This window comes from Artibeus jamaicensis, unplaced genomic scaffold (assembly GCF_021234435.1).
Source record: "Artibeus jamaicensis isolate MK-2021 breed Jamaican fruit bat unplaced genomic scaffold, CSHL_Jam_final scaffold_1964, whole genome shotgun sequence".
Taxonomy (NCBI): Eukaryota; Metazoa; Chordata; class Mammalia; order Chiroptera; family Phyllostomidae; genus Artibeus; species Artibeus jamaicensis.
In genome coordinates, this window is record NW_026522030.1 from 59,106,530 (window position 1) to 59,178,618 (window position 72,089).

The following is a 72,089-nucleotide window of genomic DNA, read 5'->3' on the forward strand; positions in this document are numbered from 1 at the left end:
TGGGATTTCATTCCAAGAATATTAAATATTTTTTCCTTTTCCTTTTACTACTTTCATGGTTCCACTATTTCATATTTAAATTTCTACAACACTTGGGATATGTTCTGGCATAGAGTGAAGTAAAGATGCATTTATGTTTTCTCAAATGATTAACCAGTTGTCCCAAGGACATGTACATATGTATATACTTACAAATGTATTTTTTCCTTTTAGCAAAACCATTTTTGATACTAATTGAAAAGTCAACTTTTAATATGTTAAACTCCTTTCAAAAAATTGCACTGGATTCAGTGCAATTAATGTAAGTCTATTAATGTAAGACCGAGGTTTTGAACTACTGCAATGTTTTATTATTTGTTAATATATGACTGAGCTGGTCAACTCTCATTATTCTTCTTTTAAGGGAGACTTCATTCAACTCCTTCCTTTTTTCTGAACTTTTTAAATTGTATTTTAAGTACACTCTACCTATTTTCATATATTATTTTCTTAAATAAGCTTTAAAATCACCATGCCTAGTTTTAAAATGGTTGATATTTTTAGTGGGTTAGCCACTTAACTATATGCTTACTTTAAAAACAGATAATTTGTTTCAATTGTAACATATTCAAATCTGTGAATTGCATTTTCTTCTCTTAAATAATTCATTCTTTTTTGCTTTTCTTAGTTTCACATTGTCATCTTTTGTCTACCTCTTGGAATGTAATAGTAGTAGCTATTTTTGTTTGATAATTAAAACATGAGGACTATGAAATAAACTTGAAGATTTAGGAAGGGTAGGTCCCCTGAGTATGCTTTTCTCAGTCTCATCTATCAGGAAAATCCTGGCTCCTGCGTTCAGCAAATGCACTGTTCTGCCTAGGTTCTGACTTTCTAAAGAATTCCTCCCCAGTAATGCCTTCTGATATTCATACATTTCAATGTATATGTGATTTTTAAATTGTTTAGGAATGGTGAAAAACATTTACTTTCTTGCACAATTTTATTCAATGCAGACCACTACTGCCAAAGGTTTTTAAGTGTCGCTAAGAACACAGCCTTAACTCATTTAATCACCATCATTACCAATTTATGTCAGATATATGGTGGTTGTTCAACCAATTCCAAAAGTTTAGTTTTACTTTACACAAAAAGTACAAACTAAGAAATTTCTCAGAACTTTAATGAACAGAATCCATGATATAATCAGTATTATATTTTGACTTTTGATATCCATAAATGGGAGTTTTTTAAAGTTTTATTCTGAAAAATTATAGATTTACTGCAAGTAGCATAAATGGTATCTTTCATTCTGTTTACAGGTTACACTTTATACAAAAATATATTATTTTCCTGTGCTGCATAACAACATTTTGGTCAATGATAGATCACATGTACTACAGTGGGCCCATAAGATTATGAAGGAGCTAAAAAACTTCTATCACCTGGTGACATCATTGTCATCAGTAATGTTGTGATGCTGTTGTAAACAAACCTGCTGGGCTCTCAGCTGTGTACAAGCACAGCACATACAGTTATGTACAGTGCATAATACTTGATAATGATACTAAAAGTCTGTTACTAGTTTATGTGTCTTTATCATACTTTTTATATTTAGATATGTTTTGATACACAATTATTTACAATTATGTTAAAGCTACCTATAGTATTCACTACAGTAAAATGCTGTATAGGTTTGTGATCTAGGAACAATAGACTATATCATATGGACTAGGCTATACTATGCAGTAAGTGCATACTGGGATGTTCACACAATGAAATCACCTAGCAGCATATTTCTGACAATGTCTCCTTGTTGTTAATTGATGCATGTCAGTATTTAATTTAGGAAATTTAATAATTATATCAATAACACAGGCATACCTCAGAGATATTTTGAGTTTGGTTCCAGAACACTACAATAAAGTGAATATCACAATAAAGTGAGGTACATTTTCCAATGCATATGTTATGTTTATACTAAACTTTAGTCTACTAAATGAGCAATAGCATTATGTCTAAACAAACCAATGTACATACTTTAATTAAAAATACTTTCTTGCTAAAAAATGCTATCATCTGAGCCTTCAGCAAGTAGCATTCCTTTTGCTGATGGAGGTGTACCAGTGGTGAATTGTAACCCACCCCACCATTTGTTTAACATTGTTTCTGTAAGTGCTGACTTGGACAAATAATGTAGCTTGTAGGTAAACGGCATGTTTGTATAAGAATCCTGGGAACTAATGTCAGAAGATACAGACTCTGACCTTCAGTCATCCCAGCTCTGGGAGATTTGTTGACCTTCAACCGTAAAACCAGGATGAAATAAAACTGGGCTGAATTACACCAGATCATCACTTGACCAGTTTCAAGGTCCTTATTGGAATGGACTATGACATTCTTCATGTAGAGAAATTTTCAATTCCCTCTCTCTTCTCTTTGCTCTGCTTTCCCTTCCCTTCCTTATAAAAACCTCTGTCTGCACTGAGATGTTAGATGGGCTTTAGGACAGGGATGCCCATTTTTTCAGATTGCTGGCATCTGAAATAAACCCTTTCCTTTCCTAAAGAACTTGTCAAACAAGTTAGGTTTTTACTGTGGCAAGCTGCTGGACCTGTGTTCGGTTACAGAAAGTCTTGCCTCAGTGTGGATGGTGCTGACTTACAAGGATGGTGGTTGCTGAAGTGTGGAGTGGCTGTGGAAAATTTCTTTAAATAAGGCAGCAATGAAGTTTACAGCATCAGTCAACTTTTCTGTTTACAGATAACATCTCTGTAGCAATGTATGCTACTTGATAGCCTTTTGCTCATAGGGGACTTTCAAAATTGAAGTCAATTTTGTCAAAGTCTTATATTGCGTTACCAACTGAGTTTATGAATATTTTAGTTTTTTTGTTGTCATTTCAACAACCTTCATGGCATCTTCACCAGGAGTAGAAACCATTTTCATCTCAAGAAACCGTCTTTTTGTTCATCCATAAGAAGTAACTCCTCATTATAAAAGGTTTATCATGAGACTTCAGTGATTCAGTCACCTCTTAGGATCCACTTCTAATTTGACTTCTCTTGTTATTTCAACCACATTTGCAATTACTTCCTCCACTGAAATCTTGAATCCCCCAAAGTCTCTCATGAAAGTTGGAATCAACTTCTACCAAACTCCTGATGAATTTAATATTTTGACCCTTTTCAATAAATCACAAATGTTGATAATGGAATCTAGAATTATAAATCTTTTTCATAAAGTTTTCAACATATTTTGCCTGATTCATCAGAAGAATTGCCATCTGCAGCAACTATGGCCTTATGGAATGTATTTATTAAATAATAAGACTTGAAATTACTCCTTGGAACATGGGCTGCAGTGAGGATGTTTGTGTTAATAAAAACAAAACAAATCTCATTGTACATCTCCATCTCTACCCTGGATGTTGGGTGACTAGGTGTCTTGTCGATGAGCAGCAGTCTTCCTAAAACAATCTTTTTTCTAGCTATCAGTCTCAACAAGGGTCTTAAAATATTCAGTAAGCCCATAAAATCTCTGAGGCCACAGTCTATAATTTTAGTACCTAGGTTTTCTTCTATGTTTCAGGTTTTATATTCAGTTCTTTGATTTGATTAGAGTTTGTTTTTCTATATGGGGACAACCAGTAGTCTAGATTAATTCTTCTACATGTGGCTTTCTAATTTTCTCAGCATCATTTATTGAAGAGGCTATCTTTTCTCCATTGTAAGGTTTAGGCTCCTTTATCAAAACTTATTTGCCCATGTACTTATGGGTTTATTTCTAGACTCTCAATTCTGTTCTATTTGTGTTTCTTCTAATACCATGCTGTTTTGATTATTATCACTTTATAGTATAATTTGAAGTCTGAGAATATGATACCTCCAGCTTCATTATTTTTCTCAAGATTATTTTTGCTATTTGGGGTCTTTTGTGGTTCCATACAAATCTGATAATTTTTTGTTCTATTTCTTTAAAAAATGTCATAAGGATCTCAATGACATCATTGAGCATCTCAATGCATTAAACCTGTATATTGCTTTGGGAAATATGGCCACTTTAACTATGTTGATTCTTTCAGTACATGAACATGGAATATTTTTCCATTTTGTGTCTTTTTCAATCTCTTTTATTAATGCTTTGCAGTTTTCAGTGTATAAGTCATTCACACCCTTTGTTACATTTATTGTTAGGTATTTTATTCTTTTTGTTGCAATTGTAAAAGAAACTTTTTTCCATATTTTTCTGAAATTTTAGTGTTAATTTATGGAAAATCAGTGGGTTTTTTACATTGAGTTTGTATCCTGAAACTGTATTTGTTTATTGTTTCTAACGGTTTTATTTTAGTGAAGTCATTTGGAATTTCTATATAAAAATTATGTCATCTGCAAAAAAGTGAAAATTTTAATCCTCCATGCCCAATTTAGGTGCCTATTATTTCTTTCTCTTGCCTAATTGCTCCGGCTAGGACTTCCAGAACTATATTGCATGAGAATGGTGAGAGTGAACACTGACCCAGCAACCCTTCCTCTGGGTACCTACTTGAAAAATTGAAAAACATTTATTTGCAGAGATATATACACTTCTATGTTCATTACAACATTATTTACAGTGGCCAAGTCATGGAAACAACTGAAGTGTCCTTCAGTAGATGATTGGATAAAGAAGTTGTGACCCATCTGAGGGGATCCAAAAAATGAGTTTATTAAAAACTCGCATAATTGTTCTTAAATGTTAGACTTCAGTCACCTTCAAAATACTCTCCACATGATGCAATATACCTTTCGAGACATTTTTTCCACTGCTCAAGATAGTTTTTGAACTTTTGTCACTTTTGATGCTTTTGAGTGCTTTTGTTATTTCACCTCTTCCACATTGGCAAAACATTTTCATTTGAGGAGTTTTTTCACCTAAAAAAACAAACAAAAAAGTCACTCAGGGCAAGACTGAGTGAATAGGGAGGGTGGGGCATGGTGGTCATGCTATTTTTGGTCAAAAGCTACTGAACACTCAGTGCAGTGTGGGCAGGTGTGCTCATAAATCGCCCATCATGAAATGGGCTAATGTGTTGAAACAATTTTCAAAAAATAATTCATATTATTTCACTCATATGTGAAATACAAAACTAAAGACAACCAATAAACACATAAGAAAAAATTAACAGAAACAAACTCGTAGACACAGAGTCAACAGGATGGTTACCAACGGCAGTGGGGTGGGGGTGTAAAGGGTAAAGAGGGTCGAGTGTTTGGTGGTGGAAGGAGATATGACCTGGGGTGGTGGACCCTCACTATAATATGCAGGTGCTGTACCATATCATTGTACATTTGAAAACCTCTATGACCTTATTAACCAATGTCACCCTAATAAATTTAATTTAAAAATATTCAGTAAACCATGTTGCAAACAGATGTTCTTTCATTAAGACTGTTGTTCCATCTACAGAGCACAATCTGAGTAGACTTAGAATACCATATGCTGAAAGGCTCTATGATTTTCGTTACGGTAGGTGAGCAGTGGCTTCAGTTTAAAGTCACCAGCTGCATTAACCCCTAAAAGGAAATCAGCTTGTTATGAAAGCCTTTAAACTAGTCATAACTTCTCTTCTCTAACTATGAAAAGTCCTACCTGACATCTTCTTTCAATATAATACTGTTTCAGCTACATCAAAATTCTGTAGCCACATTCATTTATTATCTTTACAACTTCCAGATAACTTGATACAGCTTCTATATCAGCACCTGCTGCTTCACCTTGAACTTTTATGTTATAGAGGCAACTTCTTTCCCTAAACTTCATGAACTAACCTCTGCTAGCTTCAAATTTTTCTTCTGCAGCTTCTTCACCTCTCCTACTCTTTACAGCACTGAAGAGAATTAGAGCCTCGCTTTGGATTAGGTTTGGGTTTAAGGGAATGTGGCTGGCACGATCTTATATTCAGACCACTATAACTTTATATCAGCATCAAGCCTGTTTCACTTTGTTATCTTTCATTTGTTCATTGGAATAACACTTTTAATTTATTTCAAAACTTTCTCTGAATTCACAGTTTGGCTAACTAGCACAAGAGGCCTATCTTTCAACATATCATCCTCTGTGAACTTAATCATTTGCAGCTTTTGATTTACAGTGAGAGAAATGTGACTCTTCCTTTCACTTGAACACTTAGAATTCATTGAGTCATTATTAATTGGCCTAATTGTAAATTGCTGTGTCTCGGGAAATAGGGAGGCTGAGAGAGAGGGAGAGAGATGGAGGAATGGTTGTTCGGTGCAGCAGTCAGAACACATACAACGTGATTAATTAAGTTTGACATCTTACATGGGAATGGTTTGTGGTACCCCAAACAACTGCAATGATAACATGGAAAATCACTGATCTCATAGCACCATAACAAATATAATGATAAGGAAAATTTTTGTAATATTGCTAGAAGGAACAAAATGTACCACAGAGGCATGAAGTGAGCAAATGGCACTAGGAGACTTGCTCAACACCAGATTTCCACAAACCTTAAATTATAAAAATTGGCCCTGGCTGGTGTAGCTCAGTGGGTTGAGCTCGGGCCTGCGAACCGCACGATCGTGGTTCGATTCCCAGTCAGGGCACATGCTTGGGTTGCAGGCTGGTTCCCTGCAGCCCAGTTCCCAGCAGGGGATGCATGAAAGGCAACCACACATTGATGTTCCTCTCCCTCTCCCCTTCCCTTCCCCCCTAAAGATAAAGAAATAAAATCGATTAAAAAATTATAAAAATTGTAATATCTGTGAAGCATGATAAAGCTAAGGACAATAAAACAAAGTATACCTGTAGTAACAACACCACCAAATACTGTTATTTTAATATTTTCTTTCCTTATTTCATATGTGTCCCAAATAGTTTTGTACCATCTTATCATTTGGATTAAAATAGAAAAACTAATTACTCTTCAAGGAGTTAGTTTTTCACTGCGAAATCCTTGTTATTATTCTATTTTTACACGCTGCTTCAAATATAAAATACGTCTTTTTCTCTGGAGTGAGGATATTTACATATAAGATTTGATTTAATTTTAATTTATAACCCAGCATTTCAGAGAAAATAAATATGTCCTACTTTTTCTTCTCTCCCCAGTTGTATAACTGGAAGGCTTTTGCAAAAATAGCAAATAATTATCAATCTAGTCTTGAGCTGTGGAGATGGATAATATGGCAATGTGATTTACAAACTGATCTTAGCTCTATTCAGCTGAGCATGAAAGAAAATAGATGACCTGCTTAAGAGACATGGTAAGCCTGCCACATATAGTGCATCACTGCCAGAGCCAGAAAACACTTTCAGAGACCTTTCTACTGAAGATGTAGTTTGCTACCTGCTATATAATTCTAGCCAGACTTTTCCTTGACCTTGAAAATGCTAAAACTATAATCAATGATCATCTAAAAGCAGATGCCCAAGCACTGTGGATGATGGGTACTTCCTGCTGAAGCACAGACCATGTTTACCTGGCCTGAAGAAGCCAAACTCTCAGACAGTCAGTAAACAAAGACTTTTCTCTCTGGAAATGCCACAGACTGTAAATACCACAGTGATCACCTGTGGCTATTTCAGAGTTCATTCACATTAAAAACATCACACTGTAGCTGTAAATTTAATGTATTTATGTTTTTGTAAACATTAGTAGGATTATGGCCTTTGAAAAAAATCTCTTATGATAGGATTTTCCGGTAAAAGCATTCAAGACCATATTCAAAACTGTATATCTACCAAAAAGCTCATTTTGAAGTGGAAATACCAATATCCTGAGTCATTTTATGACTCAGAAAGACAGAACCTTTTGAATCAGAACCTTATGAATCAGAAAGACAGAATATATATATGTCAGAATATATATATATATATATATATATATATATATATATATATGGTTAAGATATGCACAATATCATGGAATCTGATAAGTAGAAAAAAATCAACTACTCTCTTCTAGATAGAGGATTATGAAGCCTATAACATGGAAAGGATACTTACTGGTGATACATTTATTAACCAACTCAAAAAAACTTTTACTGAAATTTTTTACTTGCTAGGCACTGCATTAGATGCCAGGGATACAAAACAGGGTCCGCACCCTGCCTTCAAAGAGTTTATCATCCAGGAAAGAAAGCGTGGAATAGGAATAATCAGGGTAATTATGTATGCACTCTGGGAAAAAAATTTTCAAGTACTGCTCATCTAAGTGGTTGTTATTTTGCCATGAGAAAAAGGGATATGTTGCTGGAAAATGTACAACTATTGCAGAAAGAAGTAAAACATGGTGGAGGTCAGAAAAATATTACTTTTGAATTGCAAGCAAATGGCATAATGTGAAAGAGCTAATGAAGGAAGAGCTTCCCTAAGCATTGTAAAGATCTGTCCAATAGTATAACTGCAACAAAACAGCTAAAATTCTAGAGATGTATTTGCTATAAACTCTGTACATCTAGTACAAACTGCTAAATTAGTCAGAAAGTGAGAAGTCACAAAAATAAGTACAAGTGCTATGATACCCAGAGCTGGTTTTTCTAGCACAGGTGAAGTCATGTTATGGCTCAGATGGGCCATAGAAAGGGAAGCAAACCCAGAAGATCTCAACGGGTTCAGAGTGGGATTTTCTTTTGTTGAGACATCAAGAATGTATTCATTCAGCAATATGGGAAAATTCTTTTACATAAAATTTCTTAACTCATACATAATGTTTACACAAATTTGTATTGAGAGTTCAGCTATAATTACTGAAGCAATTTTGTTAGCATTATGATGTCCTTAGACAAGAAAACTCAGTTCAGGTAGCAAGGGAGAGTTCACACTGCCTCAGTGATCACCCCTTGCACTATGGGGCTTCCATAACCAGGTCTCATTGGACATCACATGTTCATACAAAGATCTGTTTCTTTTTTGGCAGGATACTGTATACAAAGTACAGTGGGGAATAAAAGTGTGAGAGGATGCATTGCTGATATGGTAGGTCCAACTGAAATAAATGGTAAGTTTCTGGTTCACAAGCTAGGCAGGATAAAGGAGAAGATTCTTTACACAATGACTTTCCAGTGGTTTTATTATTTTTTTTAATTTATGTGTGAAGTACACTACAATGCACACACCATCTTTGGATAAACTTTAGTGTTAAATAGCTATTTTTATGTTTTACTTTTTAAAATATATTTTATTCTTTATGCTATTACAATTGTCCCAATTTTTCCACCCAGCCTACCCCCTCTTCCATAGTCAGTCCCATGTCCATGGGTTTTTTTATATATGTTGTTTTACTAATTTCCCCTTCTTCCAATCATTCCCTTCCTCCTCCTTCAAATTTTATAGCCGTCAGTCTCTTCCACAATTCTCTGCCTCTGGTTTTATTTTGCTTATTAGTTTATTTTGTTCATTAGATTCCTCTTATGTGAGATCATATGGTATTTGTCTTTCACTGACTGGCTTATTTCACTTAGCCTAATAGTCTCCAGTTTCATCCATGCTTTTGTAAAAGGTAGGAATTTCTTCTTTCTATTGTGTATTATTCCACTGTGTAGACGTAACACATTTTTTCCCACTCATCTACTGATGGGAACTTAGGCTCTTTCCAAATCTTGGCTATTGTAAATACCACTGCTATGAACATGGCAATGTATAAATTCTTTTGAATGGGTGTTTTGGGATTCTTCAGGTATATTCCCAGCAGTGGAATCACTGGATCAAAAGGTAGTTATATTTTTAGATTTTTTAGGAAATTCCATACTGTATTTACAGAGGCTGTAGTGGTCTGCATTCCCACCAACAGTGCAGTAGGGTTCCCTTTTCTCTGCATCCTTGCCAGTACTTTTTGTTTGTTGATTTATTAATGGTGGCCATTTTGGCAGGTGTGAGCTGATAACTCAGTGTGGTTTTAATTTGTGTCTCTCTGATGGCTAGTGATGTCGAACATTTTTTCATAAGCTTTTAGGCCCTCTGTATGTCCTCCTTGGGGAAATGTCTATTCGGGTCTCTTTCCCATTTTAATTAGATTGCTTGTCTTCCTGGTGTTGAGTCATGTAAGCTCTTCATGTATTTTGGAGATTAAACCCTTATCTGATATAATTTCTATCAATATACCAATGGTATATTTTACAGAACTAGAACAAGTATTCCAAAAATTTATATAGAACCAATAAAGACCACAAATAGCCTCAGCAATCTTGAGAAAGAAGAACAAAGTAAGAGGGATCATAATACCTGGTATCAAACTATACTACAAGGTCAATGTAATCAAAATAGTCTGGTACCAGCATAATAACAGACACATAGATCAATGGAACATAATAGAGAGTCCAGAAATAAACCCATATCTTTATGGTCAATTAATATTTGACTACGGAGGCAAGAACATACAATGGACTAAAGACAGTTTCTTCAATAAATGGCGATGGGAGAACTGTACTGGTAAATGCAAAATAAGACTAGACCATCATCTTACACCATATATCAGAATAAACTCAAAATGATGAAAAGAAAAATATACCATAATACCATATAAATCCTAGTGAAAACAGGCAGTAAAATTTCAGATCTCTCACATAACAATATTTTTGCTGATATAACCCCTCGGTGAAGGGAAATAAAGGAAAAATAAACAAATGGACTACACTGAAATGAGAAAACTTCTGCACAACTAAAGAAACCATCCTCCAAATCAAAAGGGTACTGACTGTATGGGAGAACACATTTGCCAATGATACATCAGACAAGGGTTTAAATAGCTGTTTTTAAAAGCGAAGTGTGCTCTGCCCAGAACATAAGATGGCAGGGCATGAAATGATATGCAGAGCTCAAAAAGGAAAGAACTCTTTAAAGAATCACTTCAAAAGTAGGCTGCAAAATAGGGGATGGCTTGAATTAATTTCCCTGGTTGGGCAAATCTGGTGGCCAGGAGATTGTCAAGGCTTTCCTTTTTCCAAAGAGTGTTCTTCTTTATAGCAACTATGTAAGGAAAACTGTGATAGATGACTACAATGACTGGAGTTTTTTTTTTACAAAAATCAGGGCATATCTGCATACTTTAAATGGTACAATTTTATTTATTTACTTTTTAAGATTTTATTTAGTTATTTTTAGAGAAGAAGGGAAGGAGAGAGGGAGAGAAATATCAGTGTATGGTTGCCTCTCGTGCGTCCCCTGGTGGGAACTGGACTGCAACCCATGCATGTGCCCTGACTGGGAATTGAACCACAGTTGTCTGTTTTGTAGGCCTGTGCTCAATCCACTGAGCTATACCAGCCACAGCTTTATTCATTAAAAAAATATTTTATTTGTTCATTTTTAGAGAGAGGGAAAGAGAAGGAGAATGAGAGGGAGAGAATTATCAATGTGTGGTTGCCTCTCCTGTGCCCCACACTAGGGACCTGGCCCACAACCCGGGCATGTGCCCTGAGTGGGAATCGAACTGGTGACCCTTTGGTTTGCAGCCTGTGCTCAATCCACTCAGCCACACCAGCCAGGGAAAATGATATGATTTTGAAAGATAAGTTTTATTGAAAAGCTCTAAAGTGAAAACAAAAATGAATGAATTCTCTGATAGATAATACACAGTAATGACTAAGGTACGAAAATCATACCAAAATATACAGCTTGGTTTAACTATGTATTAAATCATAAAAGGAATGTTTTATGCTTTACCTAATTGTTTCAATATAGGTAAGTGGATAATACATCTCTTTTCTTTTTACCCTATTGACCATGCCTAGTCAGTTCTTCTTTGTCTTGTATCTATTATTTCTTCATTACTGTTGTAATATCCATAATTCTAAATTAACTCAGTACCATTTTATGGTTTAAATAAAATATCTCTCTACTCTCAGTATCCTTGTACTCTATATAAGTTCTACACATTTTTATGACATTATTATCAAAATCAGTTTTACACGAATCACTGTCCTGCTCAAAATTTTGAACTGTTTTGTCATATTCTACAATATGACAATAACATTAAAAATGATGCAACCAACCTTTCTGACTTCATTATTTAATGATTACCTACATGCTCACTCCACTCCTAAATATTCTACTTGCTATCCCCAAAACATTCCCTTTATTTCCCATGTCCATACATCTATATTTTTTATTTTTTAAGATTTTATTTATTTATATTCAGAGAGAGGAGAAGGGAGGGAAAAGAGTGGGAGAGAAACATCGATGTGGGAAAGAAATATCAATCAGTTGATTGCCTCTCATATACCCCCAACTGGGGATCTGGTTGGCGATCTAGGCATGTGCCCTGACAGGGAATCAAACTGGTAACCTCTAGGTTCATAGGCCCACACTCAGTCCACTGAGCCACACCAACCAGGGCTATGTGTCTATGTTTTAACTTGCCTTTTAGACACAACCTACATTTGCAATAAATATTAACAAAGTCAGTTTAAATCTTTCCATTTATTATTCTCTTACTTAAATTATTCAAGTAGTTTGCAAGATTGGTTACATAAATATGATTTACTGAAACTTTAATTTCTCGAAATTTTCTTAATAGTACACAACCAAAAATAAAAGTTTTTCCAGTGTTTTGTTTTTTCATTCTATGGCTCTTCATGTTGGAAAAAAAAAGGAAACAATGACTTTTAACTGAACATAGTCCTTATAATTTGAGACCTGAATTCTAATCAGATCAATATTTGCTCTATTGCATTAGAAAAGAGACAGCATCTTAGTGTGATATTTAAAAACTAGAACAATTCTTGTTTGTTTATTCATTTAAAATAAATATGTTGATATTTATTATGTACCGAGTTGGTAGTCAAGAGCAGTGAGACCAGGAACATAATTCACTGTATCTACAAAGTTCCTTCAGGTTAATAGGAAGATGGCATGTCAACAGATGAATAAAGCATGGTAGAAGTGTAGTATTACAGACATATAACTAGAATACTGTGAACACAAAGAACAAGATAAATAACAGTGCCTGGTGGAAAGTACAGTGCCTTTGTTTATACTTCTTTATCTTACTCACACTGCTATGAACTTTCAAGATTTTCAAATACTTGCAGATTTGTGAATTACATTCAAATTTTATTTTACACACATGTTTTAAAAGAGGACATACTCCAATTCTTTTTCTCAGTATACTAATTATAACTAAGGAAGTCTAATAGTTTGGGTCACATAGTACTGTAAGACACTGCAGTACGCCTAGGATTTATTATAGTAAAGAAAAAGGAGAAACAAATCAACTTTGTAAAATGCACGGCATTTACATTGATTCCTTTTCAACTGGCTTCCTCCAGGCCGGCAAAGAAAAAAATTTTTAAATAGTAATAAAGATGGGCCTTCTTTGCTGAACTTAAAATTCTGGTTGAAGCACTCAAGAGTATACCACTATATTTCTACCTAACACTCTTCTCTATATAATATTTCACCATCTGATATTATATTATGCATACAATGTCATTAATCTCATAGTTAGGACTTAACTTATGCTTTATATATATATGCTTTATATATATGCTTTATATATATTTATATAAATATATATGTAAATATATATAAAGCGTATATATATTCAATATATAAATTGAATATATTCATTTATATATTCAATAAATGAATATATAATTCATTTATTATATATGAATAAAATATATATAGCTTTTATTCATTTATCTTTAGAGGGGAAGGAAAGGAGAGAGTGAGAGAAATATCAATGTATGGTTGCCTCTCGTGTGTCCCCCACTGGGAACTGGCCTGCAGCCCAGGAATGTGCCCTGACTGTGAATCGAACCGCGATCTTCTGGTTCATAGGCCTGCACTCAATTCACTGAGCTACACCAGCTAGGGATAATCATGATATATATATTTTTAATATCATCAGTTTCAATTAGCTAACATGTATTTAGTGTTTTTGCATGAGAAAATTTTCACTATATTCATGAGAGTTATTCACCTGTAATTTTTCAATATGGTAATTCTCTAGTCAGATTTTTTGTCAAGATTAAACATTGGATTCCACATATGAGTGAAGTCATATGGTTCTTCTCCTTTTCCATCTGACTCATTCTACTTAGCATGGCACTATCAAGATCCATCCATGTTGCAGGGATGTAAAACAGAAAGCAGCAAACCAAACCAACCAATCAACCAAATGTTGGTTATTTGAGGGGAAGGTAGATGAAAAGAAGATGAAGAGAGTAAAAGGTGTCAAATACATGGTAATGGAGGGAGACTAGACTTTCCGTGGTGAACGCACAATGCAATATACAACTGCTGAAATTTACATAATATTATTAATCTTTGTTATCTCAATAGAAAAATGTTACATATTGGAATGGTATTATTTTTGTATCTTTTAAATACAAAATGTATAACTTAAAAATATGTAAAATTTATTGGTGAAGCTATACAGACCTACAGTTTCCTTTAGGAAAAGATTTTTATTTAGGTATTCAATCACTTTAAAAGATATGGGATTTTATAGATTACCTATTTGTTCCTGTGTTAATTTGAATACACTTATTTTTCTAGGAAATAATCCATTTCATCTTAATTGACAAATTTGCTGTCACAAAATTTCTCATATAATTGCATTATTATCTTTTTAATGCCTATAAATTCATATAAATACCCTCTTTTCACATTCATGGCACTGGTATTTATATGTCTTTCTTTTTTTTATCCATCCTTCCAGTCATGCATCAGCTTTATTCATCTCGTAGAGCCACTATTTTTTTCTATAACATACTGTCTTAGTTGTGGATTATCCAGACTTTGATACAAGGTTTCAAGTGTTAGTAGTTTATTTAGATGATGAACTAACCACCAGTACAGGAGTAGAAAAGTGAAAGGAAGGTAGTCAAACAATTATGTTTATTTACCTGTGTGTGAGATTAATACCACTGGAAACACTTTGGGAACCTGTGTAAAACACATTCCTTATATTCGTTCCTGTCACTTTACCAAGGAGTGAGGGAGCTGTAAAATATACACATAAATTTCCATCATTTTATTGGTTATTGGTTGGGAGCTTGTAAAAAATTGTTTAATAATTTCTTCATATGTATATTTCCCTTAAAAAACTTAAAAATGTTAATAGTAGTTATTTTTCCATAGTGGATATAAGAGCTTATTATTTTCTAATTTTTATATAAAACCTAAATTTTCTGTTATACATATTTTAGCAAAGATGATTTATTAACTGAATAACATGTATCTCTTACACTCATTGACATGAGAAATGTAGGTTAGTTGCATTTTTGCTCATTCACATATGTCAATCCATAGAGAAGCAAATCTAATACACATTCCAGCTTGTGTTTATCCATTTGGATTTACCCATCCTGTGGGGACTTCTGGTTCTTTTCTTGTGTCCAGAGACATAAGCCTCCTGAACTGAAATGTATAGATAAATGGTAAAGTAGAGGGTGCTATCATCTTCTGAGTTTCCTACCATGCTGTCAAAGTAACCCAAAGAAACATTAGTGTCTCATAATTATGCAGCAGTGGAAAATGACATGCCAAATCCCAAATCAACTGAGTCATCTAATAACTACTAATGTGCAGGATATTTGTTCTATTTTTCCAATAGTCAGAATTCTATATGAATTATTTGTTTTCTTGGATACACATTTATTTCAATGCATAGTGGCCTAGAATCTTCCCCGAAGTTTCCTTTGTTTGAATCTTTTGCTTGTATTTACCTTGTAGTCTTCCTGTCTTCATTGAGGTCATTATTGAAATATACATTGTTTTGAGGCTAGGGAGATATATTATTCTCAGTGGATTAGAATTATGTCTGTAGATGAAAGTGGTAAGTTTAGTGTGAAATCATTGTCTCCCTATAATTTAATTGCCTAATATATTTTAGATCTATTTTACTTGCTTTGTAGTAGTTTTAAATAATATTATTCAACTCGAGTATCTAACACAAAAGCACCTCTTTGATCAGATAATTATTATTTTTCTTAGAATGGAAACTCTTGCAAAATATTAAGTTCCTAGTATTATATACCCAATATTTTGACCCACAGGAAAACATGGATTAAAAATTGAGAAAAAGAGAGCAATTTTTAGAACATTTTTATTGATTATGTCATTACAGTTGTCCCATTTCCCCCCTTCATTCCCTTCCACTCTGCACACCCCTCCCCCCACATTCCCCCATTTAGTTTATGTCCATATGTCATAAGTTCTTTAGCTTCTACATTTTCCACACTACTCTTGCCCTCCTCCTATTTTCTCCCCACTGTCTATGCTGCTTATTCTCTGTACCTTCTCCCTCACTCTCCTTCTTCCACTCCCTTGTTGCTAACCTTCTGTGTAATCTCCATTTCTGTAGCTCCACTCCTGTTTTAGGTGTCTACTTAGTTTGCTTTTGTTTTAGGTGTGGTTGTTAATAACTGAGTTTGCTGTCCATTCACTGTTCATATTTTTTATCTTCTTTTTCTTACATAAGTCTCTTTAACATTTCATATAATAAGGGCTTGGTGATGATGAACTCCTTGAACTTGACCTTATCTGAGAAGCACTTTATCTGCCCTTCCATTCTAAATGAAAGCTTTGCTGGATAGAACAATCTTGGATGTAGGTCTTTGCATCTCATGACCTGAAATATTTCTTTCCATCCCCTTCTTGCCTGTAAGGTCTCTTTTGAGAAATCAGCTAACAGCCTGATGGGAACTCCTTTGTAGGTGACTGTTCCCTTATCACTTGATGCTTATAGAATCCTCTTCTTCATTTTAATCTTGGCTAATATAATTATGATATGCCTTGGTGTGTTCCTCTTTGGGTCTAACTTCTTTGGGACTCTCTGAGCTTCCTGGACTTCCTGAAAGTTTATTTCCTTTGCCAGATTGGGGAAGTTCTCCTTTATTATTTTTTCAAATAAGTTTTCTACTTGTTGCTCTTCCTCTTCCTCTTCTAGTACCCCTATAATTCAGATGTTAAAAGAAAGCATTTTTAAATTCAGATAGCATTTTTTCCAGAAAATTTGGTGCATAAATACCACCTTTAATGCCTGTGACCATCTTCAATGAAAAGTCAATTCCACTTGATATAGATAAATATAAAAAATCCAAATTTTCTAAATTATGAGAGTCATATGGTAAAATTTTTATGCTCTTTTTGCTAGCAGACAACAATATTTTTAAACATGCTTTCACTTTATTTGTTAGAAAGCAATATAGGTATAGTTTTCCCAGATGCCCCTTTTATACTCACTCTGAAACAACATTTACTTATGCCTCCCAATCAAGAAATATTTCTTGAGATCTAATCACAAGCTCTGGTTACCTTAATATGTTTTTTACTTAGTTTTTGTAGAAGCTGCACTATTACAATTCAAATGAAGTTTACTTTACACTTAGATTATTAGAGGATATGTGAATAAAACCCAAAGAAACTATTAGTCAGTATTTGTTGGCTCCCCCTGTCTTTCTGTACTCCACAAAAGATCTGCAAAAAATATAAGGAAGAAGTAATATAGGCTACATCATCCTTACAGTGGTAATACATAATTTAAAAAATAAGAAAATTGTATTTTGTGGATTTATTCATAAGTTTTTGCACTTATGATTATGTTCAGCAATGATCTCAAGAGAGGTAAACCCATAGGAAAGCACTTATCCTCTGGTCCCTGGTTATTTAGAAACAGATTTCAGCCATTAGGGCCAATGTAGTATAGATAAATTTACCAAGACCACATCAGTGTAATTATTACAAAAGCAATTTTTACTTCTTTCATATAGTTAAGATTCTTTGAAGGAGTTAATAAAATGCATAAGGTGTTTGTAATTAAGACAAAAACTGTAATTAACTTATATTTTGAGTGGCATTTGTTGAGTCTCTCTCCACAGGCTACCAAAGAAACCTGATAACTCTGGAGTAAAATTATCTAATAAATCGTAAAAGTAATAAGGAATGTGAAGTATATATATAAATGACCAAATCTGGGCAGCTTGGAAAGCTAACACCAAGTCTCATAAAGTATCACATATACCAGGATTAGACTTGTCAAATTTATTTATTAAGATTGAGCAGAGAGAAGTGTTCATAAGAAAATGGCAACCATGGTAAATATATTATACATATTTTTAGAAAATAAGAGAAAATTGAAATGCTTCATAAAATATTTATTGAGTGATGATCATGTTTCAGGCACAAAAGAAGATAATGATACAAAGACTAAAGACAAATGGGTTTTGACATCAAAGAATTCAGAGTTTACATGGGTAAATTTCAATAATATGTATTATGATAAAAGGATGCACAGACAGCTGTTGAAGCTCAGAACAACAGAATTTGATTCTGCCTCAAGGGAGGTTATCTGAGAGTGCTTCCTAGACACATGAATTTACTCTTGACATGTGAGTAGAAGGCAGTCAAATGAAGAAGTAGAAGAGAAGGAGAGGTTATTTCAAGCAGATTTTTTAGCGTGAGCACAGACAGAGAGGAGTGAAATTAGGTCTTTAGATGAAGGCCATGAGGTTGGCATAAAATCACTGTCTCCCTGTAATTACCTAATACCTTAAATACCTAATACCTTTTAGCTCTATTTAACCAGCATTTCCATTATTTTACATTATTAATTTTTAATTATATTTTATTGTTTATGTTATTACAGTTGTTCCACATATCCCCCCTTTTCCCTCTCCAACAGGCCCCTCCTCTCTCAGGCAATTTTCACACCATCGTACATGTCTATGGGTCATGCACATATTTTCTTTAGCTACTATATTCTCCATGCTGTACTTTACATCCCCATCACTATTCTGTAACTACTAATTTGTACTCCTTAATCCCTTTAGCTTTTCCTTTATCCTGATTCCCCTACCATCCGATGACAATCAAAACATTCTCTGTATCTATGATTCTCTTTTTCTGCTTGTTTGTTTATTTTATCTTTAAGATCAATTGTTGATACATATGTATTTAGTGCCATTCATATTTTTTATCTTCTTATTCTTTTTTAAAAAAGACCCTTTAACATTTCAAATAATTTGGTTTGGTAGTGATGAGCTCCTGTAGCTTTTTCTTGTCTCGGAATATCTTTATCTGTCCTTTGATTCTAAATGATGGCATTGCTGGGTAGAATAATCTTGGTTATAGATCCTTGCTTTTCCTCACTTTGACCAGTTCTTCACAATCCCTTGTAGCCTACAAAGTATCTCTTGAGAAATCAGCTGACAGTCCAATGGGAACTTCATTGTAGGTATATAACTGTTTTTCTCTCGCTACTTTTAAGATTCTCTCTTTGTCTTTAATCTTTTGCACTTTAACTATGATGTATCTTGGTGTACGTTTCTTTGAGTTCATCTTATTTGGAACTCTCCACACTTCCTGGACTTTTATATCTATTTACTTCACCAAGTTAGGGAAGTTTTCTGTCATTTTTTCAGAGAGGTTTTCGATTTCTTGCTCTCTGTCTTCTCCTTCTGGCTCCCCCATGATGCACATGTTGGTATGCTTGAAGTTGTTCCATAGGTTTCTTACACTATCCTCATTGTTTTTGGATTCTTTTTTTCTTCTTGCTGTTCTGATTAGGTATGATTTTGTTTCCTTATATTCCAAATTGCTGATTTGATTCTCAACTTCATCCACTCCAGTACTGATTCCCTGTAAATTGATCTTCATCTCAATTAGTGTGTCATTTCAGACTGGTCTTCTTTCAATGCTGTTGAGGCCCTCACTAAGTTCATTGAGTATCCTTATAACCAGTGATTTGAACTCTGCATGTAGTAGGTTGCTTGTTGCCATTGTGTTTGGTTCTTTATCTGGACTTTTATTCTGCCCTTTCATTAGGTCCAGGCTTCTTTATCTCCGCATTTTAGCAGCCTCCCCGTGTTTGTTTCTATACATTAGGTAGAGCTGCTATGTCTCCAGGCTTGATAGAGTGACCTAATGTAGTAAGTGTCCTATAGGATCCAGTAGCACAGCCTCCTCATTACCCAAGCTAGGTACTTGAGGGGTGCCCACTGTGTGGGTGGTGTATACCCTCCTCTTGTAGTTGAGTCATGATTGCTGTCAGCATGTCCAAGGTCAGTCACCACCTGTGTGCTGTCTGGGGCTACCTGGCTTAAGAAATCTGAAGATGTCATTAGCTTTTTCTGGTCTTGGGGGTACCCAGGAAAAGTCAAACTGTGAAAAAAGGCTGGCTGCTGCTGGTGCTGGGCCTGGGCCCACTTAGAGGGAGGTATGGGGCTTGGGGTTTGCTGAGGCCAGATGTTGCTTGTTTGAGATAATTTTGGAAAATCTGAAGCATGAGACAAACAAGGCTTCGATATGGGTAAGTCACTGTAAATAGCTGGAATGGGCCTGAATGTTGGATTTGTCAAATTCTCAGGCAATCACTGGAGTGAGGCAAACAGTGTGAACCAGGTAGATGGAACCTCAGATATAGACCTGCCTGCTGGGGAGGGCTCAGAAAAGAAACAATGGCTTCTGTCAACACTTCTATCTGGGAGAAAATTACCCCCAGCTCTGCCCATGATGCCAGACAATTCAGTTCCTCTCCATGTGTCTCTGGTGCCTTTCAACTGGCTGCTCCAAATTGGAGCTCAGAGGGAGTCACTCTACATTAGCCCATATATAGGCCTTTTAAAAGGAACTGCCTGGAATTCCAGAAGTTTCTGTCTTCTGCAGACTCAATGCCCACTGGTTTTACAGACAGAAGTTAGGGGGACTTTTCCTGGTACTGGAACCCTGGGCTGGGGTACCTGGTGTGGGGCTGAGTGCTATTGCTCCTAAGATATCCTTTCCAATTTTTATCTGCCACATGTTGGTTTGGGACCATCCCTTTCTTGTCTCCACCCCTCCTCTCAGTGTTGTGGTTTCTTCTTTAGCTCCATGGTTGTAGGACTTCCATTCAGCTAAATTTCTGGCAGTTCTGAAAGATGGTTGTTTTGCAGCCTAGTTGTAATTTTGATGTGATTATGTAAGGAGGTGAGCTCTGTTTACCTATGCTGCCATTTTGACTTGAAGTCTGCAGTTGTTTTAAATAATATTATTTAACTTGAGTATCTAACAAAGAAGTACTCTCTTCTTTGATTAGATTATCTTTTTTGAGAATAGTGATACTTTAAAATGGTAAGTTGCTAATATATGCAATTTTTTAGTGTTACAACTGAAATATTATGAATAAAGGCCAAAATTGTAGGCAAGGATCAGTCTATGGAAAATGTTTTATTCTAAATGAAGGGCTTGTATTTTACCTTGTAGAAAATAAGGCTCAACTGAACATTTTAACAAATGGTCAGAGTTTCTTACTGGAATGATCAATTTGCCCATAGAGCAGGACAAGAAGAGAGAAAATTAATTTAGGAGACTATTACAATGGTTTGGGTAATAAATAAAGGCCTGATGTACAGAGCACTGAGATGTAAGACTTACGGGTTTAAGAATTATTAAGGGATTAGCATCATCAGATATTGATATGGGTATGGGAATTGAGAGAGTAAATACAAGAAGTCCAGGATATTTTCCAAGAGGAGAAATGTGTTCAAAGGTAAGAGAGAGTTCTATCACTGCTAGCCTTTCAGAAGGGTTAGTGATCAAAGTTTGGTAAACTACCTTGGAGAGTCTAGCCCTATTCCTGTACTTGAGAAATACAGAAAGAAATAATGATGCCTTTGAGGACTGTATTATTGAAACAAGGTTTAGTTTTGGTTTTAGAATATATTGTGCCTAGTAAAATAATTTTTCACATTGAAAATAAGTAATTGATTCTAGAAGTCAACAGTCTATTTTACTTTTGACACTCAGGTATAGTTCAAGACAAGATAAACTTCTTGTGCAGAGAAATATTGACTGGTTTTAAAAAATAATGCAAAATTATAGGACATTTTGTCTAATTTTATGAACTCTTCTTTTGCCCTATCATGATCCACAGTGGTATGTAAAGTTATTCATATCTAATGTGTCTATGGAGAGACAAGTTATAATAGGCTTCTATAATGTGAGGTCTTTGAGGGAATGGTGCATATCTTACGCATCCCTTATGCACAGTACCTCATATAATGTTTAGTACATAGTAGGAACACAAATTATGAAAGGCTTAATTGAATGACATTAAAATAAAGGTATTTTACTAATTATGTTTGCAGATGAAACTGCAAAATGTGTTAGAAAACATTTTAGTACAGTATCTTGATGCTTAAAATTATTACTTAAATTTCTCATAAAACAATTACTGGGTTAAAGCAAGAAGTACTCTTTGAACAGTACTATAGTATAAGGATAAGAGGATAAGGTTTTAAAAAACATTTCTTATGTACCAGCCTTATTATCAAGGAAATAATTGCTGTACTCATATCTCTCTCACAATTGTTCTTAGGCTTAAAGGTGATAAATTTTATTCTGCTTGGCCACAGTTGGCTTTACCCTCATTGACTCCTTTTCCTCTTGTGGTATTTATATATTCCTGCCCATCATATTGGATCTTGTTTTACCCCCAATTTTTTTAAAGCTCTGCAGAATGCATACATATCTCAAGTATATTTTCTATAGGAAAGAAAACTAACATTTATTGTGCACCCAATGTGTAGCAAAAATATGTATCAGATATTTTACATAAATTTCTTTACTATTCAAAATGTTTTATAGGGTAACTAGTGTTATTATTATTCTTTCTATACATGTGAAAACCAATGCTTGAAGAGGCTAAAGAACTTCCAAAGATTTCATGAATATAGCAGATCAACCTGGGTCTCCAGGCATCAAAAGCAAAGGGCTTTCCACTGAATCATCTTTTTTTTTTCTTTTTTAAATTTTATTTTTATATTTTATTTAAGTATTTATTTAATTGTTGAAACTATCACTATTACAGATGTACTTCATTTCCCCATTCCTTTGCCCCCTTTCACCCAGCCCCCCTCCCATACACCCTGGCCTTCATCATATTGTTGTCTGTGTCTATGGGCTTTGCATATAGGCATATATGCTCTTTGGCTAATCTTTTCCAGTCCCCCCCAGCACCCCTCTCCATTCTGTGACCTATCAGTCTGTTCCACGTATCTATGCCTCTGGTTTTATTTTGTTTGGCAGTTTATTTTATTCATTAGATTTGACATATGAGTGAGGTTGTATGGTATTTGTTTTCTCTAACTGGTTTATTTTGGTTAGCATAATAATCAATCTCCTGCTTCATCTATGCTGTCACAAAGGGTAAGAGTTCCTTCTTTTTTACAGCCATAAGTATTCTGTTGTGTAAATATACCACAGAATTTTCATCCACTCCTCTAAGGACCAGCACTTGGGCTGTTTCCAGATCTTGACTATTGTAAATAATGCTGCCCTGAACAGAGGGGTGCATATGTTTTTTTCTGATTGCTGTTTTGGGATTTTTAGGATATACTCCCAGAAGTAGAATCACTGGGTCAAATGGAAGTTCTATTTTCAGTTTCGAGGAAACTCCATGGTGTTTTTCCATAATGGCAGCCCCAGTTTGCATTTTCACCAGCAGTACACTAGGGTTTCTTTTTCTCCACATCCTCACCAGCACTTGCTTGGTGATTTGCTGATGGTAGTTACTCTGGTGGGTGTTAGGTGATACTTCATTCTCCAAAGAGGACATACAAATGGCCAACAGACATAAGAACAAATGCTCAACATCACTAATCATCAGAGAGATTCAAATTAATACCTACAGAATCTTATTGTCTAACAAACATATATTTGAGGAACTTTCCCATCTGCTTTGTGTTAAGCTCTAAATAAATGGGTCACTCTGATGCAATCGCCATGTTTTTAGATTTAAATGCCAGATTACCTATTCAGTACCTCACTTGTTTAAATTTCTCTTATCCCTGACTACTGACATAGTTATCTGTGTTATTACTATATTCTTGATCATCACTTCAACTATTCATCTTCAAGTCTCTCCTGGCTTGTGTGCCTACTATCTTCCTAGATGCATTTTCTTCTAGTTCGCTGAACTCTTTAACCACCTTCATGGGCTTTGAGTCCTTCTTTTCTATTTGCTGCCCTTACTTGTAGTCACTTCCCACATTCAGTCAGCCAACCTAAACTAAGTAATATAATAAGATCATTCTCTCTCATCCTTAGTCTTACTTTTCTAGTGGGCCACCTCTGCCTCCAGCCTACACACCAGACACTCTAAAGTACATGAAGTTCTACAGAAATAACACATTATTTCATCCCACTGTGCTTTTGTTCATGTTACATTTTTTACTTGGGATTTTCCCATCCTATCCTATGGAGAACACCTGTCCATGATTCAACATTCATCTCAAATGAAAAGTCCTTTAAAACATGAAATACTTCTAGAGAATAAAATATTGTATTCAAGCCACTGATTATAGGGCATATAAATTCTTTGTTAAATGTAAGACCTATCTTAGTTGAAGCTTGAAACCAGAGATATAATAAGATACAGAAAAGGACGTCTGATTTTTTCAAAACAATGGCTCTGCTTTCAACTGAGTACAGCCTCCACATCACGGCCAATTAGGCAAAGGAGCTCTGTGGTGGTTTGTGCTTTCTCTGTCCCATCAGATGATTTGATGGCTAGGGTTTATGCTCTCAGTACTACCTCTGCTGACCCAGTTTCTAGTAAATTAGGGAAGATTAATTTTAGGATCTTTTGTCCTCTTGTATATCCCAGTACTCATTTCCCTCTGTTTGCTTTGATTTTAATGAAAGTATCATCATGCAACAAAAAATATGTAACAATAAGCCTAATTTCTTCCCTTCAAAGAAAAATAAAATGAAAATACTGAAAATGCCCTGGGTGTCCATGAAACCGTACATTCGAAGGCTCAAGATGCTGTGCTAGCAGTGACAAGTGCAATTTATCCAGGGCGACAGCTTCTTTTGAAAAGCAAGCACCCAGCTGACACACTTGGTATCATTTTAGATGTGACTGGGGTTCCTCTCCAGTTTTAAATTCTTTTAAAAATCCTAGCCAAGGGTGATAAACTGATTCTAATTTAGCTTCTTCTTTAAACAGAATCTAAGCTCAGAAATGAAGCCAGCCACGCCTTTGAAGTGTTGTTGAACATGGCAACTAAGTGGGGGGTTGGAAGAAGCAGAGAAAGAAAGCGGAATTTTAAAAGAACCACAGGATTTGGGTTGCATTTGCTCAGCCTCTGGGTTGTTCAGCTAAGAAAAAAGTATCATTAAAAATAGTGGGGGACACACAAAACACTTTAAACAACATGTGTCCTGGGATTTTTCAGAGCCAGGCTAAGCACTTTAGATTCAGTTCAGGTTCTACATTGAAAATAGATAGGTCCAGAAATTATCAGTGCTTATGACTCATATAAGGCATTGGTTGTTTAAAAGGGTGTTATTACCACATACCCAAGTTACTTATGGTATATCTTTTGGAGCAACTTCCTAGAAACTAGATCTATCTAAACTTCCAAGTGATTTTTATGGTGTTGTCCAAAAGCTTCTATCTAATACATTCTCCAGAAACATCTTCCCACAATGTGGAAAGTCTAATAGTGAAAATTATTTCAGGAAATTGTGACTTGGCATATTCAGGATTGCTTTTAAAATAGAGATATCTCTGGGAGAAATAATAGTAAACATTTAACACATTATAATGACCTTATTAGAGATTAGAAAGCAATAACTTGACAAAAGGTTCAGAAGGTCTAGGAGAAGGGGTGGATAAACTTTGATTTGTGAGGTTAGGGAAAGAAGATTGGTGACCTAAAGGATGATATAGTACCACAGGAATTTCATAGGTGGAGCAGGAGTTATCAGGATACCACAGAGGAGTCTGCAGTGTGGGAATTCTTGTGAATATTTTTGTGGTCATAAATACCAGAAAAAGATAGAATAGAAAAATGAAACATCAGCTCAAACAAGTTACTTGTGACTCAGTATGCAAAATTTTTTGTTATAGGCCCGGGGACACAGGCTTTATTATATAACCCATTGGACTCTCAGTTTTCCCAGTCTATAGAACCAGAGCGTTAGGTGACCGTATTAGATGATGTTTAAAGTACCTTTTGCATGTTGCCCTCTTATCACAGTAGGCAGCACGTCAGTCTCATAAAGTATCTGTTGGGTTAAAAACATAGTTGTATAATAATATCATATTTTTGTGATAATTTATTTTTTGTTTTGTTTTTTGTGTGTATTTTTGTTTTTCTCTTTTTTAATTGTTGTTAAAGTACAATTGTCTCCATTTTTCCTCCCACCACTCCCTCCCACCCCAGCCAACCCTACTTCTCACCCTTGATCTGTCCTCACTTTGGCTTTGTCCATGTGTCTATAATATATATGTTCCTTGACAACCCTTCCCCCTCCCCCTCCCCTCTGGTTACTGTCAGTTTGTTCTTAACGTCAATGTCTCTGATTATATTTTGCTTGCTTGCTTGTTTTGTTGATTAGTTTTCACTTATAGGTGAGATCATATGGTATTTGTCTTTCACTGCCTGGCTTATGTAGATTAATATCTAACTAAATAAATTCATGCATTTAATTTAAAAGGTGCTTTAATCATTATCTACTCTGAAGTATAATATATCTAATATATGTGTATATTATGTGTACACATGTATATTTATACATAGTATGTATACATATGTGTATGTATATTATGTGTACACATAAATATATGTGTATATATATCTCAGTTTACAGTTTTATGTCTCTTCAAAAAGCTTCAAACAAAAGCCCATTAAATGAATATTGAATTGAGAATAAGGAATAGCTTGTTCCACTCCCATATCTAATGATACCTTGTCAGAAAAGTCATTTACCACCTCTTGCCCTTAATGTTATTCTCAAGAAAAGACAGAATTAGACTCAAGGACTCTTAAACTCCCTTTTATTTGTAATTTATCATGGACAGATATATTATCTCATAGTGTCTATAGATAAGATTCTAGGTGCAGCTTAGCTTGGTTCCCTGATTCAGGGTCTTGCCAGGCTACAAACTAGAAATCTTTCAGAGGCTCATCTGGGGAAATGTCCACTTCCAACTTCTCTTAAGTAATTGTCGTGGTCAGGATTCATTTTCTTGTGGTTGTAGAGCTAATGGCCATGGTCCTCTATTTTTTTGGTTAGATTTAATTTTTTTCTTTTTTATTGGATTTATTGGGGTGACATTGGTTAATGAAATTACATGGGTTTAGAGTACAATTCTATAACATATCATATGTATATTGTGTCACATGTACATTACCCAAAGTCCAGCCTCCTTCCATCACCATTTATTCCTTTGTATCTTCTTCCTGACCCCTATTCCCACTGGTAAACACCATATTCTTTTTCTTACCTATGAGTGTTTTTTTTTTCCTGGCTGTTGACTGGACTGCTCTCTTGCTCTCTGATCCTCGAAGCTACCCACAGTTCCTTGTCTCATGACTCTCTCCAAGACCCTCTGATAACATGCTGGCTTACTTTCTCAAGCCCAGCTCTAGATAGTCTTCACTGACTTCAGAAAGCTTCCAGTCCCATTTTTTTTAAAGACTAACAATAGCAGATAATTTATTAATCAGTTATATGATATATTGTGCTAACAACTTAAGATACAGATTTAACTTTTTTTGTTTTGTCACTACTTTATTAAACTTCCTTATATTGCTAAGTATTTTTTATTTTTATTTTTTTAATTAATTAATTTTCTAAATTATTTTTCAACTACAATATTCTTTGTTTTATTCCCTTCCAAGCTCACTCCCCATGCCCCCCACCTCCCTCCCCTTTCCACCCCCCTTAGTTGTTGTCTATGTGTCCTTTATACCAGTTCCTGTAAATCCTTCCCCTTTTTCCCTTGAAATTCCCTCCTCTCTCCCCTCTGGTCTCTGTCCCCTGGTTCTCGATTTCACTGTCATTGTTTTTATTTTGTTTGCTTGTTTGTTTTCTTGTTTAGCTTCCTGTTAATGGTGAGATCATATGGTATTTGTCTTTCACCACCTGGCTTACTTCACTCAGCATAAAGCTCTCCAGTTCCATCTAAGCTGTTGCAAAGGGTATCAGCTCCTTCTTTCTTTCTGCTGCATAGAATTCCATTGTGCATATGTACCATAGTTTTTTGATCCATTCATTTACTGATGGGCACCTAGGTTGCTTCTAGCTCTTGGCTATTGTAAATTGTGCTGCTATGAACATTGGGTGCATAGGTTCTTTTGGATTGGTATCTTTGGGTTCTTAGGATATAGTCCCAGCAATGAAATTGCTGGGTCATAAGGCAGGTCCATTTTTAGTTTTTTGAGAAAATTCCATACTGTTTTCCATAATGGTTGTACCAGTCTGCATTCCCACCAACAGTGATCTAGGGACCCCTTTTCTCCACAACCTCTCCAACATTTGTTGTTTGTTGCTTTGTTTATGATAGCCATTCTGACTGCTGTAAGGTGGTGTCTCATTGTGGTTTTAATTTGCATCTCCCTGATGGCTAGCGATATTGAGCATCTTTTCATGTGTCTCTGAATCCTCTGTATATCCTCCTCGGAGAAGTGTCTGTTCAAGTCCTTTTCCCATTTTTTAATTGGGTTATTTGTCTTCTTATAGTGGAGTTGTGTAAGTTCTTTGTATATTTTGGAGATTAAACCCTTGTCTGAGGTATCATTGGCAATTATGTTTTCCCATACAGTTAGTTGTCTTTTTATTTAATACTATTTTTTTAGCCATGCAGAAGCCTTTTATTTTGATGAGATCCCATTTATTTATTCTTTCCTCTATGTCCCTTGCTCTAGGGGACATATCAGTAAAAAAGTTGCTGCGTGAAATATCTGAGATTTTCTTGCCAATGTTTTCCTCTAGAATTTTCATGGTTTCACAGCTTATATTTAAGTCTTTTATCCACCTTGAATTTATTTTGGTGTATGTTGTAAGTCGGTGCTCAAGTTTCATTTTCTTGCACATAACTGTCCAATTCTCCCAACACCATTTATTGAAGAGGCTATTTTTAGTCCATTTTATGTTATTGTCCCCTTGTTGAATATTAATTGACTATAGAGAGTTGGGTTTATTTCTGGGCTCTCTGTTCTGTTCCATTGGTCCATGTGCCTGTTTTTGTGCCAGTACCAGGCTGTTTTGATTACAGGGGCCTTGTAATACAATTTCATATCAGGTATTGTGATTCCTCCTACTTTGTTCTTCTTTCTCAAAAGTGCAGCTGCTATTTGTGGTTGTTTATGGTTCCATATAAATTTTTGAAGTGTCTGTTCTATGTCTGTGAAATATGCCATTGGTACTTTAATAGGTATTGCATTGAATGTGTATATTGCTTTGGGTAGTATGCACATTTTGATGATGTTAATTTTTCCAATCCATGAACACAATATATGTTTCCATTTGTTTGTGTCTTCCTCGATTTCTTTCTTCAGTGTTGTGTAGTTTTCTGCATACAGGTCTTTCACCTCTTAGTTAGGTTTATTCCCAGATATTTTATTTTTGTTTTTGCCAAATCGAATGGGATATTTTTTCTTGAATTCTGCTTCTGTTGATTTATTGTTACTATAGAAAAATGCATTTGATTTCTGGATATTGACTTTGTAACCCACTGTTTTACCAAATTCATTTATTAGTTCAAGCAGTTTTTGAATAGAGTCTATAGGATTTTCTATATACACTATCATGTCATCTGCAAACAGTGACAGTTTTGTTTCCTCCTTTCCAATTTGGATGCCTTTTATTTCCTTTTCTTGTATGATAGCTGTGGCTAAAACTTCCAGTACTATATTGAATAGAAGTGGTGAAAGTGGACATCCTTGTCTTGTCCCTGATCTTAATGGAAAAGATTTTAGTTTTTGCCCGTTAAGTATGATGTTGGCTGTATGTCTCTCATATATGGCCTTTATAATGTTGAGGAATGCTCCCTCTATTCCCACTTTGCTGAATGCTTTTTATCATAAATGAGTGCTGTACCTTATGAAATGCTTTTCCTGCATCTATTGATATGACCATGTGATTTTTGTCTTTGCTTTTGTTTATGTGATGTATTACATGTACTGATTTGCGAATGTTGAACCATCCTTGTATCCCTGGGATGAATCCCAGTTGGTCATGGTGTATAATCTTTTGGATATATTGTTGGATGCGATTTGCCAATATTTTGTTGAGGATTTTAGCATCAATGTTCATCAGTGATATTGGCCTGAAGTTTTCTTTCTTTGTTGTGTCTCTATCTGGTTTTGGAATTAGGATGATTCTGGCTTCATAAAAGGAGTTTGGGAGTTTTCCATCCTTTTGGATTTTTTGGAATAGTCTGTGAAGAATAGGGGTTAGCTCTTCCTTAAATGCTTTGTAGAATTCTCCTGTGAACCCATCTGGTCCGGGGCTTTTGTATGATGGGAGTTTTTTGATCACTGCTTCAATTTCTTTTGCTGTTATTGGTCTATTAAGGTGGAGATATTATCTTATCCCATATAGGATTAAATGTTACATGTGAGCCTTAGTAGAGAAATGGCAGGTGATCTTTGCTTTCTTCTCCTGTTTATAAGGTTACAGATCTGTATACTTCAAATATTATACCTTTTCCATCCTTATTATAAATGTTTCATTTTATAAAGTGTTTATCTCTCAGTGTCTTTCATAAGTATATTCATGTGATTACAGCAATAGTTTTTCTATATGTTAAATATAAAAGGAACAATAATATTTTATCTTGATTTAAATGTATGTATTTAATATTTATATATATCTATATATATGTACATATATATATATAAATCAGTGTGTATTTTAGTGTAAGCATCTGTGTGTATGATTAGGTAGCTTCCTGTGTTCCAGGCAGAGTGTTAAATGCTTAGCGTATTAGCACATCAAATGCACATGGTAAGCATTTCAGCTAAGCAATGCTATACCAAATTTTAAACACAAGGAAACTCGTGCTTATATGACTCAAGTAACTTGTCCAGGGTTATATTCGGTCAAGATATGGATATACACTAGATTCAAGTTCAGGGCTATCTGATTATAGGTAGCATCTGCATTCTTTTTAGTATACTATAGTAAGTTGTAAGGTATATATTATTTTCTTCATTTTATGAAAAAGAAAACTGAGCTATTTATCCAAGATTAAAATGTCCTTTTCACTTGCTTGTGGGCTATTTCAAGACAGGAACTCTGTCTTGGTGTGACTTTTGCATCCTCATCTTAGCACATAATTGTCAACATAAGCAGAATGACACGTTGATAAAGGTCAAGACTTTAATCCATCTCTGCTCCTTTTGAGATATTTGAATTTTCCTCTTCCAATCAGCTTCTTCCCAGACCTAGACCTTAATGTAATAAATGGTTACCTTGAACAATCTGTAATTTATCCTATGAATCAGAATTCAAATCTTTTTAATATACTTGCTTTGCAATGTTGTGAAAGAAATTAATAAGTTTTGGAACAGGAATTTTCTCAGGAAATAAATTATTTTGTGAGCACTTTTGTAAGCACATTAACTCCTTGAGCCTGCATGAATAGTGCTTCAACCAAGCCAATGGTGGCCTAGTGCCCTTTATTTTAATGAATTTCCAAAAGATGGTTTACTTACCTCATCTGGAAAGATTATTTGGTGAAATGATTTGATACACTCAGAGGAAGAATTGATAAAAATGCAAAGCAATTAAAATGTAAGAAAACATTGTGGACTAAAGGAAGTGACCTTTCATGAAGTTCAAGTTCTTCTCTGAGATAATTCTGCTATTAATCTAAGATTGTTTCACACATGACTAAGAGAAAAGCACTGAACTATTGCTCAAGGTATGCAATGTGATTACTTTGAATACAATATTAAAAATGGTCATTTTTATTAAGTTTTTTATTTTTAAGTATCTGTTATAGCTGAGGTAGCTATTAATTCTCAAGCAGGGAATTAAGGGATTCAATGTACTAGCACTTAAAAGCAACATCCTAATGTCAAATTTACAGTGACAGAATTTTATTTATTAGCTTTCATATTCCAGTAGTCAGAACTAACTAGAAAGATGCTTTTGCTAAACTTTCAGCAAACCAAAAGCTTTCTCTCTTTTCAAGATCCTAAGCACTGCTTATTTATCATGTTAGAATTATAGCACACATCCCAGCTGCAGCTCACACCTCCTGCCCCAACCCTAATGCTGGTCATCTCCCCAGTTACAGTAAAATTAAAACAATGTCATGATACTTTGTGCATCTTCAATGCAAGTCACTTTTATTGTGACATCTTACCAAAATTAGCCAGTATTTTTGGTCTTAGGACATACATGAAGCCCTTCAGCATACAAGTTTCCTTCACATTATTATTTAGCTACAAATATGCCCACTTTTACCTGCACCCAACCTTTTTTATTAGTTACTTAAATGGAAGGGTACATCATCAATGCTAGGGAATAAACACTTGATGAGAAGGAAGTGAGTCAGTATAATCATGTGCTACTTTATTGATGAAGAAGCTGAGGTAAAGAGAAACAGTGACCTTCCCAATGTCAAACACATCAGCAAAAGGATGACTTGAAATCCCAAGTCCAAGAATGCCATCAAATTGCTTAATGTGCTGAGCCAAACTGCTTCTTTTCAATTTCTAAAATGAGTTATTTGCATATATTTGTAAATACAACAGTAGTTGAGTTAGGACCTGCTGAGTTTTAATGGGGCAGATTTTTAACATGATTGCGATGCCAGATACATTGGTCTATCCTTCTCATTAGAAGAAATACTTCACATTAACTATCAAAACTTACATTCTGCTGAAGTGTTCTAACTCTTGGAATCCACACATTTCCAAGAATACACACCAGAGACCACCAAATGGTTAGAGGAGAGGAATAAAAGAGGAGATAACAAAGAGACTAAATGATCATGTTTTCCTTTTTCTTCCCACTTTTTTGAGTTTATTGGGATGACTCTGGTTAACAAAATTATACAGTTTTAGGTGCACACTTCACGGAACATCATCTGTACACTGTATTTTGTATTCATCACCCTAAATCAAGTCACTTTCCATCACCATTTATCCTCCCATACCCTCCTCCAACTCCCCTGACACTCCTTCTCCAAATTCCCACCCCTGGAAATTCCCACACTGTTGTCCATGTCTATAAGTTTTCTCTTTCTTTTTTCTTTTTTTTTCAAACACATCTTCGTATACCCTTTCAATGAGAAAAACTTTTAAAGCTTTAAAGAATTTCCCATCATATTTCCTGTGATGAAAACCTCCTATGCTAAAAAAAATTTGAAAACTACATATGCATATTGATGTATACTATCTTTTACATTTTATGCAGACATCTTAACACTTGAATATCATTTACATAGATCTAGAGACCATGGGACTCAAAGGAGAATTTAGTCTGTTGGTTATAATGAAAATGGAAGATGTAAGGGAGGGTTTCTTCTGAAAATATACAACCCTCATTTTAAATCTGCACTAACAAATATATAGATGGCCTATACGAATTTTAAATTTGAGAAGCCAATGGAAAATAACCTGCAAAAACCCTCTGTGTGTTACAATCCAACTGCCTGTGGTTAGGGAAATCAAATGTTATTAAAAGGAAACAGCAGTTATAACCATAAATTAATAATGTCATGCTGAAATATAAGCCTTAGAGAGAGAAGACTGTAGTCATTCATTCTATCAATTCATTAATACCTAAAGGAATACTTATTGAGTCTTATGTGGGAACAAGTTGCCATTCTATGTTCTACAGACAGAGAATGAGCAAATATGCAACTCCTGAGTTTAGGCTGTAAAGAAAAAGACTGCAGAATTGATACAGGGTGCAGCCAGCCCCCCCCCAAAAAAAAAGATTTGGAATGGTGTCCAGAATTCAAAGTGTATAGGAAATATTGGAGAGACATATAAGGTGTCCTCACACCTCCCCCCAGGGGGAAGAAACAAATGGAGCCAGGCCATTGAGAGCTGTTTTGCATAGCAACAGTTTTGCAGCTAACCTCTGGAATGGTTATTTAACATATCTATAACCTTTAACTGGTTTCATAGATATGTTAAATAGCTGTGGCCAAGTTTGGAGCCAGGGAGAAGGGAGTAGCTGGGACCCAGGATGTAACTAGGGGCTGTGCCCCAGAGTGAGAAGCACCATGTGAGAGCTTGGAAAAGACTGGCTCCGGGACATGATGGGGTAACTGCCCAGGTGAAAGGGAAAACCACGCAGCTTTGGAGTGTGAACCCCTGCAGCTTTGGTAGAAGAGGCCCATGCAGGCTTGGGGTGCCCCCTTTGGCTGCGTAGCCTGGAAAGCAAGAGAGACTTTGACTGGAACTGGGTACAAAGAACTCTTGCCAGTGGACCGTGAGAGGGTACCACAGTACTTTGGATTAACTAGAGAGAGATCCTGCCTGCACTGTGACACAGCTGACGGTGCCAGCGGCCTGCAATACAGACGTGTGCTCTTTTCCTGATTTACGGTCCCCGGAGTTGGGACAGTGGGAGAAGGGAGCGCTGTGTGGGTGTAGGTGTATACCCTAAAGGACTTTGATATTTTAGTGGTGGCGTTAAGCCTAAATACCATTAAATAAACATTTCATTTCCTTTGCACAAATCTCTGGCATTAAGAGATGTCTTTCCAATTGGCAGCGGACAGAAGAGCCCAGAAAATATTAGTATTTTGTCCTTGGGAGGGGTCCCTGTTGTGTAGTAGTTTTTGGCATCCCTAGGTGGGCCAAATATTGTATTGCCCCCCCCCCCCCGCCCCGGACCTCTTGTTCGGTAACAGAATGATAGGAAGTGAGAAAGACAGACATTAAATAGATAATCCTTATAGTAACTAGATATATTTTCAATATATTTTCATAATCAAGGAACGTATATCAAGCAGCCTTCGAGGACCTCATAATATGACACAAGTCTTATAAACATGTGCACTAATGCAACACAGACCAGCACCTCAGAGATAAAGTTGATGTAGTCTGTAGCCCTGAATTTTCCCCTTTATCTACTATAACACCCCCTTCACTTGGCAATTGCATTCCCCAACCCCCACTGCTGCCTAAGCCATTAGTTTAATTCCTTCCATGCAGTATATGGCAAATGAACTTTTGTTAACTACATGAATAAATTAGTCGTTATGAGAAAGATTTCAAAGTATGTGCCCTGTCCCTCCTGTTGAACTAGTACTATGCAAATGGTTAATAATTAGAATAATGTGTTGCCTTTTTCACACAAGCTAACAGGAAGCTTGCACTGGCATTTGGGTTCAACTGCTGCATTTTGCCTGATAAGATTTTCTTTCAAGTTATTATTTTCTCACCCCTTTTATTTATTGTTTTTTTCCCTGTTGTCCTCTATTATATGATTTTGGCCTTTATCTTCCTGCATATTTTTAAAGCAAGCTAAATTAATTTTCAAAAGTAGACAAGTTCTAATCAATAATGTTATTTAGGAAATTCAGAGCAGAAAATAAAATCATTGAATTATTACATAATGTTTAATCCCTAACCATATTTTCTTTTTCTTTGTCAGGCAATAATTTATAAATTTTAGTTTGTCATTAAGGAAGCAGAAAAAAAGATACAAGTAATTTACTTATACATAAGCTTTCTTTTCCTAATTATAAAATAACAAATTATTACTGTTGAAAACATAATTAAAAGGGAAAGACAAATAATAAAGTTTCAAATATTTTGGGTGCAGTTTCATCTGGTTATGGAGAGAAAGAGAATGCATATTTTAAACTTATATTGTTAATAACAGTTTTAATCCAGATTACTTTGCACTGAAATGCATAATAAGCTTTTTCAAAAATCTGTAAAACTTTTTAGACATACTTTTAGTCAATGCATCTCATCATATTATTGAACACTCTCCTCCCATCATCCGCTTTAATTGTTTTATTTTTTTAATTGGCTATAGCATGAAAAGTTATGTACAATGTTCTACCTGAATTTTGTCTGAATCTTATAGTTCCTTTGGATTTTTCCTGTGAGCATATGGTCAATATATAAAGATTTTTTATTACAGTATTGTCACAGGTGGGCACAGGTTACCAAGTTCTTGGTGATTGGGACAAAGAATTGAACCGAACACCCAGAGTTTATAGCAGAGAACATGGGAGCAGGCCAACTCCAAGCAGAGATTGACCTCATGGGCTGGAGGGACTCTATTCTTATAGGGAAGACCCTTCCCGGCTAGTTTTAGCAGGTTTTTACTGTGACAAGTAGTTGTAAAGATATCACACATATAGTCTCCTATGGTTTTCCCAGATTGGCCACCAGGGAAGGGGGTTCCACAGTGTTACCTAGTTGACCCCCCCTTTTCCCGGGGTCCCCCTGTACTAGGTTCACCTTTCCTTTCACCAGAGAATTATAGCTCTCCATGTTAGAGATTGGTGAAAAGAAAAGGAATTATTTATTCAAGTTATACAGACTTAAGAGCAATGAATTAATGTCTTCATCAAAATCCCAAAGTCCCTTAAATCACCCACAAACACACAGTCCTTCTTTCCCCCTTTGCCCAGTCCAAGGTACAGTATCTTGGGAAAAGAAATAGAAAGCCACATGGTGATTCTCTGCCAAAGCTGCGTGGTGGTTCTCTGCTAAAGCTGCACAATGATTCTTCTCATGGCTGTGGGAGGGGGTGTCCCCTGACTCTGGCCAAAGCCACGTGGTTCTCTTTGCTAAAGCTACATGGTGATTCTCTCTCACAGGGCTGCAGAAGTCTCCATTCTGGTCAAAAGTGATTGGTTTTCTCCTGAATGGCTGCCAAGTCTGCATTTAAATCCCTGTGCCAATCTTCCTCTGCTGTCCCATTTTTTGCTCCTCCCACAATTAGCTACACCTGTCAGGACTGCCACATCCTCCCAGCTTAACTGGGCTGCCATAGTGAGTCTGGGCAGGCGTGGCCCCATGGTGTGGAGCCAATCATCTCCAACCTGTCACACAAGTGCTGTAACGGGCTGGGGAGTTGCCTCCTAGTTACATCTTGGGTGGGTGGAAGTCACTCCCTTCTCCCTGGCTCAAAGCATGGTCACAGCTATTTAACATATCTATGAAACCAGGTTATAAATATGTTAAATGACCATTCTAGAGGTTATCTGTGAAACTGTTGCTATGCAAAACAGCTCAATGGCCCTGCCCCTGGTATCCCATTCCCCCAGCTCAGACTTGTGGGGGTGAGGACATCCCATATTTTTAATATTTCCTGGATACCCTGAGTTCTGGACCCCATTACAAATCCTTCTTTTGGGGGCCCCCTGGCTTCATCCTCCTACAGTATTCCAGATAAAATACGTTTTTACATATCTCTCCTTGTTCTATTGCTCCTCTATCCTAGAAACTGATTCTTATTCGTCTAAGCCTAAAGCACACTGACCTTAGCTATGATAAAACTCATGAAGAAAAATACAGTGCTACCATTATCTTTTCTTTTGGAATTTTATGGCATGTTGATAAATCATATTTAGCATAAGGTTAACATTTCCCAGCCATATACATTGGCTTTTTTCCTTTGTTTTCACTGTGTGAACTTCATTTATTTTTTTTGTGTGTGTGTGTTTAGAGAACTGAAGAATTTGAGGGTTTTTAAATGTTCATTTTTGTATTGTTGATTCACACCCTTATTCAAGAATGTCCCAGGGTGTTACCAACTCATTCATTTACTTATTCAATTCTTTTCATCACTTAGCAAATGTTTATTTACCTACTAACTTGTGCTGGGAACTTTCCTATGTGCTGGGGATATAGCTGTGAAAGAAAGTAAATCATATTAAAGTGTTTGGAGCCTTTATATAAAAAGTGCTCAAACAAGCAATTTTAAATCTGAATTATTGTACAATAAACCATTGGATGATAAGAAAAAATAATAGACTAGAATAATGGACTAATAGATATAATAATGAAATTGATGATCAAATAGTATGACTCTTTGTTACTCACAAAACCAGCAATGGTTCTATTTCGAGACAACAATGATTGTCTAGGTACCATGAGCAACAAAATAGTCAGTGATACAATAACAATATAATCACAGATGCCTTCCTCATAGGTTGGTAAATAGACAACATGATGTTGAGCAGACCTGTAATTTAAGTAAGGAAACATAATGTGAAACCTTTTCCACAGTGCTTACAGAATATAACTGCCTCTCTAGTTTTCATGGTGGAGCACCAGTTTTGAACACTTCACTTCACTATACAATTTTATTTTTTCACCATTTAATTATTTTGATATTTAATCTAAGAGGTTAGATCAGGAGGTATTATGATGAGTATCTATGGTAAGCACAAGGAGGGGCCACCCAGATCTCATTTTTAAAAAGAACTTGATGTCCTTGAGAACTTGCAGAAGACCAGGAGTTCAGTCAGGGGATAGTGTTCAGGTTTCCACTCCTCTGGGTCTTCCTCAGCTGCAAAGACCGTTTCGCTTCAAATTAAGCCTTTCTCAAGGCAGCCTGCCTCCAGGGACTGAGTGGGATGAGGGTATTTCAATCAGACAGGAGGCACTCTCCAGACCTTCCTGTCGGGCTGACCCAGGCTTCCTTAAGCCTGTGGTACAGTCTGACTTCTTCCTTCCACAAGTCCTGCTTCTGGAGGGACTCAACGGACTAGAATTGCATTGCTAACAAAATACCCATTGCAAAGACATAAAAGAGAACCTTACCATAAGCCAAACAGGGCCTTCTGAATTTTACAAAAGTTTACAGAGTGGGATGAAGTGATTCCTATCTAATTCCATATTATAGTACATGTCAAGCACTTATCTGAGCCCTGAACTTGGGAAGGTTATTTCAATCATTCAGTAAATAGTTTCTAGGTTATAGGCCCTGCCTGCAGAAAGTACTGAAAATGTAAGGGTCAGTTCCAGGCCCAGCAAGGAAAAACTACATAGACAATGAAAAGACTAAAGTTCTTGCATGTGCCCTGTACACATTAGATAAAAAAACAGGAAAAAAATCAAAATAAATAAAAACAAAAATAGCTGAATAGCAGAGAATTGTGAAGAAGAATTTCATGTCTCCTAAGGCTTCAAGTTTCTGTGCTCAACTACCCAGCAGAAATCGAAAAGGATAATAAGCACAATACATGGAGCCATCTCTTCAGATTACTAAGAATAGGCTTCACAATTTCTTCAGTTTGAACACATCTTTTTCCTGTGAAACTTCTACTTAAACAGAAACACATTACAAACTAATCATTTAAATATGTCACTCTGGAGTCTTGCTGACACAGGAGAGGATTTGTGTACATTTTCAAACTGTTATTCTTTTAAATTTCTTTTAGGGACAAGATAATGGGCCAGCACTATGTCTTAACAAAGAAGCTTTAAGCCATTGATAGGCATGAAAACTGTGAGTGCCAGATCCAGATGAGACATGAGAGGATTTGAGGGAATCTGTAGATGGGCAAAGATTTAGACTGTACAGCCCAATATCCAGGTTCGGCAACATAAATTGTGGGGAAATTTTTAATTCATTTTTTCAAATATTATTAGGATTTCAAACAGAAACAAAAGAACATTAAACTAAGTGTGAGGTCTTTGTGAACATGGGTCCTGGGCAAACATGTAGGTCACAAGCCTGTGAAGTTGGCATTGCCACTATCCTCCTCATTTAACAGTGGAGAGACCAACTGTGTTTTGTCTACATGCTGGGACTGATACAGAGTAAGCACTCAACAATATTTTTTAAATGAATAAGTAAGTATGCTATGATTGATATTTTACCTGCCACACTGGGCCTGATAGTGAAAGTGGGTCTGGTTCACTGGTATCATCAGTCTAATGAGGCCTGAGTTGTCCATGGTGCTTTACACAATGCTGGTGGTCCTCAGGTTTCCCTAACTCCAGTCTGTTCTGGTTTTGTTTTTCTCTCCTTTCATATATTCAGAAAAAAAAACTATAGGTAGGTAGATAGACCCAAATTATTTTGGCCAGCTTAGAAAATACAGTACATACAATAAAATGGAAACATTATCAACCTTAGAATTGATAATGTAAATGGAAATGTAAGATAAAACCACAAAAAAAGGGTGATATGTAGGCACACATTCCATAAGAGCCTGTATACTAAATAAATATACACAATTGGCTCTGAAATTCCTAAAACAAATCAAAGTATGGCAGCTAAAAATTTCTCATTGTTTATAGGAACAAAGTTGTAATAAATACACTGAACTAGCAGGACTTCTCAGTTCACTTCTAAACTACAACCTATAAGGAACATGTTTTGTTTTTCTCTATGGTAATTTTTTCCTCTCCCCTTGAATGGAATGTGGAATAAGTCAATAATTTTGAATCACTACAAGCTAATAAAAGTTTCCCTAGTCAGTAATTTAAATGTCTAATTTAGCAATTTAAATGCCTAAAGGAATCAATAAGTCAAACTTTCTCAAAGTTATAGCTACTCTCCTTTCCAGTTTACACAAGCCATAGGCCAGCTCCATGCAGTAGGAAAGAAGATATGGTTGGCTTCTGCTCTCTTTTTTTTGTGTTGTGTGGGTTTTTCTTCTTTCTCATGCTAATACTGGTCTTTGATTCTTCCAGACAGTATTACTCTGGAACAAGTGTTCTTACTCTAGATCCTGTGCATTAGAGAGCCCATATTGACTGTTTTCTAGTCTTGCCCTGCTATGTGAAAGAGAGATTATTTTTTCAGAACCAGCATTCTCTAGTCTCAGAACCAGCATTCTCTAGTCTCATTATCCTTGAAGTATCCAGGACCCTATCATTCTCTGTCCAAATGAGGTCAAGACTGATTCTGTGGTCTGAGCAGGACTCTTCCCTAGGGTTCGCCCTCCTGAGGGAGGCCCGCTCTGCTGGTCTGAGAACTTGTTAGATTGAAGGGTGGGAAGAGCCAGCTATGTGATTGAAACTGGGATGTTTGGTCTGGAGGATTTGTATGTGTATCTTATGGTGCTGAAAGGGGCCAGGGCAGAAAGAAAAGAAAGAGAGTCTTCAGGCTCTCCCAGCTGGTCAGGAGGCCAACAGGGACCTCTTTATATGCTGCTGATCCTTCAGAGGACTAAAAGGATGCCAAGAATTATAAATTCAACTCGAATATCTTGGATATTTTAGGAAGTTATATTTGTCAGGTAAGCAAACAGAACATATTTTATTTAAGAGTTTGTTACCTTAACTCATAGCTAACTTTTTAGACATATGATGTTTCTCAAGTTGCTCAAATGCCGAAAGTGAGTCTACATTCCAGGATCAGTTAAGGTAGGTAGAGATGCTGCAGAAATGGAGAGCAGGGTGAAGAATTCCCTCTTTAACTGAAAGCGTAAATCCTCATCAAGCTTTCTGAGTCTCACAGTTGTTTCAAAATGATGCATTTTCTTGTGAGACAGTCTGGGTTCTCAGGAACCTTACATCACTTGGGAAAAAACAGATATGTTATGCTCAGTGTCTTTATTTTTCCATTTAAGAAATATTTTTGCCCTGGTTGGTGTGGCTCAGCAGATTGAGCACCAGCCTGCAAACCGAAGAGTCACTGGTTTGATTACCAGTCAGGGCACATGCCTGGGTTGCAGGCCAGCTCCTTTTATCCATAATGTTATTAACCATAGAGATTAACATATCATGATCCAAAACATCCCATCATATGACCTTAAAACCAGAGATAATAGGTTCCAACTACACAGAATATTTGAAAAAATACATGTACCTTGAAACCTCTGATGTCTGAATTTAAATACAAGGTCTGTTCAGAAAGAATCCAGCCATGCAATTTGAAAAAACAGAGACATTTACCAAAGAAGATACAAGATACAAGAAGCACTGTACATAGGACAATGACACCTCAGTCTCCTTCAAAGTAGGCAACTTGGGACCTCACAGTTTTCCCAGTGTCATGTTCCTTCTGCTCTTGTAGAAAAAGCTACATAATGAATTTTGCCATGATATGCTTCATACTTGTGTCTGAACACAGTAGTTTGGGGAATCCCCAGATCAGCTTCTAGTTCCCACACTGTCAGTCACCAATCTTTGTTGACTGCAGCCGATACACAGTCAACATTCTCAGGTGTTCTACTTGTTGCATTGCCTTTTAGAATGTGGATCACTTTAAACAGATTCTCAACCATCTTTGAAGCATTTGTACCATTTTTGGTTTGTGTTGCACTCATTGAATTGTCCCCAAAAGCCTTCTGAATCATCTGAATAGTTTCCATGGAGGAATGTTCAAGTGTAATGCAAAATTTGATGCAGATTCATTGCTCTACTTTCTCAGTCATTTTGAATGTGTCAGCCACAGAATAAACATACTCACTCAACAGTGTCTACCACCCCCACTTAGTAGTACAGTGAAGTCATCATTGTTCACGCATGTGCATTTCAGTCCACTCTCCTTGGATGCCAAGTCACATCAATGTCATGCAAACAGTTCTCATTATATTAACAATGCTTGACTTTTTTCTAGACAGAACTTGTAGTTTAAAAAAACATTAAAAAATTGGTGAAATCCTGAACTTTTCCACTTTAACTGTCTACTTAAAGATATACTCACAATATAAAGTAAGTAAGATATGTCAATGTAAGTAGGATATATTTACAATGTAAATTTCTATCTTAACAATACAAATCTTTGTTTTCTATGCATTCATCACATCATACATATTTTAATATTTCTGGAAAGTTTATATATTTTTAACAAATTCATTATAATGCATTCAGATATTCACTCCCATGAAGATAGGTGATGGTTTTCCTATTAATAGTTGTGAATATTTCTACTCAGAGATAATAATAGGTATAGTATAGTTAACCTGACTATATTTAATGTCTAAAATAATGTGATTGGACTAATATTGGAAACTCTTCCTCTCTTGATTTCACTAAGCTTTTCATTCATTTCTTGCATCTTATGTCAAATTACAGTCTTCTTCTTATAATAGTGCCGATTCTACCAATCATTGGAAGCCTATTCATGATCTGCAAGGTGTACAAAACTCCCCGTGAAAAAGCTGCCTCAGAATTTTGCTCCATAATGCCACACCTATGTGATATTTTCAAGTTACCTACAAATAAAAATGTGATTCATACAGACATGCAATCAACATATATATGGAAGCAGAATGTTTGCTTTCTTGTTTCATAAATTGGAAAATATACTTAGAATGGGTGGTTGGAGGAATTGTGTAAATTCTCTATAAGTGAGTAAATTAATTGTCATCATAAATAAAGGACTAGCCAGGTGAAAATATAACTTGATAAAAAGAAAATTCTAGCAGTTCATTAGATGGGCACTAAGTGCATATGCATGTGTCCTGATGATACTGATGTTCTACCAGCATTTCTTGATCATCCATAGTTAGTCATGCTTGTGCCCTCAGGACTGATTTTGTCCAGTTGGGGAAAAAGAGTAAATCACATGGTCTACAATGTTATTCTTTCCTCTGATTCTTATAAATTTATTCAATTGAGCAGCTGCAGAGATACATACAGCAGTCCCTGGGCTGTTTACTTTCCCAGTGGAACTGGTTGGCTTCACATAGAGAGCAGGTTGTTGGAGCACTAACTTTTCCTAATGATAACACTGAAACCCTAGCATTGGGTGGACTCAACCAAGTAATCGTGGTTCTCTCCAGTTAAATATTTCATGCCTGATCTGTTGTAGCTCATTCCATGGAAAAAGGAATAAAAAAACTTTATTTTGTATGTCAAGCTTCTCTCATTTCTCTTGGGAAAGCATTTCAGGTACTTACTTCTCGGCTTGCTATGTTTGAAATGTGAATTTTGAGTTCATGGCTTATCAATAAAAACACATTGACTTTCACAGAGGTTGTCTGGTGAATTCTAGTACAGAAGTAGAAACATTTACTTACATTGTGCTCACAGCTGATAAACTGCAGTTGCTAACAGTTTGTTAATTAAATCTTAGTTAAGCTTTGTCCTTCCTGCTTAGAAATGGGAACTCTTAACCTCAGAGGCTGCAATTTGCATGCATCAGTCAACACAAATGCTGAACAAAAGTGCTTGTTTAGGTAATAAGATAAGGAGGTGCCCTCTCCACATTTCTGTTCTAACTGCCTCACAGGCAACATTTCCCAAGATTCTCAGCTGCTGCTTGTTCAGGCAGCTCTGTGGTTTGCGCTGCATATTAATTTCTGTTCGACACGGGAATTCAATTTGTACTGTACATTTCATTTCTTCACAGATTTAGATTTATTTCATGTTCTCTGCTTTTAATTAACTCTCTGGCACAGCTGCTGGACAGGATAGAAAAACTCATTGCTCTCCCTGTGTTATGAGTACACCACCAATCATTTGCCACTTAGATGGTGGTGCAGGAGCTATCAGTTTCTATGGCAACCAGAGCTGTGGTGATTGATTCCTTGCCAGTATGGCATCACCACAGGGAGTCCAGCCTGTGATTTTTCTATACTCACAACATCCATCTAATTAAAACAGGATTATGGAGTCATCCCAGTATATGTTCCACAACTACACTGCAATCCATTTATATAAATGTCAACACTACTAAACACAGTGGTCAGTGTGTTTATGAAGAAATGGTTATTTTACTCTTTGGTTTGTGCATTGGAAATCAAGTGCCCAACCACCTGGTTTTGTGTATTATGGTCTTTAAAATGGTAGCCTTCAATACGGCACAGTCATTTTGGATTTGAAAATCACGTGAAGCAAAGCCACATGCTTACGTTTCAACAGATGCAGTGCTGGCTAACTCTAGAATTGTACAGTAAGTCTGACTGGAAAATTGGTTAATTACTTTAGTACATATGAAATATTTATTTATCAAAAGCTCTTAATCCATGTGATTGATTTTTCTTTCAGTGGCCTCCCTTGAGAGCAGAGTATCCTTCTGCTCTCATCATTTTCTTCTCACAAAGCATTCCTCAAGTCCTCTAACAGTTACCTGGGATTTGGGAGAAGCCCTACCTAGGAGGTGAGATGAAAGATGCAGTATTCAGCTGTGCACAGGAGCTCCAGATGAAAAATGCAGCTCAGGGATTGCATAAAAGGCTAAATGGGAAGGCAGGCACTTTAGAGAATTGTAAGATGTGTATGCAAAATAAAAAGGAAGGACAGAGAGGTTGTTTTATATATCAGAGTTGTTGCCGGATAAGGCTGAAAAAATACTCTGTTAACATGAAAAATGGCACTCTGCACTACCTAATAGCTTCATGTTCTTATGTGTTTCATTTTCTGATGTTTTTGTGTGTTATAAGCCCTACCACTATGACATAAATAAGTATATGCTATATAGTATGTGTATTTGCTGTCAAAGCTCTATTCATTTTATAGATTTTCCCCTTTGCCTTCACATATGTTATATGAAGAAATTGCACATTCAGATGACACTGTCAGAGGTACTTCTGGATAAATTTTAATTATCAGTGCTATACTTTACAAAAGTTCTGTGACATTTCAAAGTTCTCATGAATTGACAGCAAAATTACTCCTGGAGTAGGAAATTCATAAAATGACAAAAAATATATAAAACATTTTGACTAGAAAACTAAAATGAATTCTAATATCAGCACAGCCATCCACAGACTGTGATGATTGGTTGAGATAAAATTGATGGATGTAGGAGTGTTTCACTGAAGGTAACTTTAAAAATATGTATTTTATCTGGTTGTCATACTGCCAAGATTATACAACTATACAGTGGGTCTGTGTTGCAATGTTTTCTTTGCCTTGGGCACACAGTTTGCATGGCATGTATTTATCTAGAGTAGACAATAGTATGTTCATGTCTATTTATAATCCATGCTATTCATTGTTAATGAATTAGTATGAAGCTGATGGACATCCATTCTAACTATAATAGGAGCAGTAGTATTCACCCTATTATAATGTCTAGTGTACTTTCAGATGTTTATGCCACTGCCAATGTTTCCTTTCAGCCAAAAGAAAAAAATATTATAATATAAATCAAAATTATATTGCTGGGGGTTTCTTTCTGAAGGGAAAATTAAACGCAAAATGTTTTAGAATATTTATAAGGTTTTTTTCAAGTAACATAATCAATGAGTTAACCTCATTTTTAGCTATCTAATTGCTTTCTCTTATTTAACCCCAAATAATATAAAACTATGCTTTCCTTAAATTGTCCTCTGTTGCCTGGCTGGTATAGCTCAGCGGATTGAACGCCGGCCTGTGAACCACACTATCGTGGTTCTATTCCCAGTCAGGGCACATGCCTAGGTCGCAGGCCAGTTCCCAGCAGAGGACACACAAGAGGCAACCATACATTGACATTTCTCGCTTTCTCTCCTTCCCTTCCTCTCTAAAGACAAATAACTAAAATCTTTTTAAAAATTGTCCTCTGTTAACGTTATGTACTATGCTCTGTCTAAAAGAATATTATCAGAAGTTTGTATTGCTTAGTTTGTTTGTAAATACTGAATATCCTCACTGAATAGTTGATCAAAAAAGGTCTCACTACACATGCTACAGCTAATAAAATTTCAGGTGTATTATCTGTCTATCTTTGTAAGTACCCAGTCCTCAAAAATCATATATGACAGTTTTAAAATAATCAATATTTCCACTGTTCATAAGTAGAAACTGATTTTTTGAGTAGTCGCAAAGTTTGTAAAAGTACAGTTGGACATGTTTCATAAATTTAAGAGAAATTGTGCAGAGATAATGAAAACATATTTCAGAGCCCAGAACACCCTTAAAATAGAATATATGAACTCTTTCTGTAAAATATCACAAGTATTCTTTAGATACCTTTTATTTTATACATTTTTATGGATCATGTCACCTTTGATTGCATTCCATAATCTCTAAAAATGAAACTATGTAATATAATACTTCAGAAGACAGTCTGTTCTGAGAGTTTATTTTTAAGACCCTTACTGCAAAAATTGAAGTAAGTGAAATACTGAGTCATGGACTTGGTTATGCTGCCTTACGGATGGCTAGAGACACTTGGACAGGGCAGGTACCATGTTAATCTGGCAACATTTTTTCCAGTATGTTTTAGGTTGATGGAACTCAGGTAGTCATTGCCCAGCTATCCACATGCAGGGAACAGTGGCCCATCCAAGATCAATACCTACGAGTGCATAGACATGATTTGAGCTTTGATGGCCTGGAAAAAATAAGAGATGCATTCTTTCCCCCTTTCTTTTAAGTGCAGCGATTGAACGAAGAGGAACAAAACATTCTTTATGGTTAATGTGAATGCTCTCAATGCAAACTTCACTCCAAAATAACAGTTCAGTTGAATTGGACCAAAGGAAATGTTCCCAAACTAAACTATTTTCTTTGTTCTCTGGTCTCCTTTCTTTATTTCTACAATGTTGGCATTAAGGTGATGGACACAGAAATATTAGCCTGAGGACAGCCAGTGTTTTCTCTTAGGAATCTGGAGAGGGTAGAAAAGATACATATAGATTTAAACTTTAGTAAATGAGTTGACTAACTAAACCTTAAAAATGTGAATGGACAAACAAGGTAACATTAAAAATAGAGACAGTGATGAAGATGAGAGAGAGAGGAGAGAGACAGAGACACAGAGGGAGAGATGGGTATAGGTGCAGGATGTGAAATGCACCACGTAGTCCTCTGGACCAAACTCCATTGTTTTTAACACCATGTTAATACTGATATTACTCCATTCACTACTGTCACCTTTCATTGTAAAGATGAATTATCACAAATTATTTATCCATTTTTAACAGCTGACATTCAGTTTTCCCAAGGATTTTCTTAATAGACAAGGCTCCTATTAATATTCTTGGACACATATCCTAATTATTCATGTGCAAATATCTTTTTTAAGGAATATGCCTAAGTAAAGAATTGCTGAGCTGTATAGTATATATGTGGAATAATTTAAATTATCAAGATAATAACAATTATTTTCTAATGTGACTGAACCATAGTGACCATAAAAATTTAATATTAATGTAGTCGTATGTATTCTTTAATGGTTAGCACGTTTATTTTAATTTAAGGACTCATTTTCTAGCTGTGGCATTTTGCATTTTCCCAAAATGAGCACAAGAAGAAGTCCCTTCCCACATATTCTTCTGTAATGTGATCTCAACCTACTCCTATCTTAAGGTGGAATATAATTCTCTTGCCCTTTAATCTAGTTGATCTTGGTGACATTCTGAACAGAAGTGACATTCTGCAACTGCTGTGGGTAGGACACAGAATGCATCTCTTGGAATGTGTTCCTCTTGGGATACTAACTTTCAGATCCCAGCCATCAAGTTCTGAGAAGCTCAACCCACAGTGAGAGGCCTCCTATATATGTCCTAAAAGATAGCTTCTACTAACTCACTACTAAAGTCAGAACTGGCTGCTGTTCAGGTCAGCAAGCCAACTTGAGTGTCCAGCCATGCCAAGCCTTCAGAGTGCAGAAATGCCTAACCCATCCAAGTATGTGCCCATTCACTGTATCCACATAGGACAGTTCAAGTGAGAACTACCCAGTTGTGGAAGATAATAATGAATTGCTATTTTAAATCACTAAGGTTTGGAGTAGTTTCTTATCTATCAATAGATAACTGGACTATTACCCTGAGTACAAAAAATAATTTGCTTTATATTCTTCTAACTGTTGACTTTTCAAAAATATTAATATCCAAATGTTTAATTCAATTGAAGTTAATTTTTGTGTATGGTGAAGTTAAAGACCTGATTTTATACCCTTCACAAGATTATAAAACTTGTTATTTTTATTTTTAAATAGTTCTTGTTTCTCAAATCTTTTAACTTGATTAGGGTTCATAGATTCTTTGACTTACAGGTTTTTTAAAAAAAAACCCATGGGCAATTTCCAAAATGTAATTTGTTATACATAAAGCATCTAAGATTACTCATTATGAGTTAAATTAATAAGTTACTAAAGTGGCTTAGAATAATGGTTAAATACAACCTCTTAAGGTCAAGTAAATTAAATTCAAATCTCATGCTCGCAAATTGACTGAACTTTTTTATCTCCTGAAAGGAAACAACTAAACTCATATTTCAGCATTTTTTTGTGGTAATTAAATCAAATAATAACATTAAATTACTTAACATTAGAGCCTCGCATAAATTAAATTCTCAGTAAATGGCATCTTTCTTAGCCTACAAAAGGTAGAAAAAAAATGATTTGTGAGAAAATGTCTCAAATGAGAATTTCTACCTTTTTACCTGATGCTTTTTATAAGTACAACCTCTCATTTTCAGGAAAGATTTCGGGGTGAAAATGTCTATCTTACTATATGAGACTAACTGTGTTTCTAAACCCCTTTCTAGACACCATATGTGATGTTTGTAATTGCATTTGTATTTTTAAATTATGAAACTAAACATGTTCTTCTGAGAAAATACTTTTTTATAAAGAATAAGAATTAAAAATAGTGTGTGTGTTTTGAAAAACTTCCCTTTTCTTTTGTATCCACAGTAGTAACTATATAGCCTTTGTTGTTTTTTTGGCAGTGGTTTGACTTACAGTTATGCTTAATCTGTTTATATATGTAAAGATATTATATGAAAAATACTACTTTCCTCAGGATCTCATATTCTGTTATAAAAAGTTCTGTTATGTATAATAAAGTATTTTCTGGGGTATAATTCTTTATTTATTCATTAATGTAAAACTACTACATTTTTTTATTTTTTTAGAACAGTTTGAGGTTTATAAAAACGTTGATCATAAAGTACAGAGAATTCCCAATAAGCCCTCACCACCCTACCCAATGCACATAGTTTCCCTTATTTTTAACATCTGGATTTAGTGTGGGTACATTTGTCACAACCGATGAGGCAATAGTGATTGATACATCATTATTAACTAATGCCCAAAGTTCATATTTAGAATCATTTTCTATGGTAAATTCTATAGGTTTTGACAAATATTTAATGACATGTATGCACATTACAGTATCATACTGATTAGATTCACTGCCCTAAAAATCCCATGTGGTTCACCTATTCATTTCTCCTTCCACCCAAAACACAACCAACCACTGGTCTTTTTAGTCTCTATGGTTGTGCCTTTTCCAGAATGCCATAGAGGTGGAATCATATAGTTTACAACATTTTAAGCAAGGCTTCCTTCAATGAACAATATGAATTTTAGGTTCCTGTATATTTTCTATAGCCTGATAATACTGTTTTTATTTTTTTTATTTTTATTTTTTTTATCACTGAATGGTAATGCATTGTATGGATATTCCATGGTTTGTCTCTCCAGGCACCTGTAGAAGAATATCTTGGTTGTTTCTAAATTTTGGCAGTTCTTTCTTTTTCTTTTAAGATATTATTTATTTATTTTTAGACAGAGGGGAAGGGAGGAAGAAAGAGAGGAAGAAAAATATTAGTGTAAGTGTGAAACAGATCAGTTGCCTTTCCCCCGGGGACAAACCTGGCAACCTGGGCATTTCCTTGACCAGGAAACAAACCAGGGACTTTTGTTCTGAGGGACGATGCCCAACCAACTGAGCCACACCAGTTAGGGCCAAACTTTGGTAGTTCTGAAGAAAGTTTTTATAAATACTCATGTGCAGCTTTTGTGTAAATATATTTTTTCAACATGTTTGTGTAAATACCAAGAAGTATAATTTCTGGATTACATGGTAATAGTATGCTTTTAGCTTTGTAAGAAATTGCTGGACTGCCATCCAAGTTCCTGCTGCCCCAAATCTTCACCAGCGGTTGGTTGGGTCAGTGTTTTGGATTTTAGTCATTTTAATAGGTATATATAATGGAATAACATTGCTGTTTTAATTTACAATTCTTTAATGTCATAGGATAATGAACATTATTCCACTGCTTATTTGCCATCCTTACATCTTTTAGATGAGGCATTCATTCATACCTTTTACTCATTTATTAACTGGGTTTCTTGTTTTCTCATTGCTGAGTTTTAATGGTTCCTTTTATATTTTGGACACCAGTCTTTTACCCTAGATACAGTTTGGCAAAGATTTTCTTACAGTCTGCAAGTTGTGTTTTCATTCTCTTAATAGTGTCTTTCGTAGAGAAAAGTTTTCAATTTTATGAAGTCCAACTTACTTTTATTTCATAAAGGTAATGAATGATAATGGGAAATACAATAAAATAAGGTAAACAAATAAATAACAAAAAATAAATTGTGCTTTTGATGTTTTATCTAAAAACTCATCAACAAACTCATGTCACCTAGATTTTCTTTGTTATCTTCTAAGAGTTTTGTAGGTTTGCATTGCACATTTAGGTGTATTAGCCATTTTGAATTAACTGCGATGTGTTCAGTTTATGTCTAGATATTTTTTTCTTTTTGCATATGGAGATCCAATTGTTTTAGCATTATGTGTTTGTAAAGACATCTTTTCACCATCAAATGGTCAGTGGGCTATATTTGGGTTGGTCTATTTCTGGGCTCTTTATTCTGTTCTATTGACCTATTTGTCTATTGTTTCAAGAATACCATACTCTCTTGATTACTGTAGCTGTATAGTAAGTCTCAAATTTGAGTAATGTTAGTTTTAAGACTTTGTTCTTGCCCTTCAAGATCTTGTTGACTCTTCTGAATCTTTTGCCTTTACATGTGAACTGCAGAAACAGTTTATCAAAATTGATGAAATCACTTAATGATGCATTTCTCAGAATGTATCCCTATCATTAAGCAGGTACATAAGTGTTTTTTATCTTTGGATGAGTTTTGGCAGATTGTGTCTTCCAAGAAGTAGGTCCATATAACATAGGTTATCAGATTTGTGGGCATAAAATTCTGTTCAAAGTGTTCCTTTGTTACCCTTTTAATATCCATGGAATCAGTGGTACTGAACATTAATTTATTACTGGCATTAGTAATTTGTGCCTTCTCTTGTTTTTTTAGGATAGTTTATAATTTTTTAATTTAATTTAATTCAAATGTTTTTAATATTGTCAAATTACTAGCTCTGGCTGTGTTCATTTTTTCTATTGGTTTACTGTTTCCAATTGTATTCCAAATTTTATTATTTCTTTTTTAAAGTTTTTCATTGTTCAATTAAATTTGTTCCCATTACCCTCTGCTACCCTACCCATTTCTTTTTTAATTGCTTACTTTGTTTTTATTTAATATTTATTATATTTTCATTACTATTTAGTCCCTTTATACCACCCTCTGCCTAGCAATCACCACACTGTTGTCCATGTCCATGAATCCTTTTTCCTTTTTGCTCAGTCTCTCTGCCCTCAATTCCTAATCTCCCTCCCCACCATCTGCTTAATTTGAATTTAATTTGCTCTTTCATTTTCTAGTTTCCTAAACTGAAAGCTTATATGATTATTTAGATCTTATTTTAAAATATATGCATTTATATGTATGAGTATGTCTCTATCTTGCTTGTTAGCTAATTTTGTTCATTATATTCCTGACTCTAATTTATTTCTGCTTTGATCTTTATTGCTTCCTTTCTTCTACTCACTTTGGGATTTGTTTGTTGTTTTTTCCAAGTTCCTTTAAGTGTAAGCTTAGATTGTTTATTTGAGCTTTTTCTTGTTTCTTGAAAGAGGCCTGAAATGCTATGAATTTTCCTCTTAGGATTGCTTTCCCTATGGCCCACAGATTTCGGGTTGTTGTCTTCTCATTTTCATTTGTTTCAAGGTATGTTTTAATTTCTCCTTCATCTCATTGTTGACCTGTTCTTTGTTGAATAAAGTGTTATTTAATTTCAATGCCTTTGTATATTTTTCAGTTTTCTTCTTGTAGGCTGATTTCCAGTTTCATAGCATTGTGGTCAGAGAAGATGCTTGATATCATTTCAATCTTCTTAAATTTATTAAGACTTGTTTTGTGTCATAACATTTGCTCTATCTTAGAAAACATTCCATGTGTGCTTAGAAATTATATAGATTCTGCTGTTTGCGGATGAAATGCTCTGAAGATATTAACTAAATCCATTTGATGTAGTGTGTCATTTAAGGCTGCTGTCTCCTTGTTGATTTTATGTCTGGAAGATCTATCCACAAAGTCAATGGGGTGTTAAAGTCCCTTACTATGACTAGTATTTCTGTCCATCTCTCCCCATGTGCCCATCGAGATTTGCCTTACATATTTAGGTGCTCCCATGTTAGGCGCATAAATGTTAACTAGGGTTATGTCCTCTTATTGGGTTGTTCTCTTTATTATTATGTAGTGTCCTTATTTGACTCTTACTATAGCTTTTATTTTAAATTCTATTTTGTCAGATATAAGTATTGCTACCCAAGCTTTTTTCCCTTTCTATTTGAATGAAATATCTTTTTCCACCCCTTTACTCATTATAGTTTGTGTTTATCTTTCTATCTGAGATGTGTCTCTGGAAAGCAGCATATACACAGGTATTGTTTTTTATCCATTCAGCTACTTATCTCTTTTGATTGCAGCATTTAAGCCATTTACATTTAAGGTGATTATTTACAGATATTTATTGTCATTGTATTTTTAATTATAACTTTTTGTTTCTTTTCCTTTCTCCTTTTCTTCTTCTTCTCAAAGCAAGCCCTTGAACATTTATTGCAGTACTGGTTTGGTGTTATTTTTTTTCTTGACTGGGAAGTACCTTATTTCTCCTTTGATTTTCAGTAATAGCCTTCTGAAATTTTCCTGCCTAAGTTCTCCTCTAAGACTTTTATTGTTGCAACTTATATTTAACCTTTTATCCATCTTGAGTTTATAGTTTATTTTTGTGTATGGTGTAAGTTGGTGATCAAGAGTCCATTTTTACATATAGTCTAGAGCAACATAAAAGAAAGAATAAACAAATGGGACTTCATCAAACTAAAAAGCTTCTGCATGGCTAAAGAAAATATCAGCAAAATGAAAAGGGAGCCAGATATATGGGAAAATATATTTGCAAATGATACCTCAGACATAGGCATGATCTCCAAAACATAAAAAGAACTTACACAACTCCACTCCAGGAAGACAAACAACCCAATTAAAAAATGGGCAAAGCACTTGACCAGACACTTTTCCAAGGAGGACACACAGAAGCCCTAGAGACATATGAAAAGATGCTAAGCATCACTAGCCATCAGAGAAATGAAAATTAACACCACAATGAGGTAACACTCTACCCTGATAAGAATGGCCACCATAAACAAATCAACAAACAACAAATGTTGCAAAGAATGTGGAGAAAAAAGAACCCTAGTACAATGTTGATGAGAATGCAGACTGATGCAGCCACTGAGGAAAACAGTTTAGAATTTTCTCAGAAAACTAAAAAGGGAACTGCCTTTTGACCCAGCAATTCCAATGCTGGGATTATACCCTAAGAATCCTGAAACACCAATGCAAAAGAACCTGTGCACCCCACTTTTCATAGTAGCACAATATACAATAGCCAAGTACTGGAAGCAACTTAGGTGCCAATCAGTAAATGAATGGATAAAAAAAACTGGTACATTTACACAATGGAATACTATGCAGCAGAAAGAAAGGAGCTCCTACCCTTTGCAACAGCATGGATGGATCTGGAGAGCATTATGCTAAGTGAAATGAACCAGGTTTTGAAAGACAAATACCATATGATCTCATCTATAAGTTGAACCTGATCAATAAAACAAACAAGCGAGCAAAATATACCCAGAGATACTGAAATAAAGAACAAACTGACAGTAACCAGAGGGGCAAGGGGAGAGGGATAATGGGGGAAAATAAGAGAAAGTCCATCAAGGAACTTGAATAAAGGACACATGGACAAAGCCAAAGGGGGTAGGATTGAGGGTAGAAGGACAGGATGGTTGGGGCAGCAGGGAGCGGTGGGGAGAAGATGGAGACAACTTTATCTGAACAATAAAAAAATTTTCTACTGAGTACTTTTTTCTTTTTTGCATTCCATAAATTTTGATAAGTTGTGTTTTCATTTATATAAAATATTTTAAGATATCTTTTGCTCTGGCTGGTGTAGCTCAGTGGATTGAGCTTGGGCCTGTGAGTCACATGATCACAGTTAGATTCCCAGTCAGGGCACATGCCTGGGTTGCAGGCCAGTTCCCAGCAGGGGACTCACAAGAGGCAACCATATGTTGATATTTCTCTCCTTCTCTCTCCTTCCCTCCCTCTCTAAAAAAAAGACAAATAAATAAAATCTTTAAAAAATAAAAATAAAATATTTTAAGTTATTTTTTGAGGCTTCTTCTTTGTCTTTTATGCTATTTAAAAGTATTAACACCCAGTTATTTTGTTGTTTTTATCAGTCTTATTTAAATGACTTATTTTGTTTCTTTTTGTGTGTATGTGTTTTCTGCTCTTTACTGCTTCCTTTTTAAAATTGTGCATTTTTAAAGGTTTGTTATTATGGTATATCACTTGGAATGATTTCTGGATGTTTAACTATACTTGCATTCCTAGAATTAATCCCACTTAAGTATCATGTCGTATGATACTTTAAGCATGTTGCTGGGTTCACTTGCAATGTTTTGTTGAGAATTTTTGCATATATGATGATTGGGGTTATAATTATGCATTCAGCATGAATCTATTTTTCTCTCTTTTAGCATATCTATTGTATTTTTAAGTTTAAAAAATGTTTTTACATAGAATTTGTAACATGTTAACAACTAGTCTGAATCCACTTTCAAATGGCATTATACCAACTTCATTATAGTGCAAGTGCCATACTTTAAACCTTTCTTATAGCATTACTGTTATTCATTTTACTTATTCATGACCTGTAATTATTGGTTATATTATTACTATTACTATTTATTGTAAACTGTTATTTGCAAGGTAAATTAAGAATAAGAATATAAACATTTCTTCAATTCAAATATAAGTATACCTTCACATGTTCCTTTTCTAGTATTCTTCCTGTTTATCCAGCTTTGAGTTTCTAACCTATATTATTTTCCTTCCCTCTAAAGAACTTCTTTAACATTTCTTGCAAGGTAGGTTTACAAACAATAAGTTTCCCCAATTTCTGTTTGTCTGAGAAAGTCTCTATTTTTCTTTTACTTTTGGAGGATAATTTCACTGGGTACAGAATTCTAGGCAGGTAGTATTTTTTTCTTTCAAGACCTTAAACATTTTATTCCATTCTCTTCTTTGCACTAAAGAAAAGTCTTTTTATCCTTGTTCTTCTTATTCATGTTTTCTCCCTTGTGCTTCTTTCAAATTTTTCCTAATCTTTGATATTCTGCAGATTTAATATGGTATGCCTAATTATAGGTTTGAGGGGGTGTTTTTTATCCGACCTGGTGTTTACTGACCCTCCTGGATCTTTCCTTTGGTGTCAGTCATTAATTTTGGAAAATGTTTTGCCATTGTAACCTAGTTCTATTCCCTCTTTATTCTACTTCTGGAATTCATATTAACATATGTTGCATCTTTTGTTGTTGTCCCATAGTTCTTGGATATTTTGTTCTATATATTTTTTATCTTTGCATTTCAGTAATAGCAATTTATATGAACATCTCTTCAAGCTTAATGATTCTTTTCTTGGTCTTACCCAGTCTAATTTGAGCACGTCAAATTTTCATTACAGTGTTTATGATTTCTATCATTTCCTTTAGGTTCTTTCTAGTTTCCATATCTCTGCTTAATTTACCCATATGTTCTTTTTTGTTGTCTACTTTTTTGTTTTGAGACTTTGTATATATTAATTGTAGCTGTTTTAAACTTCCATTTTTTAGTTATTTAGTGCCATTCAATTACAGTTGTCCTTATTTTGCTCCCATTACTCTCCCCTGCCCTACTTACTTTCCATCTACCACATTCAATCCTCCTCCCCATTGTTGTTGTCCACGTGTCCTTTATACATATTTCTTGATTTGACCCTTCTCCTACTTTCCCTGTTATTCTCTTCCTTTCTTCCCTCTGGTCACTGTCAGTCAGTTCTTTATTTCCATGTCTTGGGTTCCACTTTGCTTGCTTGTATGTTTTGTTGATTAAGTTACACTTATAGGTGAGATCACATGGTATTTGTCTTTCAAAACCTGGCTTATTTCACTTAGCATAATGCTCTCCAGATCCATCTATGTTATCGTGAAAGGTAAGAGTTCCTTCTTCCTTTTTGCTGCATGATATACCATTGTGTAAATGTACCATAGTTTTTTTTATCCACTTATTTACTGATGGGTATCTTGGTTGCTGCCAGCACTTGGCTATTGTAAGCTGTGCTGCTATGAACAGTGGGGTGCACAAGTTCTTTTGAATTGGTGTTTCAGGATTCTTACTGTGTAATCCCAGCAGTGAAATTGATAGTTCCAAAGCCTCCATCATATCCAAATCTTGTTCTGATGATTATTTTTTTCTTCACACTGAATTTTTAGTCTTTTCATATGTCTTGTAATATCTTTTGTTGAAAGCCAGACATGGTGTATCAGTTAAAAGGAACAGAGATATATGGGCCTTCAGCATGAGGTTTTGTGTCTGGCTCAGAGTTAAACTGTGTTCATTATTTGCTACAACTGTGGTATCAGAAGCTAACATTTTCTGTAGTGTCCTTGTTTTATATTCCATTTGCCTTTGAATTTCTATACAGATTTCTTAAATGTTGTCTGAGATGTTCAGTTTTTTTCAGTTACGTTCCCTCTTATTACATATCACCTATATACAGGTGATGACAAGGTGTGGTAGTGGGAGACAAATGTTCTACAGTTGTATAATTAGACCTCATTCTTTTAGTGATTTTGTGTCCGTGGTCTGTGACCTCCAGAAGTGCTTCTCCAATTTGTTTTATTTTGTTTTATCTCTTTCATGAGACCAGAGGGCCAGAGAGGCAGCTGGAGTTGGGTATTTCCTTGCCCTTCAAGAAACCAGAAGCTGCTAGAATTGTGTATTTTTCTTCACATAGATAGTTGGGCTCTTGTAAGACCCCGTCAGTTAGGTTTTGGAACAATATTTTCCCTATTGGGAAGGCCTTGTTGAGAACATAATGTGTTTGGCATATTTAAAAATAGCTAATTTTATCTTCTGCCTCCTGGAAGAAAAAGGGTATTTTTCACTGATTTTCACTGTGAAAAACTGGTAGAACTCCTACCAGAGTAAATTTCAGAAAATGTTGGGGCTCCCTGTTACAGGTTTCCTTATGGAATTTTCATTCTCAATCTTGTGCACACTGAGCCTCCAATAAATCACCAATTGAATTGTATCTTCTTAACCCTGTACTAACACTTGCCATGGTTCCTACTCTGGTAACCTCTGGCGAGCTGTGAGTCTGCGTACAGGTTTATCTGTTTCTCCAAGGTAGGTTGAGGCAAGCCGTTTGCCATGTTATCCCTTTCTTCTAAATGATCTAAGAGGAGTTATTGGATTTTAGTTTAGTTTTTTCCTTTTGTGAAATGAGGTATTCCAAGATCCTTACATCCCATACCAGAGACTAGCACACTTCTATACTATTTGAAAAGTTTTTATTTTTAGATGTTATAGTTTCATGTGCAATTGTAATAAATGGTGCAGAGATATCCTGCATACTTTTTCCCTGCTTCCTTCAATAAGAACATCTTGCAAATCTACAGTATAAATTCACTGTCAGGATACTGACATTGATATGAGCTACTGCTCTTATTTACATTTCCTCAGTTTTATTTGTACCAATTTGTATTTGTGTGTCTATGTTTACCTCCATGCAATTTTATTGCAAGTGTAGGTTAGTGTAGCCACCAGTCTAGTCAAGTTAAAGAACAGTAAGTATTTCCAACACAAGAATTCCTCTTATTACCCTTTAATAACCACATCTATTTTCCTCCACCATATTCCATTTTAACCCCTGTAAACTACTAGTTTCCATTACTAGAGTTGCTGCACTGTTTTGATGCACTGAATTTGTATTTTGTGTGCAAGTTCAACAACACTAGAATACTGGTAAGCAAATTCTCCTTCCCTACTATATTTTATAAAAAACAAAATGAAATGAAATTTTCTTATATTTCACTATATATTTCTTATATAGATCTGAAAGTAAATCATTTACTTCAAACTAGAATGCAATCTCACTACTCATATCTGAGATATGATTCCTGACATGAAAGTCAGCTGATGCCATTTGTTGTCATGGAATTCCTTCTCCTGTCAATGAATATAGAATTCTAACAGTCAGAGAAGATACTAGTTAATGTCAAAATGGCCTCTCCCTATGTGGTTAACAGAATAATACCCCTGTTATATGTCTGCCTTAAACAGAAGGCCACTTTCACTCTTTATAAATGAATCAAGGTGAGAGTGGTTTTGGATGAGTGATTCTGTAGCTGAAGGATTCAGAGAACACAAGTTAGAAATGGGTAATGCTGGGGGCTGTAATGCACTGGTATTTTCTTTACTGGATTCCCATTTTATTAATGTACATATAATTTAATATTACTATGTAAAATTATCACTTTTTGATTTCACATAAGTTATATCATTCTTCCTCTGATTTTCCTTAATTTATATATTCATGCTTCTTTATATATTATTAAAATATTTAATATATTACCTTAATTGGAGACAGTAAACTAGTTCATGCAGCATTTTGCAAAAATAAATGAATAAATCTGAGTGATCTCATGCATAGATTTGGTGCTGAATTGATCTTTGTATTGATTATCTGTTCCACTTTGAAATTATACAAAGTTCCAATTAAAAGCAGGGAAGAATCAGGTCTTTCAAAATATGCACATCAGATGAATACTTTATTTAGGGAATTTCTGCTTTTTGAACATATCCAGTTATATGTTCCAAGAATAGACATAGATATTACAGAGACAATCTGCTTTTAAAATGTACTCAGTAACTATTCACTAATTCTTTCCTCAGAGAGCTTAGTCTGCTAAATATGATTCCACATATTCTTTTGCATGCACTGATTGAATGCCAGAACAAGACTCCAAAGATACTGTAATTTAAATACCTGAGGATCCTGAAAGAGATGATTCAATCAATATCTGTAACACAGAGACTTAGCAACTGAAATGTATTTGATATAAAGCAATTGTGGAGTATTTGAGTTTGAACAATTATTTTGATTCCAACAATATTATATTTATGTCAATATATCTACTTATCTTTCTATGATATATTTGTGAGACAGAAAGAGAGAGAGACAAAATTCCCACATACACCAAATTTCAATTGATTTTAATAAGCATAGGAGAGTGTCATGGGTAGCTTCTTTTTCACAAGACATTTTATCTTGAGAAAAAATGTCATTTTGAAGTAGAAATATTACAAACCATCACGTCATGAATACAACTGTCCCTGATCTTCTTTCACTTAGAAAAAATGTCAGTAACAAAGTTATATGTGTACCTATGCTACAGGAACAAGTTGGAGTAGCTGGTGAAGGTATTTCTTTATCTGATAGTTCTCATTGCAGTTGCAAAATTTCTCTTTTAGGGGCTTAGGTGAATCTTCATGGGCCAACTCACAAAGGCATTTAAAGTGAAAAATAAAGTCTGTTAAAGGTAAGCATGTGATGAGTCTCATCTCCCCTGCCCTTATGTGGGTGATTGAAATAATTACTTCCAGGCAGATCATTGCACCGAGCACAGTTGGCACTCGGGCGTCAGCCAGGTGTTAGACGTGATAGGAAATGTGCTGCCTGATTAGACAGACTGGAATCCAAGTGCAAAACATTTTCTTTTAAATGAGACCAGGGGCGGGAATTTAAAGATGCTGTTTAATTTTTCATCGGCGGCCAATGCATGCCAGTGTTTCAGGATGATTTTGTTAATCACATGGGACTATTCACTGCATGCGGCACTGAAAGGATAGAGAAATGTTTTTCTCAAACAAGGCAAACACTGTCCAACTCAGTTCCATTTCAATCAGTTCAGTTGAGGATTTTTTTTATTCTCTTGGTTTAGTTCCTCTTATGATTGCATAAGCACATTTTGCTTTGTTTTGTTTCTATTTGTGGCAAAATCTTCTTTGCAGGCATCCTAAGATTTTCATTTCACTGAACCCTTTTTTTTTTATTGTGATAATTCAGTCTCACTCTGGGCCATATGGATGCTCTGGAAGCTTTATTGCTCCCAGAGAGCTGGAACACAGAGTTCTTAGCCAAAAGCGTGGAAACCTTTTCCCAAAATATAGATCATGTACATGAGATTGTTTAACTTGCATTCTTATTAATTTTAATCATTTAAACATTTCCATAGGTGTATTGCATCAGATGGAGAGTACTTTGAAGGTGACTGAAGTTTAAACATGTAAGAATAAATACACAATTTTTATAAATACATTTTGGTTTTTGTGACCTCCCTTCATATTTTCGACCCTTGATACATATGCATAATTCATTAATAGGAATAATAGACAGCATTTACTGAGAATTTGCAAAGGACCAAGCACTATGCCAAGGATTTTATATTTATTCTAACATCATTTAAATATTATAAAAATTTTTCAAAATATTATTGTTATCTTCACTATTTTAGAGTGAGTAAGTCTTGCCTACCAAAGCTGCATAAGCCACTCTTGGTCATGGAGCATAAAAGTGGAGGAACTAGGAATATTTCTAAAATTGAAATCTATGGTCTTAATCACTCTGATGGATACATCAGTTCTCTAGAGTGGTTCTCAAGTCTGTTTCAGACAATTCATCAATTAAAAATTATTTTCATAATAATATTGGCATTCTTTGTTTATTGGATCCCGACTTTCATGCAAGACGTTTATTGGTATGGTTGCAGATACTGTATTACCGCTAACCTTTAAGAAACTACTAACAATCAAGTTTTAAAGCAAAAATAAAGAGGAATATTCCAATCATCTTAAAAGGCTATTAGAATACTCCTCCTTTTTTCTACTATATATCTGTGTGAAGCCAGGTTTTCTTAATGTACTTCAAACAAAACGACATATCACAACGGACTGAGTAGAGAAACAGGCATAAAAATTTACCTGTAGTCTGTGCAATTTTACATTTAGAGACCTGGAAAAAACATAACTCTCCTTCTTACATTTTCACTTGTTTTGGAAAATGTAGTTAAATTGTGTTTAAATGTTACTTATATTAGCATGTAATGAATTTATTATTGTTATTAAATGAACTAATAACTCAATATTTTATCTTATTTTTAAATTTATTGAGGTGACATTAGTTACTAAGAATATATAGGTTTCACGGGTACGATTCTATGATATATCATTTGTATATTCCATTTTGTGCCCATCACCCATAGTAAAATCTTCTTCGAATAACAAAATATTTTAAATATACAGATATTTTAATTTTGAATACCTTAAATATTGGTAAGTAAAACAAACATAAAGATCTCTAAAATTTAAATTCCAGCTACAACATATGTAATCAATTTTTGTATATCCACCTTCTTTGAAAGAATAAAATGGTAAATGACTATTGAAACCCAGTTAATGATGTGCATTTTGAATTGTTTAACACTAGTGTTGTAAGGGAAGAAAATTCTCCTCTACCCTTTTTGGGTCTATGGCTGAACCTATGAATTAAACTGACATAAGACAGATTAACAGGTGAAAAATCATACAAAGTTTATTGAATTTGCATAATGGCCTTCAAAAGAGAATGAAGACTCCAGAAAGTGACCAAAGCGGCAAACTTTAATATCTTTTAGACAAAAAAAAACATAAATATTTCAAGAACTAACCAGAATAAGAGGTTTGGGCTATGAGTAGTAAATGGTGGAGAAGCAACAAGGTTTATTTATACACCTTCTTGGCCCAAGTTCTCCCCATCCTTCCCTTGTGATAAGATGTCTCTCCTCCTTCTGGTACAGGGAAGGTACTTTCCACATAGGAGATTTACCTCCTGCTTTCTGTGCATTTTCTTTGCCAACCCAAGAATTTCAGAAAAGTAGGGCAACCTTCTTGTTTCTCTTGTTTTCTTGAACTTCTTTAGTTTAGGATATTCAATATGCTAAGGTGTCATATTTTGGAGTAGTATATCATGAACCTCATGAGTGTATTGATGACAGCATATTATGTATTACTTCGATATATTCATCAAAACTACAGTAAAGATTGACAGAGGCCTATAGGAGAGGTGAGTAAATGGAAATCTATATCATAAAATAAGGGTAAAAATTAATAGTAGAACCTAAGTAGTGGGAATATAAATATTTATTGTACACTTCTTTTACTCCCATTTGTTCTTAAATAGGTACTGTAAACTCCATGGTGGCAATGAAACATATTTCTTTCTGTTTTCCTGAGAGAACATAGAATAGTGCTTTTTTCTTGAAAATAAGTAATTGTCCTCCAGATCATTTTATAAACCATTTGTATAAGCAGAAACATTGAAATAAAGAACAAACTGACAGTAACCAGAGGTGAAGGGAGATAACAGGGGAAAGAAAGGGAAGGGTTAACAAGGAACATCTATAAAGGACCCATGGACAAAGCCAAATGGGGGAAGAACTGAGGGTGGGAGGTGGGAGTGGGTGGGGGAAAGTGGAGGTGGGAAAACGGAGACAACTGTACTTGAACAACAATAGAAAAGGGGGAAAATAAGAATAAATAAACATAAATAAGAAAAGAAAAGATAAACCATCCATTGGTTTAGTTCTATTTTCTATACATGTTTTATAAACGTTGTGCAGTAAATGGTCTGATGTCAATTGTTTGATTAAGAGTCTAGGACCTGCAAGAACTTCTTCACTATCCTTTAAGAGTTACTAGGTAGCAGTTATTCTGAAAGAGGAGTCGGGATGTTATGGTTACGCTTCCATGATATCTGTTGAGCACTCTGGAAGTCTTCATGACAACCCTGATTATTTTCCAATGAAAATGCATCATTTCATGTTATTCTGACATTCTTTTCAAATACACAATTATTTTATTTTTCCACAAGCTTAAATTCCATTCAAGTAGATGATGCTGTTTTCCCAATTTAAATTTGCAAACGAGTTAGCATAGTAAGATTTATTATGTAGGACCCTTGGTATTTAGGAGTTCATATTCAGGTCCTGTGTAGGAAGACCACGAGCCAAGGATTAACTCTGACATAACTGTTTTTAGATATGCTGGGTAACAGTTTTCATTTTATTTATGAGCTTCATATTTTAAATTGACGTTTGTGCTGGGCAAAGTGTGAAATTATTTGAGTGTGACCAGACTTATTTATAAATTCAATGTGAAGACTGACACATTTCATATGCTATTTGTATTTTGAATATATTGTAAATGGTACCATTAAAATATCTGAGCTTAAAGAGTGAAAGGGAATGATACAGTTCCAGTTGAGACATAATGTTTAAATGCACACATATTTAAAAAGTTATAAAAGGAAAAGAAGCAATATGAACTACTTATATCAGTGCCTGAAAATATGCAGGAAGCAAAAATAAGACCTGCTAAGGCTGGCATATGAAAAGTACTTCATGAAATGTTAACTTAACACATTGAAATCATATTATAATTAGCACTGGGTAAGCCATGAATGTTCCTAAAAACACCTAGAAGATATGGTTTTTCTCTCTCCCTCTTTGCTCTCTCACTCCTACCCTCATCTTCATATCACATCATTAAGTATAACTTTCTTGACTGAAGACTATGTTCCTAGTGAGTGTATATGTTCTCAAATGACAAAATATTACAACCTCAAATGAATTCTTTCCAGGTGTTTTAGCTCTGAGTTAACTCGGGAAATGTAAGAGTCTAGGGTCTGATTTGTGCTTGACTATCTGTTATTTACCCCGACCTCTTCAATTTACCTGGCCAGCAACAGGTAAAAGGATTGTATATTCAAGAGGTTTAAACAGGTTCATCTTGTTGATTCTCAGGTAGCTAGAGACAGGAATAATAGTATAATTACTTACAATAAAAAAATCTAACCCTGCACACAGAATTTGTTCCTTTTTTAATTCAAAATTTCTGACTCGCATGTAGCATAATTCATTTCCTTTTAGTAAATCAATGTGTCAGTATCATTCTTCTCAAAATAATCCTTCTTCAGAATTCCCCTCTGCATTTAGAAGTGACATACAATAGCAATAATAGCAATAATTAGAGTAACAACAATACCATGTTTTTAGCAATTCAGGATAGAATGATTGACACTGAAGACAATTATTGCTAGCATATAGTAAAGAAAAACTGGTTTGTTGGTAGGTAAAATCATAAGATGCTTGGCAACTGGTGAAATGATGAAATCTGTTACCAAACACATAACTCATTAGAATAAGGGAGTCTGCCATGCTGAGGGTGGCAGCAGAATACTATATACTTGTAATTTTTATGCATATATCATTTATCTCACTACTGAGCACACAGTAGGCACTTAATCAATGCAGTTCATTTTTATCAGCAGTTAATGCAGAATCAGCTTCTGGGAAATGAAGGGCTACAAAATCCTTAAAGAATGAGGAAAGATTTAATATCTGAAAAGAAAAAAAAGACCTGTGAATCAGAAGCAAGCAAGGAAGCTAGAATCAAGTAATATATCAAAAACAAAACCAAGTTCAAGCAGCAGATCAAAAGGTTCGTTAGACAAATAAGAACCAATGGGTGCATATACAGTATAATACAGTGACAGGACAAACTCTGGCCACCTGGTCAAGAATTTCCCATCAGCACATACTGAAAAAAAGTAAGAGTGTAAGATGCTAGCACTAAGAAAGTAGTTTTGATAAGCACTAAGAAAGGAGTGCATGATAAGTAGTCCAAGAGTAATTCTATTCTAATATTTAGATGAACATTTTTAAAGAGTATACAATGACCAAGCCAGAGCTAAGAATGGAAATGAGTTAATAATAGTAGATGATAATGACAACAATACTACTACTACTACTATGTTCTAAAAATTGACCATAAAGTTATAGAATTTACTGTTCTAAATTTTAAATGCAAAGTTTACTTGATCCACTTAGTTGCATGTATAATTGTTATTGTGTAGAATATATTATATAAATTATAAGTTTTAGTAATTATTAATGCAGTTAAATTTATAGTATTTTCTTATTGCCCTGTTAGTAATCCAATATCTTCTATAATTACTATTAGTTTGATCAGATATCCCTGAAATATTTAATTCTAACCATTACTATCATGTTTATCTTACAAACTCACTGTATCCTAACCCTGAGGACTTAGAATTCATTCCAACCAGAAAAAAGAAGATATTACTCAACATATGAGCTCCTATTCCCTTGAATTAGGGAAATTGGGACCAAGGGAGAGGAAAATAGAGCAATGGTAATGTGCAAATGATAAAGCGTAAAGAAGTGGGCTGCCCTTTCTGCATATCAGTCTCTTCTAATGGCCATAAAATGGTTTTTTTTAAAGGCTTACATTATGGAGAATAGATTTTCATGGGTGGCAAGTAGCTCCTCTCTCCCAATTTGTTCATTAAATTAGGGGAAAAAAACACCCAACAATTTACTTCTGGTGTAAATCTTTTTAAAAGCACAAAGCTTTAATTTCATAAAGAGACTTAGACTACCATGTGTTTCTCTAATGTTCTCTATCTTGCCTCTTACTAGAATCCCTCTCATTCTTTACTCTTACCTCATCTCAAAAACATGGCTTTATCATCTTGAACAATCCTGCTTTTCCCTCAGGTTGCATACTCCACTTAACAAAAAAACGTTATTAGCAAAATATTTCATAAAAAACAAACCATGTATTTGTAAGTAAAGTAGGACTACCTTGCTTGTTCTTTAAGCAAGCTTGCCGTGAGCCTCAAAGGCACATGACTAAAAAAAGTTCCTACTTATCATGAGCAGGTAGAAAAGCCAGAAGATTATGAAAACCATTCAGTGTCATTGTAACCACACATAAAGATATGCTCAGTTCCAGACATTTAAAATAATTTTTGACCAACATTGTTTCCATAAAAAAATAAAGAGCTTAATTTATATTTTGTTTTTGTCTTTTTTGCTTGTTTCTTTTTGTTTTGTTTTAATTTTCACAATAATAATAACTCTCATCAAAACTTAAAAAATTATTGCCTATGATTATTTTTTAGGTTTTTTATATTTTAAGAAAAATTTAATTAAATTTACTGGGGTGACACTGGCTAATAAAGTTATATTGGTTTTAAGGGTACAATTCTATGATGCATCACTTGTACATTGCATTGCATGTTTACCTCCCAAAGTCACATCCTCTTCCATCACCATGTACTTGACCCCCCTTTCCCCTCTACTATCCCTGCTCCCATCCCTCTGATACCACCATAGTGTTTGTTTCATTTGCTCATTTGTTGCTTTCAGCTCTATATCTTACATATAAATAAAATTATATGGTTTTTGACTTTTTCTTTCTGATTTTTTTTGCTGAGCATGATATTCTTAAGATCCAGATGTGTTATGTTTAAAAGATTTTATCTCTTTCTGCTCCCGATAGGCAGAAGTGAGTTCCTTACCAACTGATCTGAAAAATAACAGCTGTGGATTCTGTATAAAATAAAAATTAATAATAAGAAGAAACATAAACTACCTAGGGCTCTAGTGACAACAAGTGATCAGATTTTGCAAGGGAAGCATAATGGAACCAGGAATAAGCACAGAGTAAGTGGCTCCAGCCCCAGCCCTGTCTGAAGAAAACCCCAATAAGCAGTTAGTTAGAAGACAGACAAGTAATGTACAGGTAATCCTCCCCCTCTTTTTTTGAGTAAGAGTCACTCCTGAGCTCTTACCTACTCAATACACATGTGGAGGACAAGTTGAAAGCAACTTGCAACAAAATCTTAAAGAACTGAACTGAGATCTGAGCCTCTGACCATCAGATATGACAGTTTGCATTTTGAGTCCAGCCAATTACCAACTGAAATAAGAACATTAATTATTTGGATAGATATAACATAATTGAGAATATCTATAGGATGTAATCACATCTATGATAAAAATCCAAAATTATGCAGCATACTCAAAAATAAATGAAATATTAAATCATAGCACAACATGGATAAACCATAAATGCTATACTAAGTGAAAGAAGCCCAATAAAAAAACTGCTTATTTTATTATTCCACATCTAGAAAACTCATATTTACAGAAGAAACTAACTAAACTGATATATAAATGTTAAAATTACATCAATAAAGTTTATGCATAAATCATTCCATAGAAAAGGAATTAAATAAGGTGTTTCTGTAAATAAATAATAACACTGCAAAATACATTAAACAGTTATTTTAAAATATTACAAAAATTCACAGAATTTGAATCCTCTCCACTTAAAAATATAAACATTTACCATAAATTAAGATTTCTTAATGTTAAATGTTATATATATTAAACTGTAATTATACAGTATATTTAAACATGTGCATTTAGCAATTTGGGGAAATACAGTGTTTTAGTATTTAAACATCTTTTCTCACTATGTATAAAATAAAATGAATTTTAAAGTGTTTTCGTATCAAACCAATTTTGTTTTTTATTATAAAAAATATATACACCTTGGCATAATAATTTCTTTTTTTAAGATTTTATTTATTTATATTTTAGAAAGAAGGAAGGGAGAGGAGGAAGACACAGAAGGAGAGAAATATCAATGTGCAAGAGAAAGAACACTGGCGGCTCCTTGCCCACCACAACCACGGACCTGGCCCACAACCCAGGCGTGTGCCCTGACAGGGAATTGAATGAACCAGCAACCCTTTGGTTTGCAAGAAAACACCCACCCATTGAGCTGCACCAGTCAGGGCTGACATACTAATTTCTAAGAGTAGTCCTAATAAAACTCAAATTTCTACCAATAGAAAGAATAAAATAGTGACAAAGAGAAAATAGAAGTCAAATGAAATAAGAACTAAAACCCTATGGACATTTTAATGATGTTAATTCTTGCTATCCATGAATACAGCATACGCTGCCACTTATTTATATCTTCTTTCATTTCTTAATGGGTCTTAAAATTTTCCAAGTAGAGGTCTCTTACCTCTTTGGTCAAATTATTCCTATGTATTTTTTCTGATGAAATTGTAAATAGGATTATTTTCTTAGTTTCCCCTTTCTGTTACTTCTTTATTGGTATATAAAATTGCAACTGCTATCTGGATATTTATTTTGTATTATGCTACTTTTCTGAATTCATTTATCAGTCCTAGTAGTTATTTACAGGTCTCTATATAGTTGTATATTATATGCAGATACTGACGGTTTTACTTTTTTTATTCCAATTTGGATGTCTTTTCTTTCTTTCTACTGTATGATTTCTGTGGCTTCAAATTTCAGCACTGTTGTTGAACAAGAGCAGTAAAAGTGGACATCCCTGTTTTGTTCTCAGTCTTAAGGGAAATGCCTTTAGCTTTTCTGCATTTTGACTTTTTCTGTGGGCTTGTCATACATGACCTTTATTATGTTGAAGCATGTTCCTCTTATTCCCACTTTGCTTAGAAATTGTATCATGAATGGGTGCTGGATTTTATCAAGTGCTTTTTCTGCATTTATTAATATCATTATACAATTTTTATCCTTCATTTTGTGTACGTGGGGCATCCCATGTATTAATTTGCAGACATTGTACCAGCCTTGTATCCCTGGAATAAATCCTACTTAATCATGGTGTATGATGTTTTTAATGTATTACTAGATCTGGTTTGCTAATATTTTGCTGAGGATTTGAACATCTATGTTCACTGGAGATATTGGCCCATAATTTTCTTTCCATGTAGCATCTTTATTTGGTTTTGGAATTAGAATAACATGAGCCTTGTAAAATGAGTTTGGGAATCTTCCCTCCTCATGAATTTTTTGAAATAATTTGAGAAAGATAGGTGTTAGTTCTTTGAATGTTTGGTAAAATTTACCTGTGAAGCCATCTGGTCCAAGACTTGTTCATTGGGAGTTTTCTGATTATGGCTTCAATTTCATTAGTTGTAATTGGTCTGTGCAGATATTAAGATTTTTCCTGATTTGGTTTTAAAATATTATAATTCTAGGAGTTTATCCAGTTCTCTAGATTGTTCAATTTTTTGGCATAGAGTAGTCCATAATATTTTCTTACAATCCTTTGAATTTCTGTGGTATCAGTTGTTACTTTTCTTCTTTCATTTCTGATTTTATTTGGGTTGTCTATCATTTACTCTTAATTATTCTGGTTAAAAGATTACCTGTTTTGTTTATCTGTTCAAAGAACAAGTTCTTGGTTTCATTGATATTAAGCACTGATGTTTTATTTGTTTAGGCTCTATTTCATTTACTTCTGGTTTGATTTTTATTGTTGCCCTTCTACTCACTTTTGGCTTTGTCTGGTGTTCTTTTTCTAGTACTGTTAAATTTAAAATTACATTGATTATTTGAGATTTTTATTGTTTTTTGCAGTGGGTCTGTAATGCCATGAATTTCCCTCTTAGGATTGGTTTCACTGTGTCCCATATATTCTGGGTCATTGTGTCCTCATTTTTGTTAGTTCCAAGGTACCTTTTTATTTCTCTTTTGATCTCATTGTTGTCCCATTCATTCTTTAGTACTATGTTAATTACCCTCCATGTGTTTCTGTGTTTTCCAGTTTTTGTCTTGTAATCGATTTCTAGTTTCATAGCATTAGGTTTAGAGATGCTTGATATGAATTTAATCTTCTTAAATTTATTGAGATTTGTTTTATGTCCCAACAAGTGGTCAATCCTAGAAAAATATTATTCTGCTGCTTTGGGGTAAAGTGCTCTGAAAATATTAATTCAATCCACCTAGTCAAGTGTGTCATTTAAGGCCATTGTTTCCTTGTTGACTATCTGTCTTGGAGATCCATCCATTGAGATCAATGAGGTGTTAAAATCCTCTACTAAGACTATATTACTGTCAACCTGTACTTTATGTCCAGCAAGATCTGCTGTATATATTTAGGTGCTCATGTGTTGGGTACATAAACATTTAAAAAGGTTATATACTATTGTTGGATGGATCTCTCTCTCATTACATAAAGTCCTTTGTCTTTTATTATAGTCTTTGTTTTAAAATATCTGATATAATATTGCCACCCCAGCTTTTTTTATGTTTCTATTTGTATGAAATATCATTTTCTATAGGAGACCATTCTGCGTGAAGTGGCTCCAGCTCCCAGTGGAAAGCAAGGTCCAATGTACAGGACCCACACCCACAGATAGGGTCCCCCATGGGGAACCAGGCCTGCACTGTACCTAGACTTCTATGACACTTGCTTTTGCTAAAACTCCCTCACCCTGAATCGAGATAGAAAGTGCTTACTGTAACTTCCTAAAGTCTGTGCTAAACCTCCCCAGTATGGAGTGTAACCAGTTCAACCACTTTTCCCTTTGCATTTGCAAATATCCTTCTTCTGTAGTGTGATTAGTGGCATTAGTTCCTTTCTCTTCTGTAAAAGATAATCACCTAAAGCAAACCTGTGCATAGTGAATGAGGACCATCATGTAACATGCCAAGAAATTTTTTAAAAAAGGCCGGTCACAGCAAGGGTAGGGACTTTTTCTCCCCTTAAGAGAAAAGCCGTGTTGTCCCTTTTCCTCCACACAACTCGGTAGTCCCTGTAAATTTTTCAAATCTCATCCACAATGTGACAGACCCCATGAGCCAGGGTTCACATCAATTTTACATTCTTTTCTTTTAGTCTGTGTGTAACATTCATAGTGATGTGGGACTCTTGTAGGCAGATGTATATGAGCATTGTTTTCGTATCCATTTAGCTTCTTTGATTGGAGCATTTAGTCCATTGCACTTATATTAATTACTGCATTTATTGTAATATTAAATTAATATGTATTTATTACCATTTTATTCTGTTAAAAAACTTTTTAAGGGTTTTATTTTATTTTATTTTAGAGATAGGGTAGAGAGGGAGGCTGGGAAGGAAACAGGAAAGTGAGAGAAGCGTCGACTGGTTGCCTCTTTCACACCCACCAATGAAGACCTGGTCAGCAACCCAGGCATTTGCCCTGGATGGGAATCAAACTGGTGACCTTTTGGTTTACAGGCCAGTGCTCAACCCACTTAGTCACACCAGCCATGGCTGCCATTTTATTCTTTAACATTATATTTCTTCTATTATTTTTTGTCTTAAAAAAAGTTTCTTTAACATTTCTTATAATAATGCTTTAGTGGTAATGAACTCCTTTAACTTTCTTTTTTTGTATGGGAGCTCTATACTTCTGCTTCAATTTTAAACAAAAGCCTTGCAGCTTAGAGTACTCTCAGTGTAGGTCCTTGCTTTTCATCACTTTGAATATTTCGTGCTAATCCATATTGACCTAAGATGTTTCAATTTACAAATCAGCTGACAGTAGTATGGATGCCTCTTTTCATGTAACAAACTGTCTTCATGCTTCTTTTGAGATTATCTCTCTGTTTTTAATCTTTGTCATGTTAATTATGATGTGCCTTGCTGTTGGTCTTTTTGAGTCCATCTTTTTGGGGATTCTCTGTGTTCCTAGATTTGTATGTTTTCTTTATTTGCCAGGTACAGACATGTTCAATGGTTATTGCTTCAAACAGGTCTGGTCTTCAATCTCTTGCTCTCTCACTTCTCCTTCTGGTACCCCTATA